Source organism: Carya illinoinensis, chromosome 9, assembly GCF_018687715.1.
Source record: "Carya illinoinensis cultivar Pawnee chromosome 9, C.illinoinensisPawnee_v1, whole genome shotgun sequence".
NCBI lineage: Eukaryota > Viridiplantae > Streptophyta > Magnoliopsida > Fagales > Juglandaceae > Carya > Carya illinoinensis.
Genome location: NC_056760.1, coordinates 28,656,794 through 28,717,741, shown reverse-complemented (window position 1 = coordinate 28,717,741; position 60,948 = coordinate 28,656,794). Strand labels below are relative to the sequence as shown.

The 60,948-nt window shown below is 35.8% G+C and overlaps 2 protein-coding genes and 1 non-coding gene across 9 annotated transcripts; all 3 read left to right on the top strand.

Annotated features, from left to right (window-relative positions):
* Positions 1 to 2,173: 2,173 nt before the first annotated feature.
* On the top strand, positions 2,174 to 17,690 carry LOC122275875 (cationic amino acid transporter 4, vacuolar-like). 7 transcript variants are annotated; one of them, XM_043085177.1, is made up of 14 exons: positions 2,179 to 2,699; positions 3,855 to 4,056; positions 4,889 to 4,973; positions 9,927 to 10,067; positions 10,180 to 10,298; positions 10,384 to 10,480; positions 11,391 to 11,563; positions 11,670 to 11,736; positions 12,830 to 12,988; positions 13,170 to 13,431; positions 15,927 to 16,035; positions 16,608 to 16,720; positions 17,047 to 17,122; positions 17,248 to 17,690. In XM_043085177.1, exons 1-14 carry the CDS (start codon positions 2,537 to 2,539, stop codon positions 17,402 to 17,404), a joined length of 1,923 nt encoding a protein of 640 aa, XP_042941111.1. In that variant the 5' UTR covers positions 2,179 to 2,536; the 3' UTR covers positions 17,405 to 17,690. The 7 variants fall into 7 exon arrangements, with proteins under 7 accessions (XP_042941112.1, XP_042941113.1, XP_042941115.1 ...); XM_043085183.1 differs by lacking the exon at positions 2,179 to 2,699 and adding an exon at positions 7,875 to 8,093 and having other exon boundaries at positions 4,041 to 4,056; XM_043085178.1 differs by lacking the exons at positions 17,047 to 17,122; positions 17,248 to 17,690 and having other exon boundaries at positions 2,174 to 2,699; positions 16,499 to 16,700.
* An 18,564-nt stretch (positions 17,691 to 36,254) lies between these two features.
* On the top strand, positions 36,255 to 42,882 carry LOC122275184. The gene is made up of 2 exons (XM_043084157.1): positions 36,255 to 36,517; positions 42,432 to 42,882. Exons 1-2 carry the CDS (start codon positions 36,358 to 36,360, stop codon positions 42,521 to 42,523), a joined length of 252 nt encoding a protein of 83 aa, XP_042940091.1. The 5' UTR covers positions 36,255 to 36,357; the 3' UTR covers positions 42,524 to 42,882.
* Positions 42,883 to 56,433: 13,551 nt separating this feature from the next.
* LOC122277868 lies at positions 56,434 to 56,541 on the top strand. The gene has a single exon (XR_006229177.1). It is a non-coding gene; the product is annotated as a small nucleolar RNA R71 (small nucleolar RNA).
* Positions 56,542 to 60,948: the final 4,407 nt, after the last annotated feature.

The following is a 60,948-nucleotide window of genomic DNA, read 5'->3' as shown; positions in this document are numbered from 1 at the left end:
TTATTTTTTTAAATCTAGGTCTAAAATAACCCAGAAAGAAGCTCTAGGCCCATTTGCTCCAGACGGGAGCAGACAGACGAAGGGATCAAATCTACCCGTTGTCCCTCTGGACCTCAAGGGCTGGATCCCTCGTGGGGGGAACTACGGGTAGCACCCCTAATGATTTGTGGAGAGTTATTTAATTGATGGCAACTTTTCAACCCATGATCTTAACCCATATTTGGGTCATGGGCTATCCATTTAGTCACAGCTATCAATCTTGATTAAATACAACTCAAAATTTGAAATGAGAGTAAAAGTAAAAGAGTAATATCGGTTAAGGAAGGATTAGGACAAAGAAAAATGTTACAAAAAGTTTCAACTTCAAGGGTATTTATAATTCTTATTTTGCATTCTAAATTCGGAATCATGGTATTCCTATAATTATCTCCTCCTCCATTTTATAACCAATGAATGGGATAGTTCCACTTTACTAAATATGGAAGTCTTTTATTTGAATTCCACTTTTTATTTAAAACAAAGTTGTAAAAATAGTAATAAAAATGTTGTATATATTATCACGAAAAATGTTGTTTATCATCCTTATAAACATTTATCTTTCGAATCATCCTCTTGTCACGTATCAAATAATTGATAAATAAATAAAATAAAAAATATTTTTTTAATCATTTGATACCACACAAGAAAATGATTGAAGGATAATAAGTAATAAGATGGTACTATAAATAACACTAGTGCATATCATTACTCTTATATTACACAATGTTTTTATTTATATAATAAACTAAGAGCACTAGTATTGAACTAATCAAATGTCAGTGTTTAGTCAAATTTTAACTAACTTTTACTAAAGTGGTTTGCATTGACTACTCCAATGCTCCACTTTTGATCTACAGTAAAGTTAAACAGCTCTCCAAGTTTGGCCAGCTACTATTCATTTTTTAAATAATATTTTATTATAAAAATGTGTTTATTTGATAATTAGGTTGATAAAAAAAAGTTGAGAAACAATAATTTTAAGTAAAAATTAAATTATTAATTCATTTATAGAATGTATTTACAAAATATAAAAAAATTAAAATTATTATTAAAATATCAAATATTATATTATTATTTTGACTTTAAAATGAATAGTCTAATATATATTAATATCTTCGATAATTTTAACTTTAACCAAAACTTCAAACTTTTAGTCAAATTGATATTACAAGTTTTTGCCCCAAAAATAGTACAAATCGGAACTTTTTCTATTTAAATTAATGATAAATAAATAAAGGCAAATGTTACTCCGGAGGCCACCTAAACTTCCACCGAAATGGTAATTTTTTTTCTTTTAAATGTTTTTTAAATTTATTAATAAATTTTAAAAAATAAATAAAAATTATAAATTTATGAAAAATTATTAACTTAACTATTAAATAAAAAAATAAAAAATAGAAAAAGGAAATCGGTGCAGTGGCCACCCCCATATGTGGACACAGCATTTTCCAATGAAAAACGATAAACCAATATATTTCACAATATATTACATAACAATGTTGTAAAAAGAGGGATATTTTCGTAAACTATCTTATAAAATTAACATCACTTTACAAAAAATCTCCATATTTTACCACGTGTTGTGTAAAGTATTGTGAAATGACAAATTTTATACACTATACTATCATTTTATTTTTATTCCATTAAGTAAGATGTGACAAATTTATCACTATTAAATTATTATTTATTATATACTTTTTTATTATTTAGTAATAATGAATGTACCACATTTTACTTATTAAGATAAAGACAGAATGAGAGTGTGATGTATAATATTACTCTTGTAAAATATAATATGTATCATTTCTCTTTAAACAATGTTATATACTACATCACTATCTTACTCGCATCTTATTATATATGATGTGGCACATTTATTATTATTTAATAAAAAAATATAATAAATAATTATTTAATAATAATAGATATATTATATTTTATTTAATGAAATACAAATAAAATGATAATATAATGCGTGAATTTTCCTTCTTTCCCCATAGTAAAAATAAAAAAAAGGACGATAACTTGTTAAGTGAAAGTTTAATTTAATAATAAATTACTACCAAGAAATCTTTCTATAGCAGGAAATGCGGGAGATTTGGCCATTTGTATGGATTATGGAAGGGCCAGCTGGAGGATGATGAATCATTGAATTTTGGAGCCCGGCAGTCAAGCAGATTTGGCTGGAGAGAATCTGCAGATATAAATAAAATAAAAACATTGGTTTTAACTTTACAAATGTTTGAAATTACGGTTAACAATTTTCTCATTATCTATCCATGAATTTGCAGGCTAAAATGTGAGTAGGAAACACAGGTTTGCACGCAACAACCACTGCCCATCTCTGTTTGTCGTGCTATTTTCTGAATTTATTAATTCCCCTTAAAATCAAGGGAGGTCGGCTTCTTGTGAATTGGTCTCAGGAAGCAAACCTGTTTCCTTTTCGCTTCCCCACCTCCTCAACCCAACGAAAAGAAGCAAAGTTTGGTCGACGGGGATGGTTGCTAATGGGAAAAATAGTGGTGGAAATGGTGGAGGAAGGGGTTCATGGGGTTTCGCAAGTTTGATTAGGAGAAAGCAGGTTGATTCAGCTCATGTAAGGAGAGAAGGCCATACCCAATTGGCCAGGAAATTGTCTGCAATTGACCTCATTGCCATTGGTAACTCTGCTGACCTCTGTCTTCCACAATTCAGAATTGCGTTTTGAATATGCGTGGTTGAAGTTTGTGATATTTGGCTCCTTGGGTTTCTTCTTTTATGTATTTATGTTCTTATCTTGCTTTTCCTTCTGTTAATTGAGAAGTTTTTTGTTCCTGAGTTTATTTTTTAACCAGTTCTCTAGTTTTTGTATTGAGATGTTTGATGAGATGGTGTAAAAGTTTATTTTTCGCGTTTGGTACCTACATATAAAAGTTTATTTTTCGCGTTTGGTACCTACATATGATTTTATTTTTATAGGTAAGAGGAAAATTTTATTAATAGAAAACAATAGGCATAGCCAAAGTACATAGGAAGTATACAAGGAATAAATCTAGCAAACACTAAGCATTAGAAAGAGATACGAGCAAATTATGAAAACTATCCCTGTTACAATCAAAGACGGAAGCCCAAGCACATAAAGTTTCGAAAAAGAATGTCTTCAACTCATTCAAAGAGCACTCCCAGTCTTCGAAGCACACATATTTCTCTCCATTCAAATGCACTACGTAATACAACAAGGAATCGTTTTCCAAACAGCAGCAATATGAGCATTACCCTGGAGACCTTTCCAACACTTGAAAAAAACATCCCATGCCATGCCGGTCCGGTTGAAGATATCAACCAACAAAGACGTGGCCACCTGACAGTGTAACACTAGATGATCCAGAGTGTTTCCATTTTTCGTACATGAATAACACCAATCCATAATGATAAGATCGCGCTTTCTCAAGTTGTAAATGGTAAGAATTTTCCCAGGGGATGCAGTCCAACCAAAGAAGGCATTCTTGGGGAGAACCTTGCATCTCCCATTTGAAATCTACGTCATCCTATCTCCACATCATTACTGAAATTCAATGCATACAACAAACTGGGAAAATCAGCAATGCTATCATGTTCCCAATCCCGTACCAATCTAATGAAGTAAACATTCGACAATATTGAGCCATTAGAACTATCCATCAAATCAGCCACCGTAGCCTCCTTATTTCTTGATGTTGGTTGTTTTATTCATTGTGTAAATGGCATTGTTTTTCATGTTTACGAATGGCTTTTTTTGGCTCAAATCGTATATATTCTGGGTAATCTGACCCAGATCATCATATTCTTTTGATCAGGAGCTGGAGCAACCATAGGAGCTGGAGTATATATTCTTGTTGGAACAGTTGCTAGAGAGCACACCGGACCTGCTCTCACTATCTCATTCCTGATTGCCGGAATAGCGGCTGCACTCTCAGCATTTTGTTATGCAGAACTTGCCTGTAGATGCCCATCTGCTGGGAGTGCCTATCATTATGCATACATATGTGTTGGCGAAGGGTAAGTTTGAAGTTCATGGATCACTTAATGACACTGCATCAATTCTTTTTCTGATTGAACTATTCATGGAAAGCTGTTAAATCTTACGGTGCCGTCTACTTTTGATTTGTCAAAACCAATTTGTTTGGCCTGAAAAAACCACCAATTCTAGTTTTTCAATTAGTACTTTCCGGCATATTAGTTGAAAAGTTTCAACCAGACCAATTAAATTTAGCCTTGTTTGGTTACGCAGTTCATATGAGATGAGATGAGATATTTTGAATAGTACTAAGATTTTTGAGTCAAGATGAGATGAGATGGTTTGTAAAAAAGTGTGTTTAGATAGTGAGATGAGATGAGATAGTTTTTACTTTTTGGGATTTGATAAAGGAGTGGGTCCCACTATTTGGATAGCAAACGTTCACTTGCTGTTTTGCACTGTTCACTTACTGTTTTGCACCGTTTATTTACTGTTTCTGTCAGTTTGTCACTGTTTATTTAAGGTTTTCTGTCATTTGTACACTATTCACTTCACTTTTTAATGTTTATGTCAGTTGTTAATTTTGAAACCTAGAGATGAAATGCAAACAACTCATGCCGTTTGAATAGGCAGACTAGATTGCCGTACAACCCAATCTCATCTAGGCATCCAAACCGGGCCTTACGTATTTTGCGTCATATTTGATGTTAAGAACAGCCCTTTATGCAATTCCGTCCCTAGCATGGGTTTGGGGGGTGGGGGGATGATATATTTGTGTAACATGCAAGAACAACATGAATTTCATGGAGACCTGTGCTTTTTAGGATTTGTGATGCCTTGAGTTGGTGATTAAATCACTGTGGTTGATCTCAGGTTTGGTTGGTTGGTTGGTTGGGCTTTGATTCTGGAATATACAATTGGTGGTTCAGCTGTTGCTCGTGGAATAACCCCAAACCTGGTGTGGCTTACCTCCTCTCACTTTGGTTCTATATCTGGTTTTCACTTGTACTGTTTGTCTCATCAGATTTCTATTTAAGATTTTTTTACTTATTATTCTCTCTTTGTTAAGCATTATTTTCTGAAGATCTGTTCCTATTTTTGACTCTAAGCATAAGCAAAATACCAAGATCTTACAGCATTGCTTTTTCTTCCCCCTAATGAAGTGTGCTATTTGACTCCTTAAAATAAATCATTGTTGTGGGTTTTCGTTTGACGTCATTCCTTGACGAGTTAAAATCACTGAAAGTTTGTCCACAATAATGCATCACTTGTGGGTATTTTTGTGCTTCGTTTCATTTTTACATCTTTTTTTTTTTTTTTTTTTGGGGGGGGGGGGGTACTTGATAGTTTATTTTGTACCATAGATGAATAATTTTAAAATTTGAAGAAGAGTTCTACATACTACAATTATATAATTTTTGTGTGTCTGTTCTTACAAAGTATGAGCTAAACATTGTAAATTAACAATAATAGAAAATAAATGTCACGAGCACCAATACCATCCTTACGGTATCTAATCCATTCCATATGCTACTACTTGAAGGAAGTCTGAGTTATACTTATAATGGGCTAGAATGTTCTCAACATGTACAGAAATGAACTAAAATATCATTTTCAATGATTGTATGTCGCTGTGTCATTAAGCATTTCTTGAATTTTTTTCTCCTTAGAAGTGACATTTTGCTGGCAGTTAGCATTTTTAGTGCTTAATTCAAGTGTTAAAGAACGGAATAAAAAGTAAGAAGAAAAAAGGTGCAAAATGAAAAGGCAAAATCAAGGGTTCACTCAACAGATGATCCATGGCAACTGAAACACAAAGGTAGTTATGATAATGTGCCCTAATATTTTAAGGGTGGGATTCCGACATGATTGGTTTGGAATTTACCATTTTGACTTCAAGCCTTTTTTGGTTGGAAGGGAATTTATCATTCCATGTTTTGTCTGACCTACCTATATTCCGAGTGAAACCAATTTCTGAACTTTAGTTTGGAAGTCCACTTGGAATTTGGAAGGTGATCCCCTTTTTTTTTACAACTAAGAAGAAATTTTATTAGAAAAAAATGTGTAGGTGAAGCCCATGTACACAGGAAGTATACAAAAGAAAACACCTAAATACAGTCTAGGAAATGGAAAGCAACATCAGAAAATCATGACCGGAAGAACTGTTAATCACCAAAGCAGAAAACCAAAACAGCAAAGAGTGCACAAAGAAATTCCAGAGTTGCTCCAAAGTACGCTCCTTGTCATTAAAACACCGCTCATTCATTTCCATCCAAATGCACCACATAAGACACAAAGGAGCCATCTTCCAAGCCGCATCCACTTGAGAGCACTCCTGAAGCCCGTTCCAGCACGCTAAAAGATCAACCACTATCAAAGGCATCACCCAAGCCAAGCTGATTCTACAAAAAATACCATCCCACAAAGCCCTTGCCACCTCACAATGCAAGAGAAGATGATCTACGGATTCCCCATTCTTTTTACACAGGAAACACCAATCCATAACTATAATACCCCACTTCCTTTATGTTATGCAACGTAAAAAGTTTCCCAAGAGAGGCAGTCCAAATGAAAAAGCAACTTTGGAAGGCACGTGAGACTTCCAAATTTTAGTCACATTTTGTGAAAGGTGATCCTTATTAATCATCTTCTTTGAAGTCAAGGATGAAGCTTGAAGATTGCCTATGACATTCTAAAAGCAAGAGTTTTAGGGGGAGAGAGAGAGAGAGAGAGAGAGAGAGAGAGAAACTAGAGTCACATTTTGTGGTTTGATGAGAAAATTTTCATTGGCCTGTGATTGGTCAGTTCATGCGTGCTTGTATCCAACTGAAATCCCATAGTTTATGTAGAGCACTGTCTGCTTTTGTGATAAGATTTCAAATCTTATCTTTATGCACTCCTACATATTTTTTGACCCTATCATACTGTTAGTGGGGCAGATTTCCAACATTTAAAATCTCTCTAGCCTCTATTTCACTGATTAGAACTCTCTTTTTTGAGTTGCAGCTAAGGAAACGAAAATGATAATGAACCTCATGTGCTGATGATACCATTTGCTTCACTTACTTCTTCACCTTCCTGTACTTCAAATCCAAGTCTTCTTTGTTTTGTTCTCCACTGCTTCAAGAACACAAACAAGTGCCCTTTGCTACTGCTTTGTGGCCCTGTAAATGTGTGAGCATTCAAAACTAAATATAAGTACATACAAATATAGGTAACATAAATGATTGGCACAGAGAATCGGAATTCAGGTGATCATGTTTTGCATTCTGACCCAAGGAGTTTCAGAAAGGAAAAATGTCTTCTGTCACTGAGCTGCCATTATGTCTGAAGCTGACAGATTAGTTAGATCTGCTTGGGAAGAACGGGTCAGTTTGGAATATCAGTGTGTATGAGCAGCCCTACTCCAGTTAAAAAATGTAATTAGATCTAACCGTACGCCTATGATTCATATCATATTTTTTTATGATTTTTTTATTGGCACCACGTCTTGGATCAGCGTGCACAAGCCCTCAGCAAGGAGTTTCCAGCAAGTGCACCTTGGGTAATTCAAAGGGAAAATCCTCAAGTCCGATGGCCCCTAGAGATTGTTTGCACCCAAGGGATTTGAACCTCAGACCTAGGGGGAGCATACCCCCAAGCCCAAGGCGTTTACCACTTGAGCCAACCGCTAGGGTTTAATTTTTTAATTTTTTAGTTTTTTCTCTTACTAAATGTGTGGTGTATGGATGATAAGTAGAAGAACTTAATTAGTTTAGGACAAATAAAACCAAAACAAATAAAAAATAAAAAATAAAAACAAGTGTGGTGTGTGGGGATGATGAGTAGCAAAATTATTTTCTAATTAATCTCCTTCCAGGTCAGCGTGCACAAAACCAAAGGTGTAGAAGTACAAATCAGTGGTGGAAAATGCATAACCTTGAACTTGAACAACTCCATTATTGTGATTCCTGATTGGAATTTTCAGTTATCAACAGATACATTCAATTGATTCTGGCAAGTTTTAAAGATGCGAAGAACACAGTGGAGGGTAGAGGCAAACATTGTGATGCTGAAATTATGCCTCAAGGTTTTGAAAGTAAACTGCTGGTCATTTTTAGCATAAAAGGTTAAGATTTGCATGATGGTGCACTTTACCTTTTTAATTGTGGCTGGTTCTGAGTTTATTTGAGCAAGCATCAGAGGGAATGCTACTACAACCATTTAAGTATTGGAATATATAATCTGTGAGATGGGCAAAAATCTCATCCTATTTGAGATTGCAAGTATGTTTTAGAACTCAGATATTGGCACATGACAAATCCTGGATATGATTGTGTTTTAAAAGTTAGTATTTTATGGTGCCACGTTAGATATAATAATTTGTATTCTTCAGAATACTCGTTGGCATCGTGCCACTAGCATTTCTTTTCTTTCATTTAGATATTTGGCTGTAAACAGTCACGGATTTTTGCTACTAGTCTTTTAACACATATAACCAATTTTTAGTAATTTTTTTTTTTTTATCGGTAAATTATGTTCTGCATGACTTATATTAATCTCTCTTCAAATATATATATATATATATATATATATTTTTATAAGTAATCTCTCTTCAAATATATTCTCCCTACTATTTGTCTGTCATGAAAACCAAACATGGTGCATTATTGTTTGTTTCTTTTTCAATTCCCCTCCCATTGTTGCATCTCACTGTTTTATGCTCATAGGTGAATTGAAGTGTGCCATAAACTGTAAGCTGGAGAAGACATGGCCTACTATGTTTTGCGCTTTTAAATGAATTGCAGTAAATTCTATTTAGTCATGTAGAATAATTGCCTCAAATAATGTAGCAAAAGAACAAGACAGATAGAGCCATGGTGAGAATGTGTCCAAACTTGAGAGCAGTGTTGGTAAAAGTGCTAGGCGCACATATAAAGCACAAGCGTGCACTTGATTGAAGTAGCACGCACATTTTTAGTAATGATGTATAATAACAAAAAATCCATAAAATACAAAATGAAAGTTTTAAAAAGAAAAATGATGATATGTAATTCAGGCTTTTTGCCATTCTTTGATCAATATAATTATTTATTTATCAAAAAAAAGAAAAAGAAAAATGATGATATATTTACCCTATTGACTCAATTTATTAGAGTATTATGGAACCTAATAAAATAATTACATGAAATTTGAACATAATATTTTTATCTTGTACTTCATTAAATATACACATCTATGATATTGATAACCATAATCAAAATTAAAATAGATGATTCAATCAAAATATACCAAAAAGGTCATGACCTAGAAAGTTCAATAATTGTAGCTATTGACTTCTATGCTAACATAAGCAATCAAATATCAATCCATCTAGAAAGCCAACTTGGACCATATGTTGGGTCAAAGCATATACATTACTTATGACAAGATCACCCCATGGAACGTAATTGATTTTCAATATCAACTATATACTTAAGAATAATTTATTACATCATTGTCTGGGTCTAGAACTGATTTTTATAATTTTTTTAAAGGTTACAAAAGCTTGCTTTTTTGGCTTTAAGCTCACACATACAGCAAAAAAGTGCACTTTTACCAACACTGCTTGAGAGTTGAATAAGTTTACTGAAAACAAGTGAGATGGTGTCCAAACTGGAAAGGGGGACCTAATTTAACCTTGGTGCCTATGCTTTATCCTGAGAAACCATAAAGGAGAAAAAGAATAAATAGATCATATATGCTGTCGGGTCCAGTAATAGGGTATGATCACTTGCTCAGTTCTGAATGGAATTATGATTGTGAAGATATTGTATTTTCATAGAAAATTTGGTTCATTTGATCGTCTTGGGGATGACTATCATGGACTGCAAGACATATGGGACATCCTCATTTCCAATATAACATATTACCCTTCTTTTTTATCTTTCAGGCCTTGTTTTTTGGAGGTGAAGACAAAATGCCTGCTTTCTTGGTCCGTCACACCATACCCGGGATTGGCGTTGTTGTCGATCCATGCGCGGCGGTATTAGTTCTTATTGTGACTGCACTATTGTGCATTGGGATCAAGGAGGTATTCACTGTCATTTTGTTTTAAAATATTGTAATCCATTTAACTTATGTTGGGATTATTCCCATTTTTTATAATTTTCTTACCTCCTTTAGGAAATCATCTATTTTTTCAGAGCTCGGTGGCACAAAGCATTGTAACAACAGTAAATGTCGGTGCCTTACTTTTCATCATAATTGCTGGTGGATATTTAGGTTTTAAGAATGGATGGGTTGGATATGAACTTCCTAGCGGGTAATGGTATATCATTTTGACTACTTTCTCTTATACATTATATCCAGCTATTGGTCTAGCTCACATTTTACTTCCAAAACTATAGGTATTTCACATTTGGAGTCAATGGCATGCTTGCTGGGTCTGCAGTAGTCTTCTTTTCATACATTGGATTTGATTCAGTTACCAGCACAGCTGAGGAGGTATGCATCTTGTATGGCTTTTTATTATTGTTTGTTCCGTTGAATCTTAAAAGAGAGGAAGATTATAGAAGGCCAACTGCCAAGAATGTAACTGTATGTTGTTTGCTTGATGTGCTACCTTCTGTGCCTTGCCATTTTTGCAAAAAAATTTCCGGTTTCTGGGTTTTCTTGTATAAATTAAAAAAATTAAAAATAAAAGCCATTTTTGTAAACACTCTATGCCCTGGCCCTCGTGATAAATTAAGTTTGCTTGGTTATTTCAATTGTGTAGCAGAATCCGATACTGGATCTGTGGTTGTTCTTCCCTGGAGAATTTTGTATACTGCAATTGCCATCTTCTCTTTAACACCGAATCCGACCCCACCCCCCCAATCACAAAAAAAAAAAAAAGGGAAGACTTAGAGAAACTAATCCGACCCCACCCCCCCAATCACAAAAAAAAAAAAAAAAGGGAAGACTTAGAGAAACTAAAAGAACATTATCAATAAATGTAGTACCATATCAGGTTGTCAAGAGGAGCAAACCAGATGAACATAATATAATTTTAGATGTGGATCATGCAAAAGATTTTATATTAAAGTTAATGGATCTCTCTCTCTCTCTCTCTCTAGTTTTACTTGCCAAATGACTCCTCATCTCTTAGAAGCTAATTGTTTGCCTAATCTTAGACGAAATAAGATGAAATATAAGTTCATATGGCTAGGTGGGGATTATGCAAAAATTTTTTGTTTGAGTCTCTCTCTCTCTCTCTCTCTCACACACACACACACACTCTCACACACAAGTTTTTCTTGCCACGACTCGTATTTTAGAAGCTAATTGCTTTATCTTGATCGTAATGCACTATTCCAGCAGTATTCGGCCATTCCTTGGAATTTTGGAACCTTAATCCTTTTATTTTTCATTGTAGGTGAAGAATCCTCAACGAGATTTGCCCCTTGGTATAGCATTAGCGTTGTCTCTATGTTGCATTTTGTATATGCTTGTATCTGCTGTTATTGTTGGTCTAGTTCCATATGATGCCTTGAATCCGGACACTCCTATCTCATCAGCATTTGCTAACTATGGAGTGGATTGGGCAGTGTAAGCATGATGTTTTACTTGTTGTTTGTTGTACCAAGCATTCTCTATGTTGGAGGTCATGCCATGTTTGAACGTTTGTTTTGAAGCTCAGTTCTTCCTATTGTAGGTACATAATAACAAGTGGGGCAGTTACTGCTCTCTCTGCCAGCCTGTTGGGTTCACTTCTTCCTCAGGTACATAAGTTGGTATTTCACTTCATGGTTTATAAATTCATAAATTATTTGGTGGGATACGATCCACATAGTTCTTAGCTTTCTGAATTCCTAACTTTAATTTGTTCTTGACATCTTGTGTTACCCTTTGGCTTGTTTTGAATTGCTCGAAACTTTTTATGTTACATCTTGAGGTTAGACATGAGGCTTGTGTCACAGACTCATGGCTTGACAAGGTTGCTGCATGGGAGTTGTCATTAATTCTGACGAACTGTAATTATCGTGGTTAATAATACTTTTTCTTGCCGATTATTTCCCACAAATCACCCGCGAGCAGTTTTGGTGGGAAATAACTTTTCCCACAAATAATGGGGCTTTTTCCACTAGGTACCTCCGTGGTAAAAAATGATATATGTTGTAGTGAGCAGCATTAATTGATCTTATCTTTCTGGGTCTTATTCAATTGGACTTGGAAATAACTTTAAATTTGCACCATGGAAAAAGGAAATTACCAAATAAATAAATCAATAAATACATTCAAACAAAGTATAAAAAAATTTCAGTAAGTGGTAATTTTATTGAGAATAATTAATTGGTAAATAGCCTTAGAGTTAAGTGCCACGCATTATGGAGTCCATTACAAGGCAAACAACTGATGAAGTATTGGGAGATGTATAATTATTTCAAAATGGTAAGCTGATGTCTGCTGTAGTTAGCCAGGGGATGTAAGGCCGACATCAAATGATGCTGAGCGCAATGCATGATCAATAGTTCAAGATAAGTATGGCAAAAGGAGAAATGACAGGATAATGGACTTGGATCTCTTAGGGGAAGCTTACGAGCAAATAATTTTCAGTGTACCCCTTATGATAAATTCATGCTCCTAAAGCTTGAGGAGTACATATCTATGGCGGGTTTTTAGAGCATTGGTAGTGTAACTTTTGTATATGAGGTTTAAGTTTGTGGAGATCTCATGATAATTTTGTTTATTCCTTCATCGTGGTCTATCTGCTCAAAATATTAATTTGCTATGAACTCCTTGTTTCCTTCATTGCAAAATAGGAATCTGAAGACATGCTAAATGGGATTTTCTGTGTTGTCATTTCATTTTCAGCCACGAATTCTAATGGCGATGGCTAGAGATGGATTGTTGCCTTCATTTTTTTCAGATATTAGTGAACGCACCCAGGTTCCAGTGAAGGGTACCATTACAACTGGTATCTTTGCAGCAGCTCTAGCGTTCTTTATGGATGTTTCACAATTGGCAGGGATGGTAAGGGAACATATGTTTATAAATTGTAGAGTTTTTTTTTTTTTTTTTTTTCCCTTATAAGTAGAAACTGTAGAGTTGATGGGAAAAGATCAGATCTTTGTTACATAAATATTGAATCATTGATGAGTGGTTTTTACTTTTACTTTTATTCTTTTTTTTTTTTTTTTTTTGAGTGGTACAGGTAAGTGTGGGTACACTGCTTGCATTTACGACTGTTGCAGTTTCAGTTTTGATACTCAGATACGTTCCACCAGATGAGGTACCACTTCCATCATCACTCCAAGAGTCCATTGACTCAATGTCATTGCGGTTCAGTGGTGATATTCAAGAAGTCGACTACAATAAAAGTAAAGATCCTACTGATTCTTATCATAGTCAATATCTACATGATAAAGGGGATGCATCACTCGGATATCCTCTCATTGAGAAGAGAGTAACTCAAGGTAACACTGGCATACATGCTCTAAAATTTTGTGATTTTAACCTGTGATAACTGATAAGGGGTCCCTACTCCATCTGTGGATGATAAAACAACAATGGCATGCCTTCTTAAAATGGAAGCTCAGTTAACATTCCCACTGTAAGGGGAAAAAACAGCCTTCAGGTCGCCTCACCCGTTATCTGTACATCTGGTTAAGGCTGCCCCAGACATAAAAGAAAATAGAAAAGATAGGATCACTCTTGTTGATTGTCAAAACCCATGCGCTTAAAATTGTTAGTAAACTTTGTGTTGGATGCCTAGTGCCTCAATTAGAGCATTGAATTTGTTTCAATGCATATTTATGGTAATTGAGAATCATTTATAATGATTTTGTATGGTTAAAAGGTTGAGGGTTCTTTCCATAGAAAGAAAACTGAAAAAATGTTTAAATGCACTTAGTTCTAGTTGGGGAAGCTGTGCGAAAAATGAAGTCTTTACCTCATAATGCCTGATGATTATAAAATTGCAAAGTATATCGACAAATAATATAGAAGAAAATAATATAGAACAATATTGAATAATATCCCGTCAACATTTGAGACACCTCAACCACATTTGTTAGAACACATGCTTTGTGAAAATGTGTTCAAGTGAAAAAGAGAGATCTTTTAACAAGTATGCAGGGCATGGAGGTTGCTACTAACAATCCAGCATGCATTGGGTCACAGTTATCTGTTACCTGGTTAGATAATCCCAGTTCCTCCGCCTTTTCACAAAGAAATAGTTGAAGACAAACAAAGGAAGATCAACTTAGCAAAAAGCAAAAGGACAAACAATCGAAGATCATTTTTATGTTCTATCTATGAAACTTGCATGCATGAATAGATATTGGAGAATAGTAACCAAACGCCAAGTGATATTGTTGGCAGAGTAGATGCTATAACACAGACAACCATACTCAATTCAGTGGAATTGGTTAATCTTATACTTGTTTTGGCAAGTCAAACTTTAGCGATAAGCAAAATGGTTGAATTCTGTTACACAGGAAGTATGCAAGATATACACCAAATCAGAAGATGTAGAAAGTACTAGAAAGTCCTAAAAATTGAAAGAAGAAAAGAAAGATTGAGCAAATATCAACTGGTATAGAGTTCCAAAGAAAAGTGTCTTGACTTCTGTCACTGTCTTCTCACTATCTTCAAATGTTTGAGCATTCATTTCCCTCTATAAGCACCATATGCATGACGAGATCAACTTCCATAAAGTGGTTAATCTTAAACTTCAAGGGGATCTTCTCTAATTTTGCATGCTAGAAGTTATAGGGCTGCCTATAGCTTGTGTGTATCTATTGTATACTTTCTTCGATATGGTACTTGCTTTATGCAGTTTTTCTCTACCCTGTGGAGGGGCTGCTACAGGGAAGCCCTTTACAGTAACGCACTCTGCACACCATCTGACTTGGAGGGATTTTATTAATAAATAAAAAAAACATAATGAACAGCAAGTCTTCTTCTTCTTTGAAACGAAACAGAAGTGCATTTTGCTCTCATTCAAACGCAACTCACAGCAACTCATCTTCTCCCAGGTAGCAGAACCTGTTTCGCCCACAAACCCAGCCGCACTACATTTCAGCCACAAAACAGAAGTGCATTTTGCTCTCATTCAAACGCATAGCAAGTCTTCTTCCCGGGGTAGCAGAACCACATTCTCCCACAAACGCAGCTGCACTGCATTTCGCCTACAAACCCAGCATACTGCATTTCTCTCTCTCTCCTTCTCTTTCTCATTTCTTTTACTGGACCAAGACTCAAATCTTTTTCATGATTTTGTCTGCAGATCAAGAGTGAAACTCTGAACCCACAAAGATTAAATTAGCTGAAAATCCAATTTTCCCATTTAATAAACCTCTACAATGGATCATAGAATTTAGATGTTTTTACTCTTCCTAAGGGTATGCTGATTGGTTATCTTCCATGTTCCCCTTTTTGCCAATTTCTCTCTTCCACATGATTTTTCAAGAAATCTTTCAGCTTTAATAGTCACTCAGAACTCTGGTTTGAACTCCTAAATCTGATATGAATAAAATCAGTAAGGAGAAAGGAAGGGAGGATGGTTTCCTTCAAAAAGGATTTCCTCCCGTGGGTGAACCTTGCTTGGCTATGGATTCCCTCCCGTGGGCTCTGCTTTGTGTCAAGGGGATTTCTTTCCTTCCTCCCGTGGGTGATTCTCTGGAAAACAGAAGGCTTTGTTTTATATGAGGGTAAAGTCGACATTTCATTCTGCTGATGTGGAGGGGTGCGCCGGGTGTGCTACCAAACGGGGCTTCTTTATAGCATGTTTCTATTATTATTATTATTATTGTTCTTTGCATCATCATTATCTGATGATGCAATTCATATGCTTTCTGATTATGAATGCTTGTAGTTTAGATTGCATTTGATATTTAACATTCCCCAACTCCACCTTTCTCAAATCTGCCAGTTAATGTCCTCTTGTGTCTACATATTAATTATACAGATGAGCAGAAGAAACAAATGAGGCGGAAAATTGCTGGTTGGACAATAACTCTTCTATGTATAGGCATTGTTATCCTTGCTTCTGCAGCTTCAGTACAATACCTTCCCAGGTTAGTCCACTTTTCACTATCTTCAGAACCTTTTTTATTGTAATTTATATGCCTCACATGCTTAAGAAATTTCTACTCAATCCCATCCAAGAAAAATGTTGTCAAAATTAGTCTCTCACACCGAGCCCCAACCAACTGTTAGGCCACTTAATTTAAATTTTTTTCAATTAGACATAAGAAATCCTTGAACCTTTTATTTTTTAAGTAAAATAAAACTGAACCAAGTGTCTATTGGCCATTACCTTATTGATCGATCCATTCTTTCCCTGTGACACTTGGTTCAACTTCTATTCAAAATACATTCAGTTTGCGGCCAATAGCAAAGAGTTTGCCAGTACCATTTAAAGGCCATATTTGACACTTGGTTCAACTGTTATGCTATTCGACCCGTTGTTCTTTCTAGATGATTTTTTAGCTGAGCTTTGTGATCATCTTGTCTAGTTTTCATAATGGTGCTATTCAGAGTTGATGGGCTTTCTTTATTGCATTGGATGAGGCCAAACGATTCTTCAACCTTCATCTGAGTTGGTTTTTATGCTTCATAACTGTTACAACTTGTTGACCGTACCCAGTATTCTTCGCTTTGCATTGTGCGGAGTTGGTGGAGTTCTTCTGTTGTGCAGTTTGATTGTGCTCGCTTTTATAGACCAAGATGATGCTAGGCACAGCTTTGGACATTCTGGAGGTATGTTTAGCAGTATATTTAAGATGTTGATGAGATTAATTCAGGTTAGGCACAGCATAGACAATGCCAAGCAAGAAGAGTATTCTCTCTCTAAAAGTTTTTCTGGTAGATGGATGAACAGTTTGAATATGACTGCCATTGTTAGGAGTGCTACTATTTTCTTTGTATCCAATGTTATATTTCCATGGAAATTACCCAGATATATTTACTTGAGCTCTAGTTTCACAAAATTAAATAGATTCCTATATGCATGCAATAAGCAAGAAGCGAGTCTGACAAGATAATTTGATAATTTTTTTTTGTTTCTGTTTTTCATTTTTAATCAGGTTTCGCTTGCCCATTTGTTCCCTTCCTGCCTGCTTCCTGCATTCTTATAAACACATATTTACTAGCTGACCTTGGGTGAGTGTAAAGATAAAGCTTTCTTCTCTTTCTCTGTTAGGTGACAACATTTGACTAAATTGGTTTCAATTATATCTCCCAGTCATGACTAACATCTAATAATTTACTTCCAATTTAATTCTTAGTACTGCCACATGGATCCGAGCTTCAATATGGTTGCTGATAGGAGCACTGGTGTATGTATTTTACGGCCGAACACACAGTGCTCTATTAGACGCAATCTATGTTCCCTCAGCTCATGCTGACGAGATCTATCGTTGCTCATCAGCTCATCAGGCATAAGCCAACCCTTTTACAGAAAGTATTCTTAGATGCCCTTCATAACCATTCTTCTTGTACTTTATGTTGTAAAAGTTATGATTTAACATGGCTGAATAAATCGAAAATAGTCTCCTCTGTATAGTGATATTCTGGGGTTGGCAGGGGCCTTGTGTAGAAACATGCAAATGGCTGCAAGTATTAGTTCTCTAGAAATCTTAGCAATCACATGGGGTGGCTTACTCTGTAAAGAAGTATAAACATTCAAACTGCTCGAAGTATTAATTTCCTTGTCTTCTTCTTCTTGTAACCTATTTTCATGTTTTAAAATAGTTTCAACAAGTCTTTTTTTTTTTAATGAAAGTTTGTTTATGTTAGACTTCATGTGCAAATCTAATCTTAATTACTCAAACGTGAACTTCCTAAAATCATCGTGGTTTCTCTTTTTCTTTTTTGCTGAAAATTCAGCAAGATGTCACCGAAGATTACTCTAATGTGTTTTTTATAAGTGTTCTATGATTGTAGGATTTGAATGAATGGAAAGACAACTAAAAATTTATTCTTAAGAAAACCTATAAAACGTCCTTCTTGGTGACTGCAGTTCTATGGAAATTTTACAGCGCAATCAACATATCTCATGTCTTCTAAGATGGAGCATAAGGACTAGGGTCTATTTTTACACATCAGATACATAAATAGCACAACTCTTATACTTTCTTGGATTATATTAAAACTGGAGGCAAATGGGGTTTGAATTATTTTTAAGACTAGGATTCTGTGAGATAATCAGTATGTGTAAGAAGGCCCACCTTATCCATGATCATTTAAATATGAGGAATGTTACACATAATCCCACACAACACACTTTATATATTAAAATATTATTTTTTATTTTTTTTATTTTTTATTTCATTTTATTCTCATTAAACTAATTGAATTATTCTATTAAAATAATTTTATTTTATTTCATTTCATTTTTATTTTATTTATTTTATTCTTATTAAAATAAATGTGGTGTGTGAAGTGTGAGGATGACAAAAAGAATTTTTTTTTAAAGATAACCTGAAGCCAACATAATTATAAAGAATCAACGTTCAAAGTCTGATACAAGGTATTTGTCAAGCTAGCTCCTCTAACGCCTTGTTTAGTTATTCAGATGTAAATACTAAACATAGATGAAATGGGATGAAAATTTAAAATTAAATAAAATATTATTAGAATATAATTTTTAATATATATATATATATATATATTTTTAGATTTGAAAAAGTTGAATTAGTTTTTGTATTTTGTTTGAGAAGTTGGAAAAATTATATGATTAGATAAAATAGTTTGTTTGCACTATAAGGCATATTTAAACGGAAAAGCTAAATCAAAGGTTTGAATGGAGCTTTTAGTATGGAACAAACACTCATTTGAAGTACACGTCTTCCGCATAGCCATGATGATGAGTTTGGTTCCAATCCTTTGCACATCATCGATCTTGAACCTTTAGAAGTGAGAAAGAACAAGACTAATGAGGAAGTTCTGGTGAAGGTATTAGATTGCAAGGAGTAGGAGCAAAGGAGAACACAACATCTTTAGGCATGTGGTGTTGTGGATCAACCATTAGGGGTGAAAATTTTTTGGTCCGGACAAGAAAAATTGACTAGACTGGACCGAAAATTTCTTTGGTCGATTTTGGTCCTTTGTCTGTGAGGAATTCGGTTTTCGGTCCAATCTCAGGGTGTGGAATTTTTTGAAAGGAACCAGATCAAAACCGACCGAATTAGATTGTTATAATTTTTTTAAATATATAATATATTATTTATATAGTAGTTGTATAAATTAATTATATAATTTTCATCTAATCTATTATCATTGACCATATAAATGTTACAATAATACATGCTATCAATTAACTAATATGTCATATGATCATATATGTTATTATATATACATACATACTCTACTACTTACACTTAATTAAAGTAATTAGATAATTTTTTTAAGATACCTAAGTTGCAAGTAAGCATGAATAATCTATAGACAAATAAATTACTTAATATTCATTAATAATGTATAAAATGTTAGAATTTTAATATAGACCATTATGAATACTAAAGTACTAAGTTAGTAACTATTAACATCATAGATATAATTATAATTAATTATTTTTTAATGAGTTAGTTACATAATATATATTAAAGAGTTTATTTAATTTTAATTTTACTAATTTAATTTATCTGCCAAAAACAGAAAAGAGGAAAAAATGTTCCTAATTCATATGGACCGAATCGAACCGATTGGACCAACCGAATAATAGATAACGGTCCAGTTTGATGCATAGAGGTAATTGGCGTTTCAGAAAAATCATGAATTGAAATTTGACCCCCCCTCCCCAAGCAGACCAACCGATTACACCCCTGTAAACCATATTCCAAATGAGACATGAGAACAAATATCCAAGGTTGTTTGATCAATCAAGTAATAAATTCCTCTATTAGACTTGTCAATATGAGCTTACATTTTTAAAGACGAGATTTTTATAGGGAGGGGAGAATATAACATCTCTATTTAAGAAGGACTTGAAGTTATTGGAATGAAGCAAACGGCATTGGAAAATAAGAAAATCTAAAATAGGACCTAGTGTAAACCAAGTCCTCTACACTCTCCAAGAATGACAACTTTCTATTAAAAGATAAAATATACACATCCATATAAGATTAGAATCTTTATAGTTTAAAATAATTAAATTTAAATTTAAAAGAATATGGGCAAATGGTTTCCACCCCAAGGGTGGTGTGGCCACCACATTTAAGGTGGCTAGCAGACACCTTTAGAGTGGTGACAACCCACCCCGGCACCAAGGTGGTGTCAAATCTAGTGCTGGATTTAGCCACAATGGTCGGATTGACAAGCCCTAGTCTGATCTGATCATTTTGATGTCAGATGTGTACAAATCCGACCAGAGTAGCTCTAGAGGATTTTTGGTAGGTGATTGCCACCCTAAGCGACCATCGAATTGATTGTTTAAAATTATTCCGATCGTCTCTAATTGGGACGGTGACTAAATCATGGTTGACATTGTCTTAAAAGCAATTAACATTAAGGACTTTAGGAATTTAAAATTTATAGTTTAGGTTTTAAATTTTTCCTTCTAAAAGATATAATTCGGTGCCATTTGTAGAATGTGTAAAACTTGAATTTTACATCAGATCCTAACAACAGCTACTCCCTTGAAAAACTAGAGGAGTAGAAATGCTAATTTGTTATGCAATAGGTGAAGAGTAGACATATTTGTTTTAGCATGATACATAGAGGTACATAGCAAGGTGCTTGATCATGGTGATAAAGAAGAAATTTATTTTGGCTTGGATTAGGTGGGCTATACAACAAAGAAAAAATCACTTAAATGCATGAATTATGACATTTGGACTCAAGATTTGGTATTGTGTGATACCAGAGTAAAGGAACCTAGAAACACACCGTATACTTGAGACTTATACTTAAGAGATAAATAGGATAATTTTTTTTATTAAACACATTATTCTAAATCTTCATTTTTAAATTATATAATATTTATTATATTATCTATGAAAATAAAAAATAAACATGTGGTAGGCAAGCTGATGTGGCAAGCTGTATGATTGACACTTCACTAGTAGATGTTGCCAAATCAACATCTACTAGATGTGATACTTGGCTTGCCAAATTACTACCCCTCCACCCTAGTAGATGTTGTCAAACCCCTTACAAAAATCATCCATCACACACTTCACTCTTCTTCTTCCTTCTCTACACTTCACAACCACAAACATACTCCATTTTCCTTCTAGCCAAGGCACCACACAAAACTCACACCTTTATTTTTTTGCCACCAATGAATGCACACATGTGTGCGCACACACACCTATTCCTCTCCACAATCATAAACATATAACCTCACTAAGATAACCAAGAGGGAATAGAGAAGAAGGAAAAACAAAAGCATCTGCTACTACCTTAAGTGATGGCCAAATTAATTTTCTTTGCAATTACTCTGACAGTATCTTGGGATGATGACAAGATTCGTGGTTAGATGTTTTTTACACAAGAACTTGATAACGGTGACTCAGTAGAAAGAGTAGGAATGTTAATTTGTTGTTTGATTGGTAAAGAATATACATATTTGTTTTAGCATGATATATAGAGGTATCTGACCAGTCGCTTGATCTTGCCAATAAAGAAGAAATTTGTTTAGACTTATGATAATAATAGTTGGATTGGGTGGTTTATACAACAAAGAAGAAAAACCACTTGGGCTCATAATTATAATATGAATTACTATTATAATTCACAAACTGTTCATTACTATTTATAAGCAAACTATTTCACTACTATTAACAAATGATTTGGGATATTATTAGCATCCAAATTGAGTTTATTATTATTATTATTATTATTATTATTATTATTATTATTATTATTATTATTATTATTATTATTATTATTTAATTTTGAAGTTTGGTCATGTGCAACTTGCAGGTTGATGTGGCAAGTTGCATGATGGCACATGGTCTGCCAAATCAGCCCACCAACTACCATGCCTTAGTAAATATTGTCCATCATACATTCTCTCTTCTTCTTCCTTTCTCTACACTCCACAATCTCCAAAACACTCCATTTCGCTTCTAGCCGAGACGCGCAGCACAACAACATACCTTCATTTTTTGCAACCACTGAACACACACAAATGAACACATTTCTACTCTCCACAACCATATACACATAACTTCACCAAGATAACCAGGAGAGAAAGAGAAGGGAAATATAAAAGCATCTTGGGTGGAAAGGAAATAAGCTCTAGGTAAGTCCCTTTTACAAATCTCTTTGTATTTTCTTCCATAGATTAAGTTTAAAATCTGAAATTTGCCTAAGAATTGGTCATGCATGTAAGTAGGTTAATAATAAAGGATATTTAATTAAAGAAATCTAAGAACATATCATGTGTTTGGGTTTGCATGTATAAAATGGGAGTTGAATAATGAAAATATTTTTATTACAAAAGTATGTTTCAGCCATGGCTAGGAAGTTTATGCTTTGAACATGAATGTATACTATATGCATTAAAGAAATTGGCTAAGAAAAATATAAGAAAACTCCTTACTGGAAGCATACATGTTTCGACCATAGATAGTTTAGGTTAATTTTGGTACATGACTCTCTTTGTATTGGTTCTTGAGTGTAGATATTTGAATTCAAGAAATGGAACAAAAATGGTTTGCATGTGTTAGGGATTTGGCTTCCTTTGGTTAGAGTCTAGCAAATTTGTTTATTTATTTGCCATCAGGCAATCACCTCGATGACAAAGAGAAAAAATTTAAAATTTAAAAAAATTTAAAAACAAATTTAAAAAAAAAAAATCTAGGTCATGACAAATTATGATTTTTTTAGCTTAATTGTGAATTGAATATGCTTCCCATTGTAAATGATTATTTTATTTATTATTATGTATATGTATTTAATTGAGAAGTGTAAAAACTCATAGCAATCACAGGTCTAATGTATAGATCTCGAATACTAAGATATAAATCTGTGAAGACCATGCCAAATTGAGAGAAGGAATCCCTCAAGCGGGCAAAATGATGGCGAAAAGGAGGTAGCTAGGTGAGCAATATGCAAGTAGGAATGAAGTAAGACAAGCAATAGGTTGTGAGGAGTTTGGCAGGTATGAACAACACGAAGAAAACAAGGTGACTAAAGGAGGTTCACCCTACACCAAACAAGCAAAGGACATGTTGACCAAATATAAGGCGAGCAATAGGTAAACACAAGTCCGATGTGAAGCAAGGAACACTCCAAGATAACTAGAAAGAGCTCAAATGACAACATGTGATGTACCCAGGGCCCATGCTCCATCAATGATCTCAAAACAGGAATACGCCTGGAAAGGGAGGGATATAGACTGTAGCCATACATCAGACCTCAAAAATAAGGGCTAATAACCACGTGGGTGACTGTCATAAGGAGAATGATTACGGGCTTGGTCCCAAGATAAGTTGCCACGACCCATTAATATAACAGAATGACACGACACGACCCGTTTCAATCCATTTATGTTAAAGGGCACAAACATCACCAATAAACCCGTTTGACATGATTAATTTTATATAAATATTAAAATCATAATATTTATAAAAAAAAAACACAAAACTAAGTACAAGTCCAAAATTAAAATTCAAACAATAAGTATACCGAAATTAAATTCCAACAGTACCAAATATCATAAATATATTGTAATAATATTAATGTTACAATCCCAAATATGATGATACACACACAAATCTAAACAAATTTTGAACTTGTAGAAGGAAGTGTAGCATTCTCCTTGCTCTTGTTGTTTTCCAACTCCATTACATCTTCAGTTAACTCGTCCAATTTTATTTTTTGTGTTTCTATTAAAAAAAATGGTATCAGTAAAAGAATTAAAAAAAAAATGGCATCAATTAAATCCATTACATCCCTCTTCCTCATGGCTTCAATGAGGGTAACAATTATTGTCCACATTACCATACACTATCTAGTGAGCAACTCTAATTGGACAAAGAGAACATAGATAGGCTATAGATAAAATGGCAATCTTGAGTGTATTGCAAAACTAAGGTTGAAGAGAATAACAATGTTGAGAGCTGCATTTGATAAACTACATGAGACAACCAACATAGTGAGCTCGTGGATGTTGTTTCTACAATTGTGGCCACTGTATAAAAAACTGATCCATTATTCCTAATTTGTAAAGCAGCAAGCCACTTAATGAGAGCCTTCTCACTCTTGCAACTAATATAGTGAGCTCATGGATATTGTCTCTACAATTGTGGCCACTGTATAAAGAACTAATCCGTTATTCCTAATTTGTAAAGCAACAAGCCACTTAATGGGAGCCTTCTCACTCTTGCTATACTCTCGACATAGAAAATAGATGATCATCTAACCCCCACAATCTGCATTCAAGGTTAAAAGGTTAACTCCAACATCATCTTACAAAAAAATAACAAGATGAGAGGCAAAAAGGCTTAATACATCCACACCTTGAAAAAGAACGCAATTGCACATAGTGGAACACAAGCCCCTAGCCCATGCAGAGAATTTATGGTTAGCAAAATGTTAATTTCAAATTAATTAACTATATCAGAGAGGGGCATGTGTGGGTAATGTATACAAAACATAAATGTTTGGAAGTATAAAAATGGATAGGGAGACCACAACTTGAGGTCTAATTTTAGTCATTAACCAGAAGTGCATGAGCCATAACAACTAAAGTTGTCCAAACAAAGGTGAAATATGATTGACCAACTTCCCTACTTCGATAGATTTGCATAAATTGAGCAGTTTGAACCTCCTTGACCCCATTTTGCATAGAAACCATTTCAAATAAAGTAACTTTTGTAGACAAGCCTACAACAATCAAATAAAAATAAAATATAGTGTAGAACTAACTCTCGACGAGAACATTACGGAACTACCATATAAGGCTAAAAAAGTACCGATAACAGAAGACTTACCAATATTCTAACCATTGGTCTTCAACTATCTCAAAAATAGGAAACCTTTAGTTATTGTTTGGGTGCTGAGAAAATGGGGGGAAAGAAAGAAAAGCAACAAACTTGCGAATCTCATCACTCAATACAGCCTATTACACTTAATTTTCCTTATTGGTTTCATTCAGTTTTCTTCAGATTCCAAAATAATCAAACACATCCACAACGAGAAGCAGAGAAATGAAGAAAAAAGTGGGTGTAGAGTAAGTAAGGGAATTGACCATGGTGGCTTTCTTGGGAAGCAAAATGTTGGCATGGGTTGTAAAGAACAGAAATAGAAAACAAAGATGAGAAACAGAGATGGAAAAATGTAATTTGTATTCTGTGTACCAAAATATTACAAACGTGTCTTTATATACATTTGAATAAAGGAGGGAGAAATAATAATATGGTTAAAAATGTATTTTAACTCTAATACACCATCCTCAAGCTGGAGCATGACTATCAATGAGGCTAAGCATGGACATCATAATAGAAAACAATGGACTGCCTAGAGCTTTTGTGAAGCAGTCAGCTAATTGATTTTTTGAAGAAACATGCAAAGTGCTTAGAAAACCATCTTAAAGCTTATCAAAATGAATGGCAATCGATTTTGATGTATTTGGTACGTTCATGAAATACAGTATTTGAAGCAATATGCAACGTAGCTTTACTATTACAATAGAGAGAAACAATTGTTGGAGGGACTTGAAGATCTGAAGCAACGAGGATAGCCAAACTAATTCACAACCTGTAGAAGCCATTGCTTGGTACTCGGCTTATGCAGAGGATCTCGATACTACAGCATGCTTCTTGGATTTCCATGACACAAGAGAATTGTCAAGGAAATACAAAAGCCAATGAGGGATCGTCCACTATCTTGACATCCAACCCAATCAGAGTCAGTAAAAGCACTCAGGTTGAGTGAAGAATCAATAGAGAAAAAGAGTCCTTGGCCAGGAGGATATTTCAAGTATTGTAGGACCCAATATGCAGCATTTAAATGAGGCTACTGAGGTGAATCCATAAACTGACTAAGGACATGCACAGCAAAGGTGATATCGGGTCTAGTGATAGTAAGATATAATAAATGACCGACCAATCTTCTATAAACTTTGGCATCTTCAAGAAGAACACCTTCACACCAAGACAACTTCAGGTTTTGTTCCATGGGAGTCTTAACTAGTTTAATTCCCAAATAACCAATGTCGGATAAAATTTCCAGGGTGTATTTCCTTTGAGAAAGGGATATGCCTTTGGAGCTACAAGCAATTTCAAATCCCAAAAAAATTTCAATGGACCAAAATATTTCAATTTAAAATTGATCATCAAGGAATTTCTTGAGAGTATCCACTACAGAAATATCATTGCTAGCAATTAATATGTCATCGACATATACTAATAAGGCAATAAAAGAAGAGCCTTTTGACCGAGTGAAGAGTGAGTAATCAACTCTTGATTGGACAAAACCATGTTGAATAATGGTGGAGGAAAACTTAGCAAACCACTATCGGGATGCTTGCTTCAATCCATATAAGGATTTATTGAGCCTACATACTCTAGTGTCTCATTTGTCACCAAAACTAGGAGGTAGGGACATATAGACTTCGTCTTTCAATTCACCATGCAAAAAAGCATTGTTGACATCCAATTGAATAAGATGACAATTTTGAATAGTTGCAATGGCTAATAAACACTTGATTGTAACCATTTTTGCAACCGATGAAAATGTATAAAAAAAAAATCAATTCCTTCTTGTTGGGTAAAATCTTTAGCTACTAGCCTAGCCTTATACCTTTAAAGGCTTCCATCAAACTTAAGTTTGACCTTGTATACCCATTTGCATCCAATTGGATGTTTTCCAGGTGATAGAGTTGTCAATGTCCAAGTCTTATTCTACTGAAGTGCATTAATCTCCTCTGCCATAGCAGTTCTCCAATGGGAATATTTTATAGCTTGATGATAGAATTTGAGCTCAAAAAGTGATGAAATGGCTAAAGTATATGCTCGGTGAGGTGAAGATAACTTGGAATAAGAAAGAATAGCTGAAAGGGAGTATTGCTTACCTAATTCAGGACCAATAAAAGGATGTGAAGATGGGAAAGAACAATTAGTAGAAGTTTCCAAATGACAGTTGTAATCCTACAAGTAACTAGGTGGTTTGTGTGTTCTTAATGATCTTCTACATGGAGGTGATGGATCTGGTATAGTGGGGACTGGAATAGGATCGAGAGAGGAAGGAATAGGAGCAATAAATGAGTGATTATGACTAGAAGTATCAGGAATTGGACTAGGAAGGACAACAGACGATGATGGATTAAAAAATGAGAAGTTATAAATGTTATGTGAAACAGATTTGAAAGGAAAAATCTACTCATGAAATGTAACATCTCTGGAAACAAAAATGGAATGATAATCAATGTCATACATTTTGTAACCCTTATAAGTAAGAGATATCCAAGGAAAATGCATCGATAAGCTCGGGGGGCAAATTTAGATATATTATGTGTAAGAGTAGAAGCATAACACAATGAACCAAATACTCTTAAATGATTATATGATGGTGATTTATGAAAGAACAATGCATAAGGAGTTTTATTGGAAATGATTGGAAAAGGAGTCCTATTGATTAGATACACGGCAGTGAGGATGCAATCACTCCAAAAAATCAATGGAGTATTGGATTGAAAAAGGAAAGCTCAAGCTACATTTAGAATGTGTTGATGCTTCCTTTCAACCACTGAATTCTATTGGGGAGTAGCTACATAGGATAACTGATGGATAAAGCATTTGCTAGAAAAGAAATAATGCATAGCAAACTCATTTCCATGATCAGACCTAATTATTTTGATAGTAGAAGCAAACTAATTTTCAACCATAGCAGTAAAATATTGTAAATGACTTCGAGCATAGTCATTTAATATTTACAATAGATGATGCATGGAGGAGGAGAAATTTTTCTCCTCCTCCATTCATGTTAATATTTCGTTCCTAATGAGTCTATGATGGATGGAGGAGAAAAGGTCTCCAAATATCAACATAAACAAGATCAAAAGCATTTAAAGAAGTGTGTTCACTTTTGGAAATGGTAACCGCTTGTGTTTAGCAAGAGGACAAACACTACAATGCTGAGAATTATTATTAGAAATGATGGAAGAAAACTGAGGCAACAGTTTCATCCGATATAAGGATGGATGTCTCATCCTTTGATGCCAAATAGAAATAAAGACATTATTACAGCTATTAAAAGTATATGGTTCAACATTGAAAGAAGCAGCATGAGAAGATACATTGTGAGACACAAAACCATGAACTGGTGGAGGTTGTAGTAGGTATAACCCTTCTCTAGCTTGTCCCCTCCCAATCTTCCTCCAATGTATGAGGTCTTGAATAAAGCATGCATTACGAAGAAAAATAAGGCAGCAAAAGGAACTGGTTAGCTTGCTAACAGAAATGAGATTAAAGGTAAATGAAGGCACATATAAAACATCATGTAAGATAAGGTTCAGTGATAAGAAAATGGAACCTATATGATTTAGAGGAGTAGAAGTTCCATTAGGAAGCTTCACAACAGTGTTGTGCACAGGTTGATATGAGGTGAATAAAGATATTGAGTATATGATCAGTCGCACCAGTATCAGTTATCTAATCATGATCAGAAAATTGTTTGGAAGTTTTATTAATGGTAGAAAAAACTGAATGATTAATTGAAAATTACCTGAGAGATGATCAAAAGGAGAGGAGGTAATTATATTTGCTGCCTGATGAGTAGGAGCAGAAGACTCAGGGTTGAGAAGTGCCAAAAGTTGTTGACACTGGGAATGAGAAAGAGGTAGAGATAAATTGGAATCACTGGAGACTGCTTTATTAGCAGAAGAAGCTGAGGATCTAGCTTTAAATCGATATCCTGGTGGATATCCATGAATTTTAAAGCATCTATCAACAGTGTGACTTTGCAATCCACAATGAGAACATAGAGGTCAGTCCTTTCAAATAAAGGCCTTATTACCAGCAAAGGATTGGCCAACACGGCTTGAAGAAAAAGCAGTAGAAGGAATGAAAGGAATCATGACAGATTCGATGTCTCTTTATCTCTCTTCTTGAAGAACAAGAGAGAAAATTCTTTTAATCGAAGGGAGAGGATCAATTAACAAAATCTAACCTCGAATATGAGAGTACCGGTCATTTAATCCCATAAGAAAATGCATAACGTAATCTTGTTGTTGGAGATCAAATAGAAAGCGTAGAGCACCACAAGAACACGATGGCAATGGCTTGTAATTGACTAACTCATCCCATAATCCTTTCATTTGTGTAAAATATGCACTGACTGTGAGATTATCTTGTGTAAGAGAAGCAATAGCTTTTTGTAATTGGAAGATACGAGGTCCGTTGGCCTAAGAAAATCGATCTTTGAGATCGCACCACATCACTGTTGCAGAGTCTTCATAGATCACACTAGAGGCAATCTCTTTAGATAAAGAGTTGAGTAGCCAAGACAAGACTATATTATTGCATTGGATCCAAAAGGAAAACTAAGGAGAAGAATCAGAAGGCTTCAATATGGAGCCATCAACAAATCCGATTTTGTTCTTCGCAGTTAACGCCATTGACATGGATCGACACCAGGTATGATAGTTCTCACCATCGAGAACTTGTATAACAAGCAACGTACCTAGATTGTCACCATGATGAAGGAAGAAAAGACTTGAAGGATCTTCATGAGGAGAAGGGGGAGGATTTGAGGAAATAGATGATTCAGACATGATTGTGTTTTGCAGGAAAAAAAAATCTTCTGATACCATGTAAAGAACAAAAATGGAAAACAGAGATGGAAAAATGTAAATTGTATTCTTTGAACCAAAATATTACAAACGTTTCTTTATATACATTTGAATAAAGGCAGGAAAAATAATAACAAGGTTAAAAATATATTTAAACTCTAATATGGGTCTTGGATGGGGGGACGATTTTCTCAACCAAAACCCGATTCAGTAGTGGGATCAAACACTCCACTGTCTAAGAAAGTAAAAAAGAAACCAAAAAATGATAGATAGGGAGATTCGAAGAGACTCGAGAGCCAGGCCTCTTCTCTAAAGTCTAGGCTTGCTCCTTTCCCCACAAAAAAAAAAAAAATGATTGGTTTATAGAGCAACCATAAAGAACCTCTGGCAGATTTTTTTTATTTAACAACTCTCTTAAAATAACCCTTTTATCCTTTTCTCTTAAGAGTCTCACCCTAGCAAAAACCCAGCCCAAAGGGGGTTTGGCTCCACCCCCCTCCTAGTTTTTTGTTTGTTTTCCATTTTTTTTTCCAGTTTCTAGTTTGTTTGTTTTCCAATTTTTTGTTTTCTATCCAAAGCATGGACAAATGTTGATTTGCTGTTTTCTAGAGCTTAGTGACCACCACGTGACCCACTGCAAGATTCCCAAACCACTGATCCTTCAAACGGCCGAAGATTTTCATTGAACAGAGCAGCTTGTGAGTCATATGTGCAGATCAAAGCGCGCATTAGATCCACACACTACCACACCAAGAAGCTCCTGTTGTGGAATTTATGGGACCAGGGACCTCGATTTCTTCAGACTCGACTGTCCGCCATGCTTCTAGCATAGCGCATGGTGCTTGTACCTAATGCGCCACCACATTCTCTTTGCTTCATGTATTTCATTTTCCTTCAAACTGAAAAGGCGGATCTACAGTTTTTCAGTACACTGGAGGCATCCTAAAAGTCTACCGGATTAGATTTAAGTTATAATTCATCATTTTCACATCTATTTTTATGTTTACTGTTATTTCCTTTTATTTTAGGTAATAATAATAAAAAATAGTCTCTTGGACATTTTGCCCATAGAATGTAAGTCCTCTCTTTCTATAGAGGGCGGGGTATGAAATCTCTATTTGTCTATAGAGAGCTTTAGTAGTTGTTAAAACCATGCTGGTCACAAAGAAATTTGTGTACTAGAGAGTTTCAAAAGTAGTAGTTGTCTTGTAATCTAGTAATTTCCCTATATGTATCATATCAAAGATGTAACTTCTCTTTCATGAATGAATAAAGTATGTTTCCTATAAAAAAAAAAAAGAAAAAAAAAAAAGATAAAGAACCTCTGGCATATAGCTGAGAGAAACCCTAAAAGGACTAAGACCAACAACATAAGACTAGAAGAAGAAAAGGAAGAGGAAGAAGAAGTTACCGTGTTGGCTGTTGTTGGAGATCTAGAGAGAATAAGTGAAGAAAGAGCTACTACCAGCCAACCAAGGGCCTGGCAGGAACCAAAACCAATAGAAGAAGGAGCTACTACCAACCTACCAGCCTAACAAGGTTGAGGAGAACTGGAGAAGAGAAAAATTTTTGTGAGAGACTCAGAGATGGCCTTGGATGCCATAAGAGTCCAAGACAGTTGAGTAGTTGGTGGCGAGGCTGCGACTCATGAGGGACTGAGGTGGCTGCGTGAGTTAGGGACCTAGGGTTTTGAAGATGAATCTAAGAAGTGGGAATTTGTCATATGAGATTGTGAGTTTTAGAATTTGTGAGGCGAGGGTTAGACGTGAGAGTCGCAAGGCATAGTTTAGTTTAGGATTTTTTAGTTTTTAGGTTAAGGGTAAAAATGTAATTTTAATTTTCTTAACAGGTCATAACGAACTAACCCCTTAGTGATTCATTAAGAATAGGTCATAACATGTCTTAACAAGTCAATCTATTTTGACCTGAACTTATAAGGCTAAACCCAAACCACTATTATCATGGCTTATTAATGTTGAGTTAACGGGTCGTGTCATATATTGCTACCCCTAGTGCACGCCTTGTCCCATCAACCCACTTCATCTCTACTATTCTTCTGTCCTGAAGATATATGGACAACCAAGATTCAAGATCACCCTTTCAACCAATAAGAGGTTAGGATCCATCAAGAACATGATTGATAGTCCTATCGTATGAACAACATTGGATGATAGTTAACATCTAACTTTAGAGATTGTGAAGTACTTCAAATACACTTTCTTTTCTTCAAGGACTTCAAAAAAGCTGAGAGCTCAGAGTATTCATCAACCGAGATACTGTCACCACCAATGCAACCATTAGTATTTAGAATAAGGTAGGTTCACTCCTACCACTATGCTGGTAATGTAAGGTAAATGTTAGCGATATGTTTAGCATTTCATATTCTATCCTTTCTCTTAGGAAAATGCATTTTTTGTTCATTATGATTAATGACTAACTTGCTGATGTAATTTTAAAGAGTTGTGATTTTCAATGCCAATATGATGTGATTTCAAGGAGAGAGAAAAAGTTGGGTTTGGGCTCCTGGGGAAAAAGGGGAGGGGGAGAGAGAGAGAGAGAGAGAGAGAGAGAGAAGCTGAAATAGTTTAAGTTATGATGTTTTATTGGGTTGTGGGAAATGAGAGAGAAAAAGTTAAATAAAACTATTATAAAATTAAAATATTATTAGAATATAATTTTTTAATATTATAATTGTTTTGAAATTTTAAAAAAATTGAATTATTTTTTGTGTTTTGTTTGGAAGTTTGGGAAAGTTGTAGATGAAAAAGTTGAATAATTGAAATTGAAAAGTATTGGTATTTGAGTAATGTTTGGAAATGAAATGAGATGAGATGAGATGAGATGGGATGGAATGAAACCTCTTCCAAACAACCTATGACTCCCCCAAATTCCATTTGGGATTCGTCGAATTCTAAAGCATCGGGACATGAAATACAAAGTTACCTACCTCGTTCATGACAAATAAAGATATAATGCAACTAGCATGCATCTAACAATATGCACTATTCGCAATGGATATTTTTTTTCTTTGAACAATACTATGTATCAGAAATAACATATCCAAAAACCGTAAACATATTTCATAAAATCCACATAACAGACGTTCAAAAGTTATAGTGTATGTCCAAAGATCTGTAACATCACGAGTACTAGAGACAACGCTCATTAAGCACATACAAAGACTACTATAATATACTAGCCAAGTCCTTTAGATAGCTCGTGCAACTTGGCCAAGGAAGCCAACAGACTATCGATGAAACGAAGCATCAAGGTTATAAGCGCCGCATCGTTGCATTGACGTCTAATCGACCTCCTCTAGTCGACCCTCGGTTGCATCTCATGATCCTGGCATATGATCTCCCATTCCAAGAATGGTAGTTGGGACTATCAAATGAGATTTGATTACAAATCTCAGTAAGTTAACAAATTATCTTAACTAGCAGTGTACAGATGCATGCATGGCAGTAAAACATGAATGCTAAAGTGAACACGCGTAAACGTGATGTGCTTGGTAATTGACATGACGTGAGCTGACATAATATAAAGCCATATTAGTTTATGAATTTATTTTTATAGGATCTATTTGTAACTGTAACACTTTTTAAGTATCTACCCTTAACAAGAAAATGTAACAACATAAGGTATAATGTCATAGCTGGTAAGCATTAGAAGATCAAATGTCTACCAATTTGCTTTTCGTGTGGTTATATTTGTGCTTACTCTTTTTGTTTCTATTATAAGTGGAGAAAAATTATCTTCAAGTACGAATATTTTAAAAACTAGACTTCACAACAAAATTAAAGATAAATTTCAAATTGATTCTTTGATGATGTACATTGAAAAAGAAGTCTTTGTGAAAAAGAATTATAAATAATTTTCAAGATCTAAAATAACATCAAATTCAAATTTTATGGGTGATTGAATTGAAATGTAAAATATATTAAGATACAATCATTTTGTATTATTTTGATTTTTTTGAAATATGCTAAGACACGATATGAAATTTTAAAATTTCTCATTTGCGTGTTGCCCTCCATCTCAATATATTTGTTATTATACTTTGGCTTCCTTTCATCTTTGTTTATTATTTCATCACTAAATCAAACAAGATGATTAGATCACACGTATAGGTATGCTAGTAAGGATTTTATGCCTAGTTGAAACACGTTACCATAGAAAATAAATTGGTGGATATGATAAATTAAAGACCAATCATGAATTAACGCATAAATTGAAACCTTAAAATAAGAATTGCATTTTGTAAAATGATAACAATGTTAGTCCAACAACTATTATTTATTTTTATGAATTATGGTAGTGTAGAAAATAAGATGAATATAATTGCTATTTTTTCCAAATAATATTATATAGGAATAATAATAATAATAATAATAATAATAATAATAATAATAATAATAATAATAATAATAATAATATAATTTTTAAAAATCTAAAAAGAAAGTTTGTGAATTATAGTACATAAAGTGATTGCATCGAGTGAGCAACAATATTTCACATTGGAAGAGCAACAAGTGCTCGCAACCCAGGAGAGAAGAAGTTCAAGACCGAGGCGAGCATAAATACAAGAATAAGGGCCTACGTTCCCAAAAGATAACATGGCGGGCACTCAAAGGATCCCATCACGAGTAAATAATGAAGTTCGCCCCAAGCAACAAAGTAACATCATGTGCGATCTTTATAGCTCACCTAATAGAATGAGCATGGCAGGAATATCATGGGTGAATACTAAAATTCAACCCCAAGTAGCCGACATACGAGCCCTTAGTTTGCTCATTCACCAAAGCTAGGGCAAGCAATGAAGCTCGGCCCATTGTTGTGGACACAAAGGCTGCAACCAAGGAGGTTTCCATTGAATGAACAACTAGAAAGCTTGCTCCGAGCTTTCGCCCACTGGTCGGACAAGCAACACAATGCTCAGGTTAATCGAGTGGGACAAGAACATAGCCCTAGCTTGGGATCATTAAGTAAGCTCAGTCTAACCAAGACATTGCTCAGGATAATTGAGCAGCACAAGGAAATAAAGCTTGCTTGGGATCATTGAGCAAGGCAAGTCCGACAAATACAATGTTTGAGATAATCGAGCAACGCAAGAAAATAACCCTTACTCGAAATCACCAAGTAAGACCAATCTGGCCAATACACTACTCATAATCACTTAGTAGAGCAAGAAAATAAGTCTTTCTTGGGATCACCAAGCATGCTAGTCCAATCCAAATATTGCTAAGGATAACCGAGCAACGCAAGAATATACCATTGTTCGGCATCACCGAGTAAGATCAGTCTGATCAAAACATTGTTTGAGAAAACCAAGCAAAGTAATAAATAACTCGAGAGAGAAGAAATTCGCGCTCGAGGCAAGCATAAACGCTGGCATAGAAAACGACCATAGTGTGGTCACCTAGGGATGAGCAACACTATCATGCACCAAGCAAGAGAAGATTGCTCTTAACTTGAGTTGAGCACCTTGAAGAGCAATAGTGCTAGCTCCAAGGCAGGCATTTGTCAAACACATATGTCATGCAGACCCACCCCACTTTGTGCAGACAACCCCATTCTGCAACCCAGCTCGCCTGCCCAATCTACCATCTTGCTAGGTGATGGGTAAGTAACCTAATTAGCGATATAATATATGTATGTTTTAGAAAAAATAATCTATATAAACCTAAAAACCCTAATTTTTCTTCACATCAACTCCTCTCTCCTTCCTCTCACATTGACACCCCTCTTATCTTCTTTCTCCTCCTCGTCTTATTTTCTTCTTCTTTTTATCCTCCTCCTAATCCTCTTCTTTTATGGAATCTCCACAGCCACGACCAAGCCATGATCGTGGGTCACAGGTCGCTGCTGCATCGATCCAACGGCCAATTGCAACTGTGAGTCTCTATGCAAATCCATGGTCAGTCGCGCTCATAGGTCTCTATGCAAACCCACTGGCCATGATATATTCGATTTTTGTTTAGCGAATTCTGGAAAGGCCTTATGCCCAGGGACCGAATGGGGTACCCCATATGTGGGATGGTGCGGGGGAGCTGGGTTGGCAAGTGTCCCTCACTCATGCAAGGGCGGGGAACAGATGGGGTAGTTGCGCGCCCACCCGCCTGCCCAGGGCGAGTAGTAGCTTTTTAAAACAATCTAATCCATCATAAAACTCAAGGATAAAAGTGTAATGTAGCCATCATTCATAAATAATTATTCATAGACCGAAAAACACTTTTGTAATATAATATATTAAGATATCATTATTATTAAATAAAATAGTTTAATTATTTTATAAAAAAATGCTATTTATTATATTTTTTAACTATTATCTTCTCATATTTTTTCTGCGTATTAAATGATTGATAAAAACAAAAAATAAAAAATAAAAGATATTTTGTTAATTATTTAATATAACTTTAAATTTTGATTTGAAGATAATAATTAAAAAGACAAATAACATTACTTTTATTTTATTTGCCGAGATAACGACTAAAAAAATATTTATTTACCTTCGGTTGGGACTTGGATATTATTCAGTGAACAGCCAAACAATACAGGGCTTTTATTTCGCCGACTCAACTGAGGAGTACGTAAATATAAATAAATCGAGGGCGCGGCTAGGCTCGATACCTAGCTAGAAATTGCGACAAAAAAGATGAGCAGCGACGCAAAAAGCAACGGAAAAGGATTTAGTGGAGGCCGTTTCAGGTCGAGAGTGGAGCACTACCTCTACAGTGGTGACAAGAAGCACGTCGCGGCTGGCATCGCCATCATCACCGCCATCTTTGGCGTCCCTTGGTTCCTTATGAGTCGAGGTTAGTCCGTATATCTTTTACTATATAATTTATTACATCAGCATTTAATTGGGAAAAAATGTCAATTGTTGGCGAGAAAAAAATTCTCTCTCAGATAGGACTTGCTCGAATTCATAATTTCGCTGCTTCTGTAAGTAAAATAGAAACTAAAATCCATTTGTCATAGGGTTTAAGAAGGGTTTGGAGGCTGTACCTTACGGGTAATTGTGATATCTATCTCGCAGATGTTCAGAAAGATATATTTATATGATTGATACTATCAAGTCTCTTTATAATCTAATTTATTGCACAGCGCGTTGAGAATCGACTCGTATCTCTGGCATCATTTATAAGATGCAATTATGATATGATTTTTATTGAGGTCTATAACATCCATTCAAGTTAGCTATCAATGGCTCTATCTCAGGATTGTGTAAATGATCTTAACTGAACTAAATGCCATTAATAGCATATATTTAGCTAGAATTTGATATGATAAGCTGTTGATATATCTTATAGGAGGTGTGTATTGACTTGTAATTCATGCTATCAAAGTAAGAGGATCAGATAAAAACTTTAATACAAGAAATGTGAAAAAAAAACATAATAATCTGAAGCTACAATTTTTTGCATTCAATTTGAGACCAGAAAATAAAGCAAAACACATCTTACTTCCAAATTTTCTGGGATGTGGTGGAAAAGTCTGATGAAGGTTTACCATGATTTTCACATCAAGAATAGATTTGTAAAAAGCCTTGATGCAATATTTATAGCTCTTATTCCGAAGAAGGCAAGGGTCGTTGACATCAAAGACTTTGACCCATATGTGTTGTGACCAGAGTCTACAAGATAATCACTAAAGTCCTTGCAAAATAGATTGAAGATGGTGCTACAAAAGATCACCTCCCAATCTCAAAATGCCTTCAATCAGGGAAGGCAAATTTTAGACTCAACTCTTATCACTAATAAATTTTTGGATGGGAGAGTCATATTGGGGATGCCAGATGTTCTTTGGTGTTTCTACTATCCATATTGAGAAGGTGTGACTTTGGGGATAAATGGTGTGCTTGGATAGTTCATTGCATCTACATATTGAGTTTTTTAGTTTTAGCGTATGTGACTTGCTATGGTGACCCTCATCAGAATTAGTTAAGCATTAATGCAGGTCCTTTATCAAGTTTCTCGGTGGGTACCTGAATGTGAAAGGACTTCTTATCTCACACCTTTTATTGCAGATGACACACTAATATTTAGTGAGACAAATCCTGAACATGTGGTCTTTTTTTTTTTTTTTTTTTGCCTTTTTAGTATCAGAATTGGAAGTTAAGTTGGCCAAATTTGAGTTAATCACAGTTGGTGATGGGTGAATTTAGACGGTTTGACCCGTATCCTAGGATGCAAGGCATCTTTTGTTCATGTGATGTACCTTGTATTCCCATTGAGAGCTCAATTTAAAGCCATGTTGATTTGGGAGGGTATTGTTTAAAAGTTGGAGTGTCAGTTGGTTCCATGGAAAATGATGTATATGTCTAAGGGACATAGATTAAGCTTGATTAAAAGCACCCCTCTCAAACCCATCCACTTATGTAACACTCCCTTCCCATAGGTTAGGAGTGTTATGTGCTTTCGTAACTGTGCCCGGTAAAGAGGCCCAACATAATAAAAATACCTAATTTGTTGAACATAAATTCACAAAAAAATAACCAAAAATATTAGAGAGCCACGGGATTATATTACTATGGTACCCCGCCGTCATCCTCCACCCAAACCCTAAGGCACCCTGCCACTGCTACAGACAAGACCAACAAGCTTCGGCGACTCCACTGAGGGCAATCCGGCATTGCTCCTCCCTCCAGCAACCTAGAGTGTCTCTGGGCTCTCTCTATGTCTTTCTCTTAAGGCTAAATCGACGAGATTCTTGGTGACGTTAAGGAGATCTCTCGAAGATGACATCAACCGTCAAACCTATGCCTCTGCCACCGCCATAGACAAGATTGATGGGCTGCAATGACTCCTCTGAGGGCACTCTGGTGTCGGTTCTCCCTCCGGCAACCTAGATTTTCCACTCCTTTGGTTCGTCGGCACAGATCTGGTGTAGTACCATAACATCTTTTCTTGTATAACATCTCAGATCTGCATTTTATTCTCGTATAACATCTTTTCTCCTTTAGATGATGAAGCGAGATGATCCTGGGAGATGATCTTGTGATTTGGGATTAGAGGATGACGACGAGTGACGCGGATTCTTCTCAAATGGTGAGAGGTGGTTGAAGATGGAATAAAAAACTTTCATTTTTAGAAAGAGGGAGGAAATAGTTTTCGCATCTCTAAATGTAGTAAAAGGATGGCTAAGTTCATGTGTCTATTTGGGACGATAGCTTCATGGGTGGCTAAGGGGATAGAGGATTGTTTAGAACTCATCTGTCATGAGGGATTCTTCAAGGAGCTAAGGATGGGTAATGGACTTCTCATCATTCAACATCATATTAATGCAAGGAGCAATTTTTTGGAACTCTCAGATTTCTAGAATGGAAGGAGGAAAAGTTTGTTAGTGATCCCGGAAGGCGCAAATGGCATCGGATGGAAAGGTTTTCTGCATTCCATTTGAAGCGTCACTAGGTCCAAAGCCGCTAATCCAAAGCATGCAAACAGAGGGGAGTCTGTTGATGGAAAGACAGTGGGAAGGCCTCCCTCGGTCAAAGGTGCCTCATACGCCTCAGTGTTGAGGTCACCAGGGGGTAGTCCGGCAGAAAATATCTCCGTTGCGGAAGGAAAGGGTAAGGTACTTGTAGAAGACAAAGGCTGTCAGGTGACATTGGGAAAGTGGAAGGTAAGCACCATGTGTTGCTGCTAGGTGGAATGGCTGCCTCTATCGGGTGTTTTAGGGTGGGAGAAGTGGAGGGGGTCTTGTGGGTTGGCAAAGGGGATTTCAACACCGTCACAGATAGGGTCATCAGGCGCTAGCATCACTATTCATGCCAGTATCACTTAAGACATCTGCAGCTTGCCATTTAACTGCCTCAGTCACCAATTGCAAATGGGGATGGTACCTTTTTCCAGGGTTCACTTGTAGTTGAAGATGGGGGATCCTTCTAGGGTTTTGAGTACTTTGGAAGAAGCAAACGGGCCTCTTTCAGAAGATGAAAATAGGGTAACAGAAAGTAGTGCTTCCCCTCCTGTTCTCTACCTCCTGACGGAGCAGTAGGGCCTGACAAAGTGGCATTGAAAGGATTGTCGAGGGTGGAGTACTTACAAGCAATGTCCTCGTCGATGGAACGACAACACCTACGCTAGAGGTGAAGGAACCTTTAATGGTGATAGCAACAATGAAAATCAACAATATTGCTATTGAGGAGGTTTGAGATTTGAATGTAGGATATGGCAAGGAGGAAATTATGGGTTTGTCGTTGGTGCCTTGTGAGGAGGAATGTCTAGGGTCGGGAGTGTAGTTGGGAACTGTCTGGGGATAATGTTGTTCCCCCAGTTTCTCTTCCTCCGATAAACAATATAGCGGGTCCATTGGATTGGGTTCTACATAAGGTTAACGAGATTCAGTATATTGTGGGGCTTTCATATGGAGGATGTGAAGACCAGTTTAAAGCACTATTCACTGCGATTGAGGCGGGCCACTCGCTTGAAACGAAATCAAGTTTTAAGAAAAGCAAGGAGTTAAAGCATCTTTCTTGGGCAATCAACTACAACGCTAATGGAGGTAGCTCAAGTCGAGGGAAGACTAAAGAGAGGGCATTATGAATACGCCTCATAGAGGGAGTTTCGGGTGGAGTATTAGTCTTACAAAAAACAAGGGGTTGGGGTTGGGGAGGTGTATTCTATTCCAATTCAGGCTTGATGTATTTTGAATATATTTCTAATTTTCACGAGCTTTTTAGGTCATTGGGAGCTCTCTAGAATGGGTTAGGTGTTTTCTTGTATACGTCCAGTGTATTTGGTTACTCCTATTGATATATATAAACTATTTTTACTTACAAAAGAAATAACAAAAAATATAGTTTCATAGCATGAAAATCTAAAATTGACTTTTTAATTGAAAAAACACTTATTAACTAAGCTCAAAAACCCCTTGACACATCATCTGTGCTTGGCCGTTAGCTCGTCAACACTCTTCTTTACCTGGACATTTTAAAAACATAAAATAAAAATTAAAAAAAAAAACAACTAAAATGAGTCGAATACTCAATAAATAATACATCATATAATAAACATAAAAAACTTAGGGTTTTCTTGAAAGGTGTGCATACTTAACACGTTACTTATACTAACATAAACATATAACAGGTACTATGCATAACTCATTAAACTTGTCTTTCCCTTTCTTTAATGGCCAGCCCAACTTTTTTTTTTATAAGTAAAAATATTATATATATTAATATCAATAGGAATAAACAAGTACACTGGCTGTATACAAGAAATACTTAGCCCATACTAGAGAGCCCCTAACGACCAATAAGCCCATGAAAATTATAAATTTATCCAAAATACACCAAGCCCGAATGGGAACAAGATACACCTCCCCAACCCCAACCTGAAACTCGAAACTCCCTCTATGAGAGCGGCTTCATAATGCCCTCTCTTTAGTTTTCCCTCGACTCGAACTACCTCCCTTAGCATCATCATAGTTGATAGCCCAAGAAAAATGCTTTAACTCCCTGCTTTTCTTGAATCTTGATTTGGTTTCAAGCAAGTGGCCCACCTCAATCGCAGTGAGTAGTGCTGCAAATTGGTCATCGCATCCCTCATATGAAAGCCCCACACACTACTGAATTTCATTAATCTTATGCATAACCCAATTTGATGATGAACCCACTATATTGTTTATCAGAGGAAGAGATACCAAGGGAATAATATTTTCCCTAGACACAGCTTCCAACTGCCCTCCCAACCCTATACATTCCTCCTCACAGGGCACCAATGACAAACCCATAATTTCCTCCCCACCATCTCATGCATTCAAATCCCGAATCTCCTTAGCAACTATATTATTGTTGTCCATTGTTGATGTCACATTTGAAAGTTCCTTCACCTCTAGCGTAGGTGTCGTCGTTCTATACACGATCAGTATACCACCAGTCATCTAAGTACAAATTGAATAGCTTTCTCCGTAGAAGATGGCCGCTTAATAAAGATACCATGAGTGCATTGCACTGGTAGTCATGGTACTATGTCCATGCTACTAAGGCATAGCCTTTGCTTCACTATGGCTGCAACTTGTTATTATCCCCAGCTGCCACCGTTCCTAGTCCAACTCCAGCAAGAATTGCCCTCTCTCAATGTTTTGATGTAGTTCTGTAGATTTCCTCAAACCTACTTCTATTCTCTGCCATTAACAATGATTTTCTACTAGGGCTACATAAATTGTAGTGGCTCTGCTGCACAAATCTTTGTATCTGTGTGAGATTGTGTATGCGTTAACATCTCCCTTTACAACTTCAAGAATTGCTAGGAAGCTTGTCTCCAACCTGCAGTATGTCACCTTCACTCTCTAGTATTTTATAATTATATTTTCTTACTATTCAAGCCCTTATTGATGATACCTTACATTGAAATGGAAAAGTTAAAGGTTGAAATACATCTAGGACCTATTTCTGTTTGCAAATCCAGGTTTGAGAAGTATTGGGGACGTTTAATGTTGGTATCTTCTGTTATATTTCATGTAGTTCAGGTCATGCATGCATTTTAATTTGGTGCTAAATTCTGGGACTGTTGTTATGTTACTATTTTACCCAAGAGCGTGTTTTTGATTGATAACCCACTAATTAGTAATTCCTCGACCGTGCGAAAGTATATCTTATAAGACAGATAGAGGTCTTAGGTGTACCTGCATGCCTGTTTACCTTTCTGCTTTTACTATCCCCAAAACTAAAAATTGAAAAAATAAAGAAATTGTTTGTGCTAATAAATTATTTTCTTCTTGTAGGAACGAAACACCAGTCCCATCAAGATTACGTGGAAAGAGCTGATAAAGCACGGAGTCAACGACTTTCTTCAGGTTCATCTTCCGCTAAATGATTCTTGAAAGCTTTCGGTTGAAGGGGTGGATTTCGCATGAGCATTTTGACAGTTGAAAAGTACGTGTTTGGTACCATCTTTCTCTTTCAACCTTGGATATGCACGTCTTTTGTTCGTCCATAACAAATACGGAACTTTGTTTCTGCTAGCTGATTTATCAGAAAAGGCATATTTTTTACTGATCTTAAACATTAAAAATTGTCTTATTGTTAATTTGGTTTGATTTGTGGAGGCTGCCTCTCCCGTATGAGGTTATTCTAGGGGATGATATTGGTTTTCCAGTTTCTGGACTAGGTGATTATATTGATTAGTATATCAAAGTCGATGAGTTGTGGCTTTTGATGTTTTTAGCCAACAAAGATATTTCTTTGTGAGAAATGATAATTGCAGTCGTGAGTGCACAAGTGTCATGCAATTATTTTAAAAAAAGTGAATAAATACAGGACCTACATGAAAAAAGAAATTAATTTTTTAATAATAGATCTCACTCTTTTTCAAAGTGACTGCACGGCACTTGTACACTCAACAACCGTACGTAGCATTATTCTTTCTTTGTATGCTTAATACTTATTGGTGTAGTAATGCATCTTGGGACATTTACTTATTGAGTATATGTCCCAAGATTTAATGGCCTATTAAATCCCTTCTCATTAGTTGAGAATGTGGATTTTCTATCCATTGAACCATCGTACATAACATTATTATTAGATGTTTGAATTCATTAGTGTTGTTTAATTAAAATGGATAGAGTTGACATTGAAAATTTGTTGTGCTCATGTGTAATGTTTGTGTTCATTATTATGTGGATGGATAAGGTGTAGCTTATAAATATATCGATGATGTGGCATTCTTATTTATTTATTTATTTCCTAGAAAATCTGTAGTAGCATTTTCTTTGAAAATGTAATATTGAGAATGTAATTTTATTATTGAGACCATGTAAAGTGATGTGTTTCACTTCTATCAATATGTGAATGAGTTGAGTTTTTAAGACTTCTATAAATTTTATTTAAAAATTGATTAGATGTGGTATTTTAACTTATATAGTGGGAGATGATTCCTAGCTTTTTGCGAAACTTTCGATCTGCACTATGTATGAAGGAATTTCATGGTCTAGTTGGTTTTTAAAATAAAATTAAATGTATTAATGTCAATCTCGTTTAATGAATATAGTGATAATAACCAATAAGAAGGAATTGTTGACCATAAGAGAAAATGGATGGAATCAACTATATCATGTGGCATATGAGAATCTAGCATCAGCTTAATGAACAAGAGGTCATAGAAAATATGTCTCGCCTTTGATACAATTTGAGGAAGGGTACTTCCCAATGTCATCATGATATGGAAGCCCATTAGACCTGGCAAAAAAAGATTAGTGTGCATGTTTTACCATGCTTCGCAATATGAACAATGATATTATTGGAAAGCTTGAAACTTGCCCAAAATATGCAGAACTAACTGAAAGTTGCTAAATTATAGACATCAAATTTTCATGTCATGACATAATTCCAAATTCAATGGCATAGGAATAAATCATCTTTTAAATTATTAATCCATTAGAATTCACATAGGGACAAAGCAATTATTCATCCAATCAATCTCTCATATAGTTGTTAATAATACATATAGCTAGAAATGTATGTTTAAGGCGAAACTCTTATTCAATAGGGCTTGTCACATTCAGACGTTGTAGGAATCTTAGTTTAGTATACATAAAAGTGCCCTAACTTTAGTTGCTTAGCATAATCATTCATAATGGTTGCTTAGCACAATAAATTATCAATGATTCTGTTCATTTGAACTAAAAGAAAAAAGAAATGAATATAAATATCCAATCATAATGCTATACATGGTTTAATGGATAGATAACTCACATTCTCAATTAATGAGAAGGGGCTTAATAGGCCATCGAATCTTGAGACATATCTTCAATAAATAAAAAATTAACGATAACAAGTATTTTATATGATTATTTTCAGAACTCGAATTAAACAAAAATTATATGTATGAACTTGGTACACAAACCTAAGCTCGTACTTGCCAAAGGTTTCAAGATGGCCGCAGAAAGACACTGCACGCTCCTACATGTGCCTTCTGCCCCTATGGGCTTTGTTTTAGATTAAGAAATAGCGTTGTCTCTTTTACATGTAGAGAATGCATGTCACCTCCTCCATTTTCGATGTTTCTGGATGTCAAAAAACAAAATTTCTTCATCTTAAGGTACATGTGTGTCATATCGTGGTGATAAACAAACCGAAAAAAGGAAGGGTGATCACACTCTTCGAGATTGAGAGTGGGGCTGATCAAAATGGTACTATCCATCGTCTTCCTCCTTAGCCCATTTTTAAGAATTTTTCCACTTCGAAGACTCATTTTCAATTGGCCATAATTTACTCATTTAAAGTCCAAATCATGCTTATGGTATGTTAATTTAAAACTTATAAACCCAGCTTTCTAATATAAAATTTGTTCTCAAAAAATAACAAAGGGGTTTGTTAAAATTAAGCCCAAATTATTGTTCCTAACATTAACTTTAAAATCTGGGTTTTCTCTCACCACATGCAATAAAAGTTCACCAAATTTAAGGAACATGTTTATGATATTGTAAGGAATTTTTTCATGTAAGAAATATGATCTTAAAATATAAACGTAGCCTCTAATGAAAAATATAAAAGTTTAACAATTATAACATATCATCAATTATATACTTTTAAACTCATTCCAAACTATCAAACAAAATGTAATTACATTCATAAAAGGGAAAGCAAGCAAAATGAGCTTTGATACCAATATTAGATAATGTTAATTCAAATTACCTCAATCATAGTAGAATTCCCACAAGCCTAGATCTTTAATTTTCTTATAGTCCACGTCAAATTGTTGTGATTGCACTTATACATCACTTAGTAGGATATTAGAGTCTCCCAAATAATTCAACACTTTAAGATAAAATGGTTGTGGTAGTTTTATTCATATGAATCAATAGCACAATTGGACAGGTCCTCTCCTGCGAAAAGGTTGAGGTTTCTCGCTTAGTCCTGTGACTAAGCTGGTGTATGGTGTCTCTTAGGTGCAAGCCTTTAGAGTGGTTTCTTATCAATGGAGGAGGACATCACCCAACGTTGGGGCAATCTTAACCTTACTGAAGAAGAGCAACAAGAGTTTCTATTGCCAGAGGATGCAGTCTCGGCTACTAAGCTCAGGGGCAACCACTGCCTCTTGGCTTTGATCCTCAATGATTGATACGCTAACAGAGATGCATTCAAGACCACCATGTCTAAAGTGTGGAACACAGAAGGATGGCTAACGTTTAGGGACTTAGGTATCAACAAGTTTTTGCTAGAGTTCCAACTTATCTCTGATAAGGAGAAGGTCCTATAGGGAAGACGTTGGTCCTTTGACCTTCACCTTATCTGCCTTAAGGAGTTTGAAGGAGTTTTGACTCCAAATGAGGTGCAGTTCAACACAGAACTCTTCTAGGTTCAAATTCATAACCTACCATTTGCAGGGATGAATGAGCTAGTGGGGAGGAGGATAGATGAAGCTACAGGTAGGGTGCACCTGGTGGAGGTGGATGGTCAGGGGTATGGATGGGGGAGCTTTCTAAGAATAAGGGTAGAAGTCAACATTACAAAACCTCTGAAAAGAGGCAGGATGATCAACCTGGGCGGGAAACAATGTTGGGCTTACTTCAAATATGAACGTCTCCCCACTATATGCTACAAGTGTGGTTTATTGAAGGATGTTAACGGCAAGTGTTCTAACTTCAACCTAGTCCCTCAGTCCCAAGAGCAGTATGGATAGTGGTTGAGGGCATCTACTGCCCCCCATCACCAACTCTCTGTGACGAAGTATGGAGGGTCACCTACATCTTCTTCACAGGGATCTCACTCACGAGAACAAGGCCAGGAGAAGGGTGCTCATCAGGGTGGCAGCAGGAAGCCTCAACCACCACCAGAGGTGGAGGTACCATGGCAGGAACCACCAGGTATTGTCCAGTAGTTCACATATCAGTCCAACGAGGATAGCAACTTCCCTTCTGAACAGGCCTGCAGACTGTCACACGGCTCTGAGGCACTTCAGAGCATGGGGAACCATAAAGTGTACAATGGAGATTTTCTGTCTATTCATGGGACTGCAGGGCACAAGTCAAGACACAAGAGCCAAAAACTACCATTTCCATGAAAAGTTCTTACAGGCTAGTTGAGCAAAGCCTTAAGGTTAAGGCAAAGTCTCCAAAGCAATCCACTCTTGTGAAAAGGTATGGTGAAATCACCCAGGGGCTAGAGCAGTAAAAAGAGTCCAGCAGGTGGAAAAGGGACCCCCACCCAAAAGAGGTGGTAGTTAAGAGCATGGGTTGGCCCATCTAGCTCTATGGACCAACCAAAGGGAGGGGAGATGGGCTTTGAGCAACCCAGTAAAGCCCAGAGAAGGAAGGCCCAACCTGAGACAGGAAATAGAGTTAAAAAGATACTTAAGGCTTCTTGATGAGGAAAAGGCTGAGGGGATCAGTGCAGGGGCAGAGGCTGCTATGCAGTCCTGCCTACCCACATGAAAATACTATGCTGGAACTGCTGAGGGCTTGGAAACCCTCGGACAGTTTGTGAACTTCACATGTTGGTGAAGGAAAAGGACCCCCTGGTAATGTTCCTATCAGAAACTAAATGTAGAAGAGAGAGGATAGAAAAGATTAGGAATAAGCTGGGCCTTGACCAAAGTTATGTGGTTGACAGTATAGGCAAGAGTGGTGGATTGGAAATGCTTTGGAAAAATGAAGTGAATGCTCAGTTGACCTCTTACTCTAGGGGCCACATTGCAGTAACCATAACACCTGAGTATAGGGGACAACCATGGTTGATGTCAGGCTTTTATGGGAACCCATCAGCTGAGAAAAGGAAAGGCAGTTGGCAGCTATTAAGAATGATAAAGCCTGAGAACCAAACCCCATGGCTATGCATGGGGGACTTTAATGAAATACTCAGCATGGCAGAGAAGTCAGGGGATGCCTCTAGGCCTTTCTCTCAGATGGAAAGGTTCAGGGAAGCACTAGATGCTTGTGAGCTTAGTGACTTGGGATATATAGGCTCAAAGTTCACATGGAGCAACAAGAGAGATGGAGGTGGTTTCACAAAAGAAAGACTGGACCGAGCTATGGGAAATGCATCCTAGCCTTTACTCTATGGCACTTGGAAAGTTCATGTTCTACCTATCATAAACTCTTATCATTCCCCATTGCTAATTGCTTGTGATAACGGGGAAGGAAATGTGAGGAAGGGGCAGAAGTTGTTTAGGTATGAAGCTAGCTGGTCCAATAAAGAAGGGTGTAAGGAAACAATGGAAAGGGCTTGGATAACAACCCTCCATAGGGGCCATTCCCTAAGCTTCCTCAAAAATGGCTTGGCAAAGTGTAGACAACACTTGAGAAGTTGGCAGAAGATAAGTGAAGGTAACCAAACCAAGCAAGTTAGGTTGAAAAGTGTCATGATCCGACAATTGCATGACTTAAACCAAGGGGATCTTAATGATACCATAAGAGACCTGCAAAGAGAGGTGGATGGAATGCTGGTAGGGGAGGAAACCAAATGGAGGCAAAGGTCCAAGCAGTTATGGCTCAGGAATGGGACAAGAATTCCAAATACTTCCACAAATGTGCATCCCAAATAAGACAAACTAATACCATCAAAGTGGTTAAAAATGAGAGAGGGGAATGTGCTGGGGACCATGAAGGCATATGCTATCTTTTCCAAAGGTTCTACCAGGACCTGTTTCAATCCTCACAACCGAGAGGCATTGAAGAGGTACTTCAAGACATGGAACCAATGGTGACACCAGAGATGAATAGACAATTGCTAGTGGAGTGCAGTTTTGAGGAAGTTAAAAGTGTTGTTTTTGAGATGCAAAGAATCCCCATGCCCAAATGGATTCTTTGCTGGATTCTACCAAGACAATTGGACCACAATAGGAGACAAGGTGGTTTCAGTTGTGAAGGAGTTTTTCTCAACTAGGTCAGGAATAGGAGATAGTGGAGAGTTCGGTTCGGTCCGATCCAGTCCTGAGGGGTTTTATGGACCGGACCGGACTGGACCTATTCGGTCCAAGGTTTTCCCACCCTGGACCGAACCGAACCTCTTAAAGATCGGGGCGGTCCGGTCCCATTCGGGACTGTTCGGTTCTAATTACGCCCAAAGAATAACGCGATAGTTGTAGCACAACTTTGGAGTGTCGATTCCACAGGGAGACAAATTAAAAGAATAGCAAGAGGAACAAAGAAACTAAAGAAAAATATTAAATAAGTAATAGAGAACAAAGATTAATTTTAAATGTAAATTCAAGTGAAGCAAAGTAATTAATAGAAAAAATACTCAAATTTGACAAACAGTAGAGCGTCGGAAATCCCTTGCACAAATCTACTATTTTAATTATTCTTAATTCATTGGATAGCTCAATTAGGAACTCAATTCTTGCAATTCTCAATCAGAAGGTATAGATTTATAAACCAGACTTAAATCAAATGTAACCCTTTGAAAAAACATTCACCAGTTTTAAAAAACGTGAATTACTACCCCTATTGATAAAATCCAATGACGACAATATACTCAGGAAGCGATATTGCAACAAAAAACTAAATCAATATAGATAAATAATTGATCCAAACATAATCAAAGAACTAATCCATTCAATAGAAAAAGCATGACTGAATCCATAAACAGAATAAATTCTATGATTATTCGGAGAAGAAAACATCAACGATGAATTGAGAATGATAAAACAAAAGAGTTTTAGCAATTGAAAATTAAATACATGAATTAAGAATAAATTAGAAATACCATCTAATGTGCAAGTTCATCCCTAACTCTACTTGAGAATTTAGTTACCTATAAATATAATGGACAACAAAAATCTCCAGAGAAAACTGAAGCGAACGGTGGCCATGGAAGTGATTTTCTCCTCTCTTCAGATCTGTCTCTTGTGCCTCTTCCTCCCCCTCCATTTCGTGCTAATGATATGCTTATATAGGGTAGGAAAGAAACCCTAATGTCCTCTTAATTTCCGCATAAAAAAATTCGCCTAAATTTTAGGACTTATCTTGGCAGCCACGTATGGCCTTCAGGAGTTCGAATTTGGAAATCCTTATTAAAGACAAAGTTATAGCCCTTTAAGATAGCTTTCCAATGCATCAAGCATCGCATTAATCCGATATGTGAGTAAAAAGATACAGTCAAAAGATTAAAGTATGTCCAGACTGTCTCCTAGCGAATTTCGGACTTGGACTTCTTGCGGTTTCATTTTGTGATTTTTTTCTTTTTCTTTTCTTCCAAATTGCTCTCAAACCCCATGAATGTCCTCCTTTGAATTTGGCTGGGCTTGACTTGCTCTTTTATAAACTCTGAAATTAGACATAAAAAAAACTGCTTAGGAGTATCCCAACGTAAATAGAAATTCAATTTAAGAATACATATTCATTCCTATGATTTCTATTCACATTTTAGCATTTTAGTCCAATAATAGGGTATATAGAGTGCACTTTCGCACACTCATCACACCCCCAACTTACTCTTTACTAGTCCCTAGCAATTTTCATGTCAAAACAACGAAAGAGACCAAAGAAAATCACACATAAAGGCCATCAAGTCACACTTTCCAGATTCACATATCAAAACAATCTAAGGAATCTAATAACCCATCAAGATCAATCCATCTATAGCAATCCACAGAGTGTGTGTGTGTTCTTCAAGCCATAACCATCGTACCACTAACCTTGACACATGCAACATCAAGAACATCTTAAGCAAAAGGTTCAACTCCATAACTCACGGGTATAATAGTGTTTCATGTAAAGGCTCTCTCTATGGAGTTGACATGGGTGTATACACACTCTCATGGAAAATTAGGCAATTATGTAAAAAAAAAAAGCAAATATTGATCTTATGACAGGAACACTAACAAATGAGACTTCCATCAATCTTTCCAACAGCTTACTTAGGATTAGAATTGTCAACAAAAAAGGTTGTAATGTGGCTTGGTTTTGGGGTTATATAAAAAAAAAAAGAATGAAAGGGATTCAAAAACTTCCAAGTACTTACAAAGGGAATTTTATTAAATATCTCAATAGACCACACTTCTCACTTGATATACTCTCCAACTTTTCAGATCATCAAATAATAATGTTTTTCCTTCTTCTTCCTCTTTTTTTTTCAACAATTTGATAGACAAACACATGCCACTTTTGTATTCTTTCCATCTCTACCAACTTTTTTTTTTTTGGAGCTCACTCAATTGAACACTTTGCAACTTGTACTCTTCTCTTTTTTTCTTAATTGAAAATGATAAAATTAAAGAAAGAAAATACAAATTCCACACCTAGTATACACTTGGAAGTAAAAAGGATAAGAAAATCTGTGTATAGGTTATACTCCAATGTGGAGATGCATGGATAATATGGGCATATGAAAAGAAAAAGCTACAAGTGTTTATTGGCTCAAAGTTGGCTACTAGGGGTCTATGATGGAAATGATAGCTTGAAAGGCTCAAACGTTAATCCTAAGTTGACCTTCGTCATATCCCAAGTATATCCACCATTGTACCGCAACCCATGTAATGATATTCTCAAAAGAAGTGCCCAATTCAACAGATCAATGAACGCTTATCACAATTTACTGCATTTCTATGCTCTCAATCCTCTCCAAACTCACATGAATACTTAAGCAAAAGAGTTATCTAGCTACATGTGTCAAACCACCATCTTACCACAAAACTTGGATAAGTGCATTAAGGATTCTGTGAATGTTTCAGCAAAAAATGATTTGGTGGGTTTGGTGAATTCACGAAGATGGCTATGAATAAGAATGAGTACACATGTGAAAATGATACACGTGTGATGCAAATTAAAAAAAAATTGACACATGAAAATATGCTAGTGTTTCAACAAGCATTTTAAATACTGAATTTGCACCACCATCCCCCAACTTAAATGAAACATTATTCTCAATGTTTAAGAATCAAAATTGAATGAGGAGTTACTGAAAATGGTAGAATACACCTGATGAGTGACGTGGGTAGCTCCCTAAACACCAAAGATGGTAATCTGAAATGACGAAATGAAACTATCCTGCAATCAAAAATAAAGAAAACAACAGCAAACAAAAAGGAAAAGAAAGAAAATAAGAAAAAACAAAAACAAAACAAAGCAAAACAAAATAAATAAAGAAATACATACCTTGGTAGTGTGGTCAAGGTTGATAGATTGGATCCACAAGTGGAATGTCTTCCACTTCCGGAACTTGCCTATCAATTAATATTTTAAGGCGTTGACCATTTACTTTAAAGATCCAACCATCCTTAGGATCTTCTATTTCTACCACCCCATTTACAAAAACATTCCTTACTAAAAATGGGTCAGTCCACCTAGACCGAAGTTTTCCTGGGTGCTTATGGAGTCTAGAATCATATAAAAACACTCGATCATTAAGCTTAAACGTTTTTCTCAAAATATTTTTATCATGAAACGCTTTCATTTTAGCCTTATAGATTCTAGAGCTCTCATAAGCATCATTTCTCAACTCCTCTAACTCGGTTAACTGAAATTTTGTAAGTTTACCTGCTTCTCCCATATCAAAATTGAAATGCTTAATGGCCCAATAAGCTCGATGCTCGAGCTCCACAGGTAAATGGCAAGGCTTCCCAAAAACAAGCCTATAAGGTGACATACCTAAGGGAGTTTTGAAAGCTGTACGATAGGCCCAAAGCGCATCAACTAGTCTTAAAGACCAATTTTTGCGATCTGGATTGACCGTTTTTTCTAAAATTTGCTTAATTTCCCTGTTTGCAAGTTCTACCTGTCCACTTGTCTAGGGGTGGTAGGCAGTAGAGATCTTATGTACCACTCCATATTTTTTCATCAAAGCCTCAAAAGAACGGTTGCAAAAATGTGTACCCCGATCACTAATGATAGTACGTGGTGTACCAAATCGAGATAACACATTCTCTTTGAGAAATTTGATTACCGTCCTATTATCATTGCTCCTGCAAGCTGCTGCCTCTACCCATTTTGACACATAATCTATTGCCACAATAATATATTGATATCCAAAAGAAGGAGGAAATGGTCCCATAAAATCAATGCCCCAACAATCAAAAATTTCAATCACTAAAATTGGGTTTAAGGGCATCATATTATGACGGGATATAACTCCTAACTTTTGACACTTTTCACATGAGCGACAATAGATGTTTGCATCCTTAAATATGGTGGGCCAATAAAATCCACACTGCAGAATTTTTGCAGCGGTTTTCTTTATTGAAAAGTGGCCCCCACAAGCTTAAGAATGACAAAATTCCAAGACGCTAGCAATCTCTTCATCAGGGATGCAACGCCTTAAAATTTGGTCAGGGCAGTATTTGAAAAGAAAAAGATCATCCCAATAGAAATTACGTACCTCAGTTATGAACTTCCTCTTGTCCTGAGCGCTCCAATCCACCGGTATCTCACCTGCAGCCAAATAATTCACAATATGAGCAAACCATGGTAGAGAAGTAATAGATAGTAAATGCTCATCGGGAAAATCATCCCTAATTGGCAGGTGGTCAGAGGTGTCCTCAAATGTGAGCCTCGAGAGATGGTCAGCCACTACGTTCTCCACTCCTTTCTTGTCTTTGATGGACATGTCAAATTCCTGCAAAAGTAAAATCCATCGTATTAACCGTGCCTTAGCATCCTTCTTTGTAAAAAGGTACTTAAGGGCTGCATGATTCGTAAAAATAATAATAGGAGAACCAATCACGTAAGCATGAAACTTATCCAAAGCAAACACTACAGCTAGCAACACTTTTTCAGTGGTGGAGTAATTCATCTGAGTACTATTTAGAGTTCTACTAGCATAGTAAATGACAAAAGGCTTTCCCTCCCTTCGTTGTCCAAGTACAGCACCTACAGCAAAATCACTTGCATCACACATAATCTCAAAAGGTAAAGTCCAATCAGGTGGCTGCATTATGGGTGCTGAGGTAAGCTTGCCAATTAGCGTTTTAAAGGCCTCTTGACAATCTTGTGTCCACTCAAATGGGGCATCTTTAGTTAGGAGGTCACATAGTGGTCTAGATATGGTGGAAAAATTCTGTATGAACCTCCTATAAAAGCCTGCATGACCAAGAAAGGATCTCACGTCCTTTACTATCCTAGGTGTAGGCAACTTAGAGATTAATTCAATCTTAGATTGATCTACCTCTATCCCCCTAGAAGAAATAATATGCCCTAACACAATACCTGAAGGTACCATAAAGTGGCATTTTTTCCAATTCAAAACCAATTCCTTCTCCTCACAGCGAGTCAACATCCTCTCTAAATTCAATAAGCATACATCAAAAGTAGATCCAAAAATAGTCAAGTCATCCATAAAAACTTCCATGCAATTTTCAACCATGTCACTAAAAATGCTCATCATGCAACGTTGAAAAGTAGCAGGTGCATTACACAATCCAAATGGCATTCTACGAAAAGCATAAGTACCGAAAGGACAAGTGAAAGTGGTTTTATCCTGGTCTTCTAATGCAATTTCAATTTGATAATAACCAGAATAACCATCCAAGAAACAATAGAAAGGATGACCAGTCACATGCTCAAGAATTTGATCAATAAAAGAGAGAGGAAAATGGTCTTTCCGGGTGGCAGCATTCAATTTTCTATAATCAATGCACATTCGCCACCCAGTCACAAGTTTTGTAGGGACTAGCTCTCCCAGGTCATTCTTCACCTGACTTCTTAGGAACAACCTGTGTATGACTTACCCATTTACTATCAACAATAGGATATATGATTCCTGCATCTAATAGTTTCAACACTTCATTTTTCACCACTTCTTTCATAGTAGGATTAAGCCTACGCTGGGGGTCTCTACGAGGGCTCACTTAGGATCCAAATTAATTTCTCACCTTGAGACTCAGACAATTCAGATGAAATAATAACAGGAAAAGTATCACCTGGACCAAGGAAAACATGCTTTAAACCCTTAGGCAGAGGTTTCAGTTCAACTTTGGGTGCTTCCACACTTGAAGGAATTTGCTTTTCCTCTCTCTCAAGCAACTCCTCAAACTTCGGTTGCCAGGCCCGAGTGCCATAATCCTGAGTTCTATCAAAGATAGCACAAATATCAACTACATCAGATGGATTACTGATAGAATCAAACTCAGAATTAACAAGAAAATACTCAAGGGGGTCAAAATCATGAGCTATAGAAACTCCCCTTTCTATGAGTGAGTCAATCATGTATGTCTGGTGGCTCTCATCATCATCTTCTGGCTGTCTTGCAATATGGAAGATATTCACCTCGAGAGTCATGTTTCCAAAAGAAAGCTTCATGAGCCCATTCCTGCAATTAATAAGAGCATTAGCAGTGGCAAGGAAAGGCCTACCTAAAATCACAGGAATTTTAAAAGTAGTATCAACAACAGAGCTAGTGTCAAGGATTAGGAAATCAACAGGATAATAAAATTTATCAATTTGAATTAGAACATCCTCTACCACACCCCGGGGTACTTTGATTGAACGGTCAGCCAATTGTAATACCACAGTGGTTGGTTTGATTTCTCCCAACCCCAACTGCAAATAAATAGAATATGGCATTAGATTCACGCTAGCTCCTAAATCTAGCAAAGCTTGCCCAAACTCATGATTTCCAATGCTGCATGCAATGGTTGGGCAACCAGGATCCTTGTACTTGGGAGGAATCCGCTGCTCAATTAGAGCACTAACTTGCTCTGTCAGAAATGCTGTCTTCTTAACATGGTGCTTCCTCTTGACTGTACATAAATCTTTAAGAACTTTTGCGTAAGTAGGAACTTGTTTAATAACATGCAAAAGAGGGAGGTTAATTTTTACCTGCTTGAGATTCTCCAAGATTTCATTGTTAGGATCCAAAGTTCGCTTATTCAGTTTTAAAGCTTGAGGAAATGGTATCTTAACTGGGCTCTTTATTTCCTTGGCTTCTTTGGGCAGCTCGGCACCACTATTGCTTTGATCCTCTTCCACATCCTCTGATTTGTTCGTTGTTGGGATGTGTAATGACTTACCACTTCGTGTCACAATGGCATTCGCATCCTTCAAATTCTCTTGCGCCATGTGTTGACCATGGGGTACGGATTGAGCTTGAGAATGAAACTTACCTCGCTCATTCATTCTCAAGGAGCTCATCAATTTGGACACTTGGCTTTTTATCTCCTTATTTTCTTCAACAACCTGCGTAATCAAAGATTCAAACTTTTGGTTAGTCTTACCTTGTGCCTCAATAAAAGCATGTAAAGTATTTTCTAAGGGGCTCCTAGAAGATGAAGGTGCATGATATGGTGTAGGATATGATCTAGGGGGTTGTGCAGGCGGCTGGTTTTTAGACTTCCAGCTAAAATTGGGGTGATTACGCCACTCCGGATTATAGGTATCAGAGAAATGTGTAAAAGACTTCTTGTACATACCTAAGGCATTACATTGTTCCTCATATATCTCTCTCATCTTAACAAATGTGGGACACTCTTGGGCAAGGTGATCTACCCCACCACACACAAAACATGGTCCAAAAGACTCTGCATGATTAGCCACGTGTGTTGGCTTTAAGTCCTTAGTCTTCAACGCCTCTAGCTCTCTAGTGAGCATCTCAACCTTAGCTTTTAGGTTATCTTCTTCCCTAAGATGGTAAATTCCACCACCATTTATTTTTCCTGTAGGTCGTGATCTATTTGTGCTCTCAGTAGCACTAGGTCCAGTCCAAGTGTGAGCTTTTTCAGCAAGCTTATTGAGGTATTCTATAGCCTCATCAGGATCTTTCTGCAAGAACTCACCATTACACATCATCTCCACAAATTGACGCTCTCTAGGTGTAAGTCCCTTATAAAAATAGCTCACTAAGCGCCAATTCTCATACCCATGGTGAGGACACATACTCAATAGCTCCTTAAATCTCTCCCAAGACTGATACAAAGTCTCACTGTCCTTTTGTACAAAGGTGGAGATTTGCCTTTTTAAAGCATTGGTCTTATGTTGGGGAAAGTATTTATTAAAGAAGACCTGAATCATCTCATTCCATGACCCAATAGATCGTGGTCTCAAAGAGTATAGCCAACTCTTAGTTCTATCCTTCAAAGAGAAAGGAAAGAACTTAAGTCTCACAATGTCATCAGTTGCATTTTGACTATGAAAAGTCGCAACTACTTCCTCAAACTCCCTAATGTGCACATATGGATTTTCATTTTCCAAGCCATGAAAAGTAGGGAGTAACTGTATCATCCCTGTTTTAAAATAGTAGGGAGTAACCGTATCATCCCTGTTTTAAAATCCAATTGGCGAATATTAGCTGGAAACATGATGCATGATGGTGTGGCTGTGCGTGTAGGGTGGAGGTAATCCTGAAGGGTTCTAGTGGGTTGATCTTCGTGTTCACTCATTTTCTCAGAATTGGAAGAATTATCAAACAAATGATCAGAAAAATAAAACTCAGACTCTAACACAGGTCTACAAGCAAACCGACCCAAGGCGTCTCTATACCTGTGCATGCAAGGTAAAGAAAAATGCAACACTAAAAAAAACTACAAAAAGAAAAAGAAAAAAAAAAAAAAAGATGCAGCAAGCTAAAATAGGAACGAAGTTACCGCCTTTACAAACTGTTGAAAAGAAAAACTATCTCACAATTCTTCTACCGCGTTATGCCCAAAGAATAACGCGGTAGTTGTAGCATAGTTTTGGGGTGTCGATTCCACAGGGAGACAAATTAAAAGAATAGCAAGAGGAACAAAGAAACTAAAGAAAAATATTAAATAAGTAATAGAGAACAAAGATTAATTTTAAATGTAAATTCAAGTGAAGTAAAGTGATTAACAGAAAAAGTACTCAAATTTGACAAACAGTAGAGCGTTGGGAATCCTTTGCACAAATCTGGTATTTTAATTATTCTTAATTCATTGGATAACTCAATTCCTGCAATTCCCAATCGGAAGGTATAGATTTATAAACCAGACTTAAATCAAATGTAACCCTTTGAAAAAACATTCACCAGTTTTAAAAAACGTGAATTACTACCCCTATTGATAAAATCCAATGACGACAATATACTCAGGAAGCGATATTGCAACAAAAAACTAAATCAATATAGATAAATAATTGATCCAAACATAATCGAAGAACTAATCCATTCAATAGAAAAAGCATGACTGAATCCATAAACAGAATAAATTCTATGATTATTCGGAGAAGAAAACATCAACGATAAATTGAGAATGATAAAACAAAAGAGTTTTAGCAATTGAAAATCAAATACATGAATTAAGAATAAATTAGAAATACCATCTAATGTGCAAGTTCATCTCTAACCCTACTTGAGAATTTAGTTACCCATAAATATAATGGACAACAAAAATCTCCAGAAAAAACTGAAACGAACGGTGGCCATGGAAGTGATTTTCTCCTCTCTTCAGATCTGCCTCTTGTGCCTCTTCCTCCCCCTCCATTTCGTGCTAATGATATGCTTATATAGGGTAGAAAAGAAACCTTAATGTCCTCTTAATTTCCGCATAAAAAAATCGCCTAAATTTTAAGACTTATCTTGGCAGCCACGTACGGCCTTCAGGAGTTCGAATTTGGAAATCCTTATTAGAGACAAAGTTATAGCCCTTTAAGATAGCTTTTCAATGCATCAAGAATCGCATCAATCCGATATGTGAGTAAAAAGATACAGTCAAAAGACTAAAGTATGTCCAGACCGTCTCCTAGCGAATTTCGGATTTGGACTTCTTGTGGTTTCATTTTGTGATTTTTTTCTTTTTCTTTTCTTCCAAATTGCTCTCAAACCCCACGAATATCCTCCTTTGAATTTGACTGGGCTTGACTTGTTCTTTTATAAACTCTGAAATTAGACATAAAAAAACTGCTTAGGAGTATCCCAACGTAAATAGAAATTCAATTTAAGAATACACATTAATTCCTATGATTTCTATTCACATTTTAGTATTTTAGTCCAATAATAGGGTATATAGAGTGCACTTTTGCACACTCATCAGGTCCGGTCAGTCCAATCGGTCCGACCGGCATCCAAATGGGCCAATGGCCCAATCTTTTTCTTGAATTACTTTCAGCCCTACAGTTAAAATCTAGCCTCAATTTATCTAGTTTGAAGCCAAAAATATCAAAAAAATACTTAGAAAGAAAATTAAAAATAACCATTAAAAAAGTTATCTATATACAATAAATTTGAATAAAATATTTTACTGCCAAAAAACAAAAATCTATATACATCCAAACAATTTAAACAAGGGGATCAATCAATCATAGTATATACTATTTAATATTTTTCATATAGCAAACCAATTTAATTGCAACTTGCAACTTGCATTATCTAAAAAAACCAAGAAAGGTCTTAAAAATAAAAATAAAAAGAGAAATACAGCTGAAATCTATGAAGTACACTAACTGTGCAGCCAGATGACATACTTATTATTTATTAAGGAGAACAATTCTTAATAAATAATAAATTGGGTGAGGAAATTGGGTAAGGAGAACACTAACCCACTGGTTGCCAAGTATGTGGTACACAAATTGGGTAGTTGAAACTGCCAAATTAGCATAGCAAAGCCTTATACAATGTGGGTGAGGAAGAGCATTGATTTTGACAACCAGTGGGTGTAATTTAAACCTTTATAATATCAGATCAAGAGCAAGAGGTGCAGTAAAACTCTAAATTCCCTTGTTGTACGTCTCCTGCAGTGCAAGGATCTCTTATTTCATAGCTCAAGTTCTTTGCAAACTAGAGCTGGATTGAATCAGAAGTTCATATCATAAATAAATCCACATTCTGCAGCTGACTATGGAACAATAAAATTGATTAAAATAGCACTATGCAGATAAAATGCAAACGATTCAAATCTACCTCCATGTATCTTACATACATCAAATGATTCAAATCTGCATTCTAAACGAAAGAAAAATAAAAATCCATTCCCATGCATATTTAAAAATTGAAAATTAAAAGGTTTAAAAAAAAAGAACTATCAAAGACTAGAAATAATATTTAATAATTTACATTAAAAGTACTAATGCACTATAACATACTAACAGTAGCATAAATTACTTTAAAAAAAATGACCAACAATAGCATAAAACATTAACATAATTACATCAATGCAAAAACCAAATTATACAATTAGGCCTGGGTAGATCCTAGCCTCCTACAACTTTTTGGCTTGACATGTATTTAACATTTCAGTGTTTTCACAATATCTTGTAAAGTGTAAACAAATCTATGATTAGCAAAAAGTCTCATCACCAACCACATAAGAATAGAAAAGAGTATAAATGGTTACTGTTTCAGATTTGAACAAATCAAGATGAGCTCAATCAAGAGTTAGAATCAAAAGCCATTAAAGTCAAGTATTATACTGCTACTTATTCCTACAATTAGAGATCAAAGGGAATTATTCTTATGCATGGAATAGTGTTTGTTCAGCAAAAAACTTACTCAAACACATGGCTGCTTTTGGGCCTTTGGAAGATTGGAAGTGGCAAGAGTCAAGCCTATTAAAGTGTGGACTAAGAGGTGGAGTTCAAAAAAGTTAAAGTTGCTGGATTTTCAATCTTCAGATCTGTTACCATCAAATGCAACTGTTAATATGTTGATTGATGAACATACAAGAGTCACAAGACTATGGATAGTTGTTTAAAGCTCCTAAGTCCTAACATTTATATTTATATTGATAAATAGATTTATATATTCCCATACACTTAAAAATAAGAACACAACAAAGAAAAGAAAATATTTACAAACATAAAAAAGCCAAGAGAAAGAAAGAATACTGGAAAAAAAAAACATAAAAACAGATTTAAATGGTTACTAATTCTGTTTAAAGATCACAATCACATTCTAATTATTGTGGTACTTGTTTGAAGCTCCCAAGTCCTAACATTTACATTGATAAATGGATTTATATGTTCCCATGCACTTAAAAATAAAAACATAACAAAGAAAAGAAAATATTTACAAACATAAAAAAGCCAAGAGAAAGAAATAATACTGGAAAAAAAAACATAAAAATAGATTTAAATGGTTACTAATTCTGTTTAAAGATCACAATCCCTACCTAATTATTGTAGTACTTGTTTAAAGCTCCTAAGTCCTAACATTTACATTGATAAATGGATTTATATATTCACATGCACTTAAAAATAAAAACACAACAAAGAAAAGAAAATATTTACAAACATAAAAAAGCCAAGGGAATATAATAATACTAGAAAAAAAAAATAGATTTTAGTGAGCACAATCCCATCATTCTAATTTCTCATGGTCTCACCTTTTTGGTCTTACATCAACATTGGGTTAAGAGCCGGTAGCCATTGAATTTGATCATTCTGCAGAATCAGCAAATTTCCCAACAAGTTCTCCTTTGAT

What these genes read in the sequence shown, in the direction of transcription:
- LOC122275875 (XM_043085177.1), top strand. Translation starts at nt 2,537, where the DNA reads ATGGTTGCTAATGGGAAAAATAGTGGTGGAAATGGTGGAGGAAGGGGT. An exon ending in GTGGAATAACCCCAAACCTG is followed by an intron (nt 4,974 to 9,926) that starts GTGTGGCTTACC and finishes TTTATCTTTCAG; the next exon opens with GCCTTGTTTTTTGGAGGTGA. An exon ending in TGTGCATTGGGATCAAGGAG is followed by an intron (nt 10,068 to 10,179) that starts GTATTCACTGTC and finishes CTATTTTTTCAG; the next exon opens with AGCTCGGTGGCACAAAGCAT.
- LOC122275184 (XM_043084157.1), top strand. Translation starts at nt 36,358, where the DNA reads ATGAGCAGCGACGCAAAAAGCAACGGAAAAGGATTTAGTGGAGGCCGT. An exon ending in TTGGTTCCTTATGAGTCGAG is followed by an intron (nt 36,518 to 42,431) that starts GTTAGTCCGTAT and finishes TTCTTCTTGTAG; the next exon opens with GAACGAAACACCAGTCCCAT.